Source organism: Chiloscyllium plagiosum, unplaced genomic scaffold, assembly GCF_037043375.1.
Source record: "Chiloscyllium plagiosum isolate Xiang-an unplaced genomic scaffold, Cpla_swu_hap1 HiC_scaffold_39, whole genome shotgun sequence".
NCBI classification, from domain to species: Eukaryota; Metazoa; Chordata; class Chondrichthyes; order Orectolobiformes; family Hemiscylliidae; genus Chiloscyllium; species Chiloscyllium plagiosum.
In genome coordinates, this window is record NW_028270177.1 from 19,695,132 (window position 1) to 19,767,220 (window position 72,089).

Consider the following 72,089-nt stretch of genomic DNA (forward strand, 5'->3'; position numbering starts at 1 on the left):
GCTCCAATCTAGGTAAAGTGCCAGTATCTGAGCTGGTGGAGGTGGCAGTAGATAGCCTTGCTGTTGCATCCTCTGAGGGATGGAAGAGGAGCAACTTTTTGGGGTCACAGTCTTGACCTCTGGGATTGCGCAGATGTTGCTTCTACCTGCAAAAGAGGAAATGTATTGCAAATAAGGGTAGGTAGTCAGGCATATTAAGAGCATGTACTCTGATGGTAAAGGGAGAATAACTCAGCAATGGACAATGTTTCTTACTTGATTTATGGGATGAGAAGGTTTTGGCAACACCATATGTACAGCTGCAATCCACACCAGCCAGGACTAAGGTCATCTCCTTGCAGAAGTTGAGGAGCTGAATGTCATCCACATTGTCTCTCCTCCATACTGTGAGCTGTGTTCTCCTGGAATAGGACAAAAGGAGGGATTGAGTTAGATAGAAGTGGCTGGCACAGCCATTAGTGCTGATACAGGTGAGTGAATGTTGGTATAGTTTCCTGAGTGAGCAAGTAGGCAGTGAAGATGCCATGCAAGGTTGGTAGGGTGAGTGGTTTGGATGGGTAATAGTGAGTGAGGGAAAGATGTTGCATTCAATATGACAGTGGTCAAGCATGAGTCTTGTGTGCTGTGAATTTAGTAACAGGGATACAGTGAGTGTGAGGTGGCAGGGGAAGAGTGGCACTTACCCTCCTTGAGTGGAGAAGGTCAGTGAATGCTCTGGACAGAGGAATATTGCACTGACCCAGGTGGCAATCTCCAACGCTGGCAGGGACTGGCATCATGTCTTTTCGGCCAGTCCTGGGGAAGGAGGATGGCCATCTTTTCCAAGACATTGTTTATCAGGACCTCTTGCCTGCAGGCAAAGCATTGGGCCAATTTTCCTCTGTCTGACATGTCCAGGGCAACTCTTCTCAGGAACTGTACTCCGCCTTGACAGCGCTTGACCCAATACACAATCGCATTTTAAATATGATGCTCTAGGCAGGAATCCCCAGAACGTAGAAAAAGCAGAGGTGCATAGGTAATGAGGTGAGTCTGACAAGATAGCATAAGAAACTTTACTAGGTCTCATGGATAGAACCTTCCATGAAACTCATCAAAATTAAGAGCTGATTTCCATAAAATTCAACCTCCAATTATTTAAAGTATTTTCACATCTGAAATAAATGACTTAAATAATGCTTTCTAATTGATCAGCAGCCTTTAGTGGATAACACCAGTCAGAACAAAACACAGCAGTTTGTTTATTAACATCAAAACTATATGGAAAGGAACCATGTTCCATTTATAGAAAAATATTTAGTGTGAGGTTGAAAATATGTATTAGTGAACTGTTTTTGAATCTAGTGGAGACAGTAATAATGAAAACTATTGTGTTCAATAATTGAATATTCCATGGCACCACAAAATGCTTAATAGTTTCAATTAATGAGTTTCATCACTGATTAGAGTCAGATTCAATTAGATAAGGAACATTAGTTTACTTTATTTGTACCCAATTTATTCATGTCTTTGACATCAGTTTGTGTCTCTGTGATGCAGCTATATTAAGGAATTTTCTTCCATAGGGTTCAGTTTTGATAGTGTGCATTTAATACTTCTTGCTCCAGAACTACAAATGGAATTCCATGTAAGTACATAAATCACATGCTTCAACCTGCTTGGAATAAAGAAAATTCTCCCTTATCTAACAACTGAGTAGTATATTTTATGTCAAATGAAAAACAAAAATTAAAACAACATGGGTTCTGGAATTCTGAAGTGACAAAAAACAAAATAAGACTTTTTTTTAAAAATGCAAGTCCATGATAAATATAAGTTTGGGTTAATATTACAGATCAGTGCCCAATTGATTCTGATAAAGGGTCAGCAACTTAAAATGTTGACCCCATCTTACTGTTTCCCACAGGAGCTGACCAACCAACTGAGTATCTCCAGCATCTCTGGTATTATTCTAAATAGCAATAAATAAAAACAATTCAAGTTTGACAATGTCAAGATTTTGTACAAACACTTCATATTTCAAAACATCAAGTATGTCATTTGTTGTGAAGTTCTCATGGATGAAAGATCTAACAGAACTGTTCCAAAAAAAAGGCACACCATTTTAAAATTAAACACATTGACGTGTCAACCCGGGAGCCTCCCAAGTATGCGTTCTCAGCCCCCTCCTGTACTCCCTGTACACCCATGACTGTGTAGCCAAATTCTGAACAAATCCCAATTGCAGGTTTGCTGACAGCATCACCATAGTAGGACGGATATCAAATAACGATGAGTCAGAATATAGAAAGGAGATCAATGGCTTGGTGTCATGGTGCAATGATAACAACATCTCTCTCAAAAGAAAAGAACTGATCACTGACTTCAGAAAGAAAGGAGGAGGATATGCCCCCATCTACATCAACGGAGCAGAGGTTGAGAGCGTCAAGTTCCTAGAAGTGATGATAACTGACAACCTGTCCTGGATTTCTCATGTAGATGTGATGGTCAAGAAGGCACAACAACTCAGGTGGCTTAGGGAATTTGTCATGTCCATAAGGTCCCTTATCAACTTTGACAGATGCACCAAAGAAAGCATACTATCCGGGTGCATAACAGCCTGGAATGGCAACTGCTGTTCCCAGGACCATAAGATACTACAGAAGTTTTAAGCATAAACCAGACCGTCACGGAAGCCAACCTTCTAACTATGGAGAAAGTGAGGTCTGCAGATGCTGGAGATCAGAGCTGAAAATGTGTTGCTGGAAAAGTGCAGCAGGTCAGGCAGCATCCAAGGAGCAGGAGAATCGACGTTTTGGGCATGAGCCCTTCTTCAGGGCTCATGCCCGAAACTTCTAACTATGGACTCCATTTACACTCCTTGTTGCTGCAGAAAGGATGCCAACATTATTAAAGACCCTTCGCATCCCAGTAATGCTCATCTACAGCCTCTTCCATCAGGAAGAACATCCAGAAGCTTGGACACAGGTACCAACAGGTTCTTCCCTGCTGTTATTAGAGTGAGGAATGGACTCTCTCACTTCAAGTAACGTTGATCTTGCTTCACGCACCTCCTATGCATTACTCTGTATGTCCTTGCTTACTATGTACTGCTTGCAAACAGATTTATTAATTAGACTTTGTGTTGTAACAACCAACAATACAGTGCTTGAAATGACATTTGTTATTATAAAAGAGAGGAAACTGACAATTATTTAACCATTTTTCCTTCTTATGTTATTTAGTTGCCATTCGGTTTACTTTCCTTCAATTTAATATCTTCTTAACCCAATGATCATTATGCCTCCTTTCACTCCATGTTTGCTCATGATGGTGAATTCTGGAAGCTAATTTAAATGTATTTCACAAGCAGATTGTACTTAGGTACACATGATCACAATAAATCAAATCAAATAAAACCCATGGCTGTAAACGTTTGTTCAAAAATGGCATTTTAGAGATTTTGATATTAAACGGCAAAATCTCCCTACCAAGGATTATAGAAAATTAAGCAATTGTGGCTGTTGGTCAATGATTTTAAATACTATTCTTACATTCTCTGGATATACAGTCACAATTTGCCTCTGATTGATAGGAAGAACATGTCTGTGTCAGGGGAAAATGCACTGCATGATGTTCTCAATGCACTTCTTAGTGGCCAGAAACACATAACACAAAACAGACCATAACTTGGGACAAAATGGCCCCAGCAATTTCACTTGGCGAAACCATAGGATGGTTGCTGTAGATAGATGAAGTAAATATTTTCATGAAGGGGGCTGTTTAACGTTGTAGGATTAAGGTCCACTGTGGAGACAGAATGGAAGAACTTTCACTCTCTGCCTGCCAGATTTGGGATTGGGTGATGCCAACACGGGGTGCCAAGTTGAGAAATATCCTATTTTTCAAGTGTCCCTCAACTTATACAATAAAAACAAAATCACCTGGAAATGTGAGGACACTAAAGAGAACCATTTATGCTGGGCAAAATTAAACTACTCTCCTGTGGGTGCCTGGGCCGCAGCAACTATTTCAGTATCCACAAGCAGATCCAAGATTCAATCTGCTTGTGAAATACATTTAAATTAGCTTCCAGAATTCACCATCATGAGCAAACATGGAGTGAAAGGAGGCATAATGATCATCGAGTTAAGAAGATATTAAATTGAAGGAAAGTAAACCGAATGGCAACTAAATAACATAAGAAGGAAAAATGGTTAAATAATTGTCAGTTTCCTCTCTTTTATAATAACAAATGTCATTTCAAGCACTGTATTGTTGATTGTTACACCACAAAGTCTAATTAATAAATCTGTCTTTAGATTTGAGTGGTGGCTTTATGTTATTGATCATCCTGGTTTGAGTAGTACCACCTATTCTTTAGCCTAATAGATATTTCAGAATAGAACTGCATGCCTTATCTGACATTTGCACAATGTTATTTTTACATGGCATCACCACATGAACAGTGTAATTGTCAGTTAAACATGCAAAGCAGCTGTTGATTTTGTATTGTTGCAATGAGAAGTCATAATCAAAGCCAAACTAAAATTTGACAAGTTAATATTAAAGCAGAGCTCGAAGTTCCTAATCATCATAGAAATGAAACTGATAGGACTGTGCGCTAATTTTAAAACATCCAACAGTAGCTGTAGGCTCCACAGCTGAGCTCTGCTTTCTGTGTTTTGATGGAAACATGGGCAGGCAGGCAGTTTAATGCAGCACACTATCTGACAATGTTTCAAAGCTGCTGCTGGTATCATCCTGCATCAGATTTCTGTGCTTTGACTGATTTTTTACATTGCAAGACCTTTTGCCTCTTCCCAATCCCCTAATTATTTGTGGCTTTTGCCTATTTCTTTTAATTGTAGTGAGGTAATACCCACCAGTACATTATAACTCATATGTTACTCAGAACAGCTCAATTTTAGAGTAATAAGGTGTTATGGAATTCCAAATTTGCTAGCTCAAAGTAACCTCTTGTAATGGCACATGATATTGTACACTAAATAAGTATGTGGCTTGCATTACTGCAAGTGGCCTTTGAAGCTGCCAGTCATGACATTCCAAAGGGCATTAGATAAACAATTGATGAGGTGAAATACAAAAGGCTATGGAGAAAAAGCGAATAATGTAGATTGCTTTAATGTGGAAATGACATTGGTACAAGATCACTGGACCAATTGCACCTTTTGTGCCGAAATTTATAAGGTTTGAAGATTGAACATTTGATGGCAGATAAGCTCTAACTCTAATTAGAAGTGACAAATGATGATCACTTAAATACATTCCTAAATTCTTCAATTTTTCCTCTTCAAAAAAATGTAGGGTCTTTCCTTGGAATATGGTATACCATACAAAGTCCCTTCCTGAATGTCTTTCTGTAAAATTCTTCACGTCTATTAATGGAAGATTTCATTCAGTTTAACCAATGAATCAATACTGCACCAAGATAGCAAAGGAATTGTCTCCGAAGTGTTAAACAGACAAAATTTAAGCAGAATTTCAAGCTTGGACAAAATTAATTATTAGTGTAATTATCTAATTAAAATAGTTGAATGCATTTATGTAGCACCTTTCACTTCATCACAAGGAACATTAGAGCCAATGAAATAAGTTTGAAGTGTTTACATGTAGAGAATGTAATAATCAGCGAGCACACAGCACTCCTGCAGGATTGCACCTAATTGTCAGTCTCGATGTTGGGCTCAACGCTCCAGAGTGAGATCCGAACCCACCAGCTCTTGATATAAGGCCCTGAGTGCTCCTAACTGTGGACGCTAACTGCAACAGGCAGTTACAGGACGAGACAGAAAAGACAAAAAAAACCATCTACATTTAAAGTGCTGGAAAATCCAACAGTTTATTTTACTACATTTTGTGACTACATAAACGCTGAAACATTTTAACACTGAAAAAGCATAATGACATCATCACTTGCTTTTTTTGCTTAGCAAACACAGCAGATGATATTGCACGGCGGATAGTGAGAACATCAGCAAAGCTTCAAAAACTAAAAGAAAAAGTCTTAACGCAGTACAGGAAAGATACCTAGAAACAAGCCAGAATAATGCCTATTGCATTACACTCGCAGCTACACACAAAAATACATAAGAAGCGCTTGACTAAGAGAAAGATTGACAAAATATCAGCAATAAACCGTAATCATATACAATAATCACTTATTTGGAAATGCAGATGCAAACGCATAAACTACTGCCGCTTTCTAATTTGCAAAATGTCAGCAAGTTGACTTTTATCAAAACGTTTTTTTTTAAGCTTTTCTGATTTAATTGCTATGGAAGAACTCCCTCTGGCTCTTGGAAGATATGCTATTATCTATGCACCCCTCCACCTGTTGATTGTCTTAGGCGCTCTCTTTTAGGTATTAACTCCAAGGCAATCTAACTTGAAAGTGGAAGTGCAAAAATGCTGTGCAACTAACCTTTCTCGAATTAAGCAATAATAAACCTGAAAGTGTGTACTATTGATGAGAGAATGTACGGTTGATTTCCTTGAACACGAAAGACCCTGTCTAAATCCAGTCGTAAATGCACCCACACTTGTTGTTTCACGATGGCAATGCGTGTTCCAATACTATTTGGAATATGTTCTTCCTATTGATGAACCAATGCATATCCATTTCAACATTTGATCATTAAACTCACGTTATACCACCTCAGTTACACACCATGGTTTATTTAATTCCAATAATGTGTTTTGCAATATCCTACAGCCTACTTTATTAGTGCAGTTTAACATTGCGCTGCATATTGCACGGTTGGAGTTTGGGATATAGAAATCACTAGCCACATGGTTTCGAGTTCATTATTGATGTAAAATGGTGCCTTGGAAAATTTGTGGACAAATAAAAAGGTAACATCCAACCACCTTGTTTGACAGAATCATTCAAAGAACTTCTTAAAATGAAAGAAAAGATATCAACAAAATACCCCAATGTGCCAACACCACAAGTGAAATTAAAAAAACGGTTTCTAATCAACTTGTTCCTTACATGTAGCAAACCAAGTAAGGCTGGGAAAAAATAAAAACAGAAAGTACTGGAGAAACTCAGCAGGTCTGTCAGCCTCTATGGAGAGAGAGAGAAACAGAATGAACGTTTCGGGTTCAGTGACTGTTCTTCAGAATCTTCTGGGTCACTGGACACGAAATCTCAACTGTGTTTCTCTCTGCACATATGTTACCAGACCTGCAGAGTTTCTCCAGCACTTTTTAAATTTTCGTTTCAGATTTCCAGCATCCGCAGTTCTTGGTTTTGTTGAAGTGAGATTTGAACCCGGATTTCTGTCTCACAGAGAGGAACGGGATCATGGCACCACAAATGTTTGCACATTAACCAGGGAAGAAAGGCTGGCCTTTGTCTAAAGTATGTGCTAGTTATACAGCTTGCTTCCGAAAACTAAGGACTGCTGAGGGGTGGGGAGGAAGTAATAAGAAACATGCAAATACACATTTAAAATTGCTGATAAGTGCATCAAATAAATATTTATTACAAATATATAAACCACGCTGTCAAAAAAAACTGAACTAAAAATAGAATTACCACTAAGGTCGGATATTACCCTTTTCATGTGGACTGGGTCGGCGATGTACGAACAATGCTCGCCCTACAAGCATTTAACAACAGTTCAGGGACCCACTCCCCACCACCTCCCACCACCCACCCCAGGAGATTTCGAAGTTTATAGTCCGCTGTGAATCACCTTCGTTCACCATACTTCCCTCCAGCAGCAGCATGAACATGACGTGGAGAGAGTTTCCATCATCAAGTTAGTTTGTCTGTACAGTTTACACGCCCTCTACTTCCTATGCCCGTGCGAATGCCAAATTTATAAAGGTAACGGTTCACAAACTCCTGCGTTTTAAAACGTTAAACAGATTTAAAATTCTTTGGACGTATTTTATTCTCGAAAAACACCCTTCCTTGGCATATATATTTTTTTTAATAAAGAAACAACAAAAAAAAGAGACTTTAAATATAGTTTACGAGCCTTCTAAGTGATGAAGTTGTTTTTCTTTTGGCATGTTAATTTGTTTGGCATCTGACAGTGTTTGAAACACACGAAGTGACTGCTAAAGAGATCTCGGGAAGATGTTAGGCTCTGCAGTCATACAGCATTTCTTCTTCATCAGCAGTTATCTCAACATGACAACAGAACTCTTTGCCTGCAGATTGTATCAGAAAGCTTTGGTTGTTTTAGAAACCTACTACCAGATACATCATTTCAACAGATACAGTTGCATAAATGAATACAAGATTCGAGAAACTCTACATCAGACTGATCAAAAGAAAATCACAACACATGAACCATTTTTTTTCTTGCAAGGAATACTGACACACACCATAGCAGAGGATGGCTTACACTGTAAAAAGACTACTTTTAATTTAACACAAAGGCCCAGTTTAATTTCAAAAGAAAAGTCAGGTTTCCTCCCACAACCACTGCTACCAACCTTATACAACCCCCCCCCCCCCTCAATCTTCAAAATACTTCTTCCTCGAGCGCATCAGAGTTCTGCCAAATCTACAAAATAAATAATTATAAAGCTTTGAAGTAACGTTAACAATTATCAAACTATTAAGTTCTGCCTTATCACATAGACTCTCTATACAACATAACCCTAAAGATTCATTACTATGAGGTATCTTGAGAAATTGGTAAAGAATGCACGGCCTGCGTTGTGTGAATACTCCAGGACGCAAAAAAGAGCTTTGGTTGTCAGCAAAAAAGTGGAAATATCCTTTGGTATCAAAGAAAGTTTCATTGCATGGTTGCACTGCAAAGCACCACGGTGAAGAGTTATTCCATTTTTTTTTTAATAGTGGCCTTTCGAGAGGCTGAGGTATTCAAGAGTAAGGTGAGAAGAGGTCAACAGCGGTTTCACACTTTGGTTTAAGCAAGGCACTCGTCCTATGATTTTACAAGTTTTGCAATATGTTTGCCTATAGCTTTTTTTTTAAATGAAGAAAACTTCACACTGAGTGACAGTTGAGGGTTTAAGGAACGCCGAGTAACCCACTCACGAAGGCCGTGCAAGAAAAATCTTTGGTATTCTTTGGTATCATCACTGTGATTAAAATCACGAATGGGAATCGAGTGAGGTAGCGTCTTTGGTTCACACTATAAATAGTAGATCTTTACACATTTTTACACGTGGAAGCAGCTATTTTACCTTTGCTTCTTTGTCTTAATACTAGTAAATGATTACCAAATGTATCTTAAAGCTAACCACACCACAAGAAAACACAAGGCCAGAATATTGTTAAAATCCGAATTATTATCCATCGCAATGGCCTCCTGCGTATGAACGCACCTGGCTAAATGTCACCTTTGAAAAATCACTAGTACATTCTCCTTGTTCCGGGGGCTGTTTCTTTCTCTTATTGTTAAAACTTTACACAGTTTCCTTTGGTGGCTGTAGAAGGGAAAGTTGGGGTGGGGCGTATGGGCCAAGAAGATTTTTTTGAAAAAAAAAACTAAAAGACTTGAACGAAGTTAACAGTGGAAAATGTCACTCCAGAGAATTGTATGAAATCGAGGAAATTTACACTCAATTATCCCTTAATGTTCCGGGAATGAGGATGGGGAGATTAATCAGGTACACAAAATAACATTAAAACTACCTGGGAATTCCTATATATTTCCTAACGGTGCTAATCTCAGTCTTTCAAAAATGAAATATGCTTTCATATTTTTTTTCAATACAGGGACGCCTGCTGAACACGGTCAAACGGTATGATTTCAGACTAAGTGGCAGTAATTAAAACATGTAAAAACATTATGATTCTTTCCCTTCTGACAATGAGAGAGAGGGGCATTTCTTTCAATGCACCAATTATAATATTTCCTTTAGGCCACTAGTTGTGCTCCACCTCCTCCCCACCCAGTTGATCACTTCAATTATATCCAGTTCGTTCTTGATTCTTTGGAATATACATTTTCTAATCCCCATTAGTTTTTAGAATTGGTGTTTGTGAAACAAACTAATGTTGAAGGTGAGCTTGTACTTTGGGGTTTCGCTTGCGTGTTAAGCTTGAGGTAAGCAAATGGTTGAACTTACTCTTGATTCTTTAACTTGAAGTGACCACAGTCACCATTGTTGACGAGTCAATCCCTGTCATTTATGCAAGACAGATGTCATTTATTTTGACAAGCTGTAATAAATGCCATGCCAATGAAAGGGCCGCGCTATAACATTAACAACAGCGGCAGGCTTGTTAAGGCAAATCAAACCATGCTCTTCTCGACCTGAGATTGAGTTGCCAAGTGTCCCTGGGCGAACCTGCTTCGAACTGTTTGTGCAGGTGTTTAAATAATTTCGTCCATCCCGTTTATAATCAACATGTTACTATTGGTGTGTCACGCCATACGCCCCCATGAAAGCTAAAGTTTGCACCCATGGCCCTGTTCAGTTGAAGGCAGAGCGAGTTCATAACGAGAGTATCCTGAAGGTGGATACGAAAATAATTGGCTGGGGTACAAAATGGCTGCCTTTCCACTGTAGCTCGCCGACTTGTAACACAAGTGCAATGTTCCTGAATAAAAAAGTTATCTTTGGTTTTTAGCAGAGTCTATATATGATTTTTTAAAGCACAAAGGGTGATAGGTAACTGCAACCGGGTGACTGAACAGTTGCATTTTGTCAAGGTACACCTTGACTTGCAACCTGAAACTATCTTGTTCAGCATCCCAGACCTGTACGCCACAGAGTTTGATCTCTGTGCTGTTTCACTTTGGAAAACTAACCTGAATCACAAAACAACAGTTAAACGTTCGCAGTATTTGACCAGTAAAGTGCCTCCATTTTAATTGGCGCATCAAGACTGTTCGATAGCTTTGCTGTTACCTTTGGGGGGAAAGGAAATTGGATTTTAAAAAAAAACGGTTCTTTCATTGTACAGACTTCCCTGTGTTATACTTCCCAGATCCATGCAGGACAGTGATGTGTAATCGATTGGTTGATAAGGTGGGGAATGGGGGAGAGTGTGTGCATTTAATAAGAAGTTACATTTCCTGTGCTACTTGCTATCTTCTCCAACAATCCAGTTTCTTTTGAATATGTAAGTTTCTTTTATCCTAATTTTAGAATTGCGCTTCGTTTTTCTGGTTGACTTTTTCCCCCTAGAAACATTGGAGTTACCTATTGGTTTATCAGGCGGGAATTAAGGGTCTTGGCCCCGGACAGACACGCAGTAAAATGAATAACAGCAGCCACATCTTGATCTTAAATTGAATACTTTCATATAGATTCAAATTTAGGCGAATTTGATATAATTGTTGCTTCCGAATTTGGATCAGAACATACGTGGTAGATATATCAGAAAAAAAGACCTGTGATTGTATCAATTAATGTGTTGTAATAGTGTGGTCAGTGGAGTATTCATGTCCATTAACGTGTTTGACAATAGAGAGTCAATTCGAAAATCACACCCTTCTTAAACACGTTTCCTTTTCTGTCTAGCGAATTGGATAACAAGGAACAGGGGTACAATGATTCCTAAGTGAAGTGATCCTTACATTCCTGTCAGGTTTTTGATTTATACTTTTAAAAGACTGTTTGAAATGCAATGCGACATCATTAATTTAGTGTGTGCAAAATACATTCGAATAGAAAATAAAACGAAATGGTAGATTTCTTTGTAGATTCCCAATAAAATTAATACTTGTGCTTCTTGCGAAATCTCGCTGTCATTTACCCTAGTCTTTGTTATCCAACATAACTCACTTCTATGACACTGAGTTTAGTGTTAAAACATTTTTTTTTGGCCTTGAGCTGTTGCATTTGCTTCGCCCATGGAACAAGGAAGATGCACTAGTGTGAGGTGACAGAACAGCTCTCAGAGCGTTGAACAGTATGCCCCCAAAATCGGAGCTTCCGTGTTCAAACAGCAAAAGAGCTTGAATCCAATCACATTCCAAAATGAACACAGACGACTCCACAATTGTAGCGTTATGCCTGAGCACAACCTGCAGACCAGCCCCATTTGAAGTCTCTGGCCACTGACACGTACACTGTACTTTTAACAACATACACCTTCATGGTATTTCCGCTGAAATGAAATGGGTCAATGGTTGGAGTAACGTTCTTTTCATAACAACATGACGATGCTCCCAACAACTTACAGTCACACACGTTGAATGATGCAGAAGGTGTACGACCAGCGGCTTTGTTTTTTTTTTGCAAAAGTCATAATAAAGTGTTGCAGAACGGAGTCCTAATGCAGGTCAATTAAGTCTTTGGTTTCGTTGGACATATAAATATTATATTGTCTTTGAGTTCGATAATTAAACCTGCTATCTGGAGGTCCTGGTCAATTATTTTAAAGCTATTCCACCGAGGTTTAGTCCGGGGTCTCCTTCATGCTTTGGTACAAGTGCTCGATGAGGAAGATGAGTTGACTGAGTTGGTGCTGCCGTCATCCTGCCACTTATCCAAACTCCTCCGACGTGCGTTCATAAAGAAGTTGCTGACGGTGCTCAGCTCCAAGCCCAGTTGCTGGGAAATGGTTATTTGCAATTCTTTGGACGGACGCTTGTTTTCCTTGAATATTGCGTGTAGAGTTCTGCGCTGAACGTCTGTGAAGACCAGCCGAGGCTTTTTGGGCGCAGCGCCCCGCTCTTTTCCGTGCTCCTGCTCTTTTCTCTTGCAGGCTGCAAGGCAAAGACGTAAAATGAATCGATGAGCCACTTACAACGCGGCAGGACAGATCAGACAGTTTCATAGTCAGAAACAGATGTAATGATCTAAGCACTATCGAGTTGCATCATTCAAGCCTTAGTTTTCAAATAAGATCGCAATTAGTCACTTAACGATCGGAAATTCCTTCCTCGAGGAGCTATTTGTCAATTTCGGTTCGATTACTGACAACAGTTTCAAATGTAACCAATTGGCTCTGAGCGGGGGAACTGACTAAACGGAAGTCGTCAGTAAAAGAGACCATTATTGCGAAGCGTAAATATAGGAATAAACTTCCACACCGGCAAGATCGAAGTACTCCACTATAAGAAATTGTTTAGTATTTTATAAACAAGGAGGTTTCAACAACATTTTTTGGACAGGCGCCTTTCGATTAGCAGGATTAGGGTTATGAAGCAGCCATTGGGGGAATCCAATTCATTTTGATTCACTCCCCACCCCCAACACCCCGTTTTGCTAAAATTGTCGACCCCATTTGTCTCTGAGTCCAAGTTTATATTTTCAGGCCCCTTTCGATCCATTACTCCCTCGATCAACGTTTCTAGTTTAGGATACCCTGTACATGGCATCATTTTGTCTCCCAATCGGATACATTGCATGATCAAAAGCAAATAAACCAATGCCAGAAGGCATTTGATTCAATCGGAAGGAGTAAACTCCTTGGACTCGGTATCATTGCCACCGAAGAAACGTTCAGTGACTGCGTTGAAAAATGAACCATATATTAAAACGGTCTCAATTAACTCGATATGCACAATTGTAAACTGTAAATATAGATTGACTTCTGAAAAACCTATTATCAAACTAAGTGAAATTGTTTGACAGTTCCTGCTGATGGGTTAAACAATCTTGTACCAACATGCCTTCATCTTGAGTCCCTTTTACATATACAACACGAAACAAATATCTTAAACGCTCAACCCGCACGAACAGGTGGGTGGCCCAGCAGCACAATGGAGATTTTTGTTTCGATTTGCTGGAATTTTGGTTAGAATTCAGTCTTGCTTGTAGCCGCTAATACTTTTTAACATGCGCCGTGCTTGGTCACAGGAATCAGCTGTTAATGGCTACCATATGAAAACGAGGTACAACTAACCGCCGGAAGAGGCTTCAGCAGGAGGGTAACAGTGTCAGGAGGTGAGAGACACACTCTACAAGACAAGAACCTAACCTGCTGCTTCAGGTAGAGAAAACTGTCGAATGACATCTGTCAAGAAATAACGAAGGGAAATACAGGGATATGCACCGGAACTGCATAACTTAAAATTGCTGCTTTTAAAAAGGATGCGAATTTCAAGCAATTTTTTTGGTAAGCGGAAAGTTTGAACCTCCGGGTGGAGCTGTCCGAGGTCCTGAACGCTGCCCGCACGTTATACTTGACCAGCGCTGCAACAGAAGCACCTTTTTATTTAGGCATCATTTACACTATAAACTGCCACACTCCATTGGATGCCTTTTAAAGTTAAAAACAATTTTCCGATTAATCCCTAATCCAAGCAAATTTGCGGTTTTCAAAGCAGAGCTGGTTGAAATCTTCATTAAAAAGTTGCATTTATCTCTGTTTGACAAACTTCAACCGGATTAAACCTTTGAGGGTCAAACAACAGCGCGGCGGCGCCCAATACCGCGAGACTACAGTCAAGCTTCAGTGTTTACCCTTTGCATTAAATTGCGTGAGCTTCACCTCACTGCCTGCTGCTGGAGACGTAAGTGTTTGTATCAATAAATATTTATTCCAGTTCATGACGTCGGGAATTGAAACCACAAATCCATCCATTAGATGGCGTAGTGGTCCTTTGGAACATAGCGGCGATTCGAAAACCCTGCACCAATAACTCATTTGGTCTTATTGTATGAATTAGTTTCAGGGGCGGACGGAACATGTAGGCACGCTGCAATAAATCCTCTACACCGCCACGTTTTCGTTGTGGAGGACTGACGGATCAGAACAATCAGTATTACACTCATTTAAGACCAAAAAGAGGGAAAAATAAAGCGCACACACTACCTATTCATATTTGTAACTTGCTCTCTTTGGATAAACTAATAAGACACTGTAATGAGATGATTTTGAGATCCACTATTAGAAGGTTTCAACATGAGGTTTGATAGCACTTTGTCTTCTTATCGAGTGAACACTTGTGTTTAATTACATTCAAAATCCAACTAAAATATTGCTCCCTTTTATAGAAAGCTAGCAACATGGCAGTGAAAGGTAGATCTCATCTGAACATGCAATACTTTATGCGAAAAAAAATGATCGAAATGTTTGTTGGGAATATTTCCGCTGGGAATCTTTGGTCACACCGACCAAGGTGAAATGGGAGAGATTGTATAGACGCTGCAAAGCTCCCACTGAAAAGCTCGAAGCTCGGTCATTTGCCTCTCTCTAATTGCTTCTACGTCATTTGACCCAAATCAATCACTTCGCTCGAATTAGATATAGGCAGATAACACTTTAAACTTCATCATTTACCTATTAATTACAATCGTCGTCATCTTCGCAAGTGCAAAAAGGCTATCAGTGGTGATTTTAATTATTTACTGAAACCTAATCGAAACAACAACGGTTGCACAAATGGCTGGAGAATGAACCAACAGTAGGCTATAATTCTACTCTGAAATCAACGGTTTGGCTGTGAATCTTTGTTGGAAAAACTATTGTGCACTGCAAACGCCGGTGAAAATCTCCATTTAAAGGATTAATTTCTACACATAGACTTAATCTTGCAGGTAGAATAAACTATAGAATAAACCGTTTTCAAAATTATGCCACATTTTAAAATTGTTATAGACTTAATCTTGCAGGTAGAATAAACTATAGAATAAACCGTTTTCAAAATTATGCCACATTTTAAAATTGTTATAATGATCTTTAAAGTGGAGATTATGTTGCTGCCGCAGTATCAGTAACATTATTTAAATGCTTGTAAACGCCTTCAGTTTAGCCAAACATTAACAGAAAACAAATGTGGCAGGGTATTAGCTAGTTATAAATCAATGAGGTTACAAGGACACTGACAAGCAAAAATCAGGAAATGTCACAGGTGTAGAACTTTCCCAGAGTTCAGCTATTTAGCTTAAAATATTCCAGAACTCGTATCGTGTCTCTTATCATCAGAAAGCAAACAAGCAAACAGTGGGAGCTAATGTTTTCATGTGTGACTAAAAGTTTATTAGAATCCCCCAAAATGCTTCCCGTTAAAATGTGTTTGTTCTATCACACAAAGACAACTCTCCCACTGTCTGGGAGTTGGCTGAAGTGGGTTTCGGTGCGAGTGTAGAAACAGGAGTCTCTTCATTTGTGGATAGGCGAATCTGGCTCAGGACTTTGATTAAAATAATTAATCAGAAGAGACCTTATTCCCACCCGCCAAAAAAATCCTAAATTCTGGAAACATCATGCCCCGTGGAAGATATGCTTGAAGTGATTTAACGTTTCAGGTTTCTAAGCAACGCACCAGATACATCAAACAAAAGCCTCAGCAAATTATATGCAACTTTGTAAAAATAACTTGCTTCACAACTTAAATTTGGCAGTAAATATGTAGCGGGTGCAATTGTCGTGTGGCCTGCGTTTTGCTATTGTCTAATAGAATTCCAGAAGGAATTCAAAATAATGCATTTTACACACCAATGATGTACACTCGCCCGTCTGCTGATGCACAACAGCCTTATAGATGCTGTTAGGTAGTGGTTGCTGTGCAAATCAGAGGGGAGAAAAACCACTAAATGTATAATGTATCAATTTTTACAGTCCCGAAACAAGTATACTGTATACACTCAACGTTTCAGCTGCACCAATAAACCCATCGTAACACAATTTACATCAAAAAATGTGGTCAATTCAAAGTGGCTGAAACGTACACCAGTTCACACCTGCACTTGCATAGTCTCTGTTCGTGTTTACAAATCTTTGTTTGGAATGAGCGATTTAGTAAATGAGCAGGAATTGCCAAAAGCCACAATTGGCTGTAATCGCCTGGCATCGTTGTCCTCTGTTTTCGTAAATAAACAAAATTTATAAATTGAGTCTCAAACTGCACATCACCCCTGAAACCCGGCTGATTATTTTCTGCACGTCACTGTTTATTGGGTCGGAACGGGAGCACTGACGTGCTAATATATTCAAATACTGATTGAAAAGCTCATTTACATACAGAGGCCTCTTGGCGTAATTTAGTTAAAGTAGTTGCTATTTAAACTGACACCAAACAGATTTTCGTCTATACAGTTTATCACTATTTCAACAGAATCCCGAATATCCACGCGCAACAGACCCGACTCAGTTCCATGGAAAAATACGACTAAGTGCTTTCAGTTTGGCTGCAAACGTACCAACCAGTAGGATTGATGAAACCATGTTTATTTGGATTGAATTAATATGTCTGCCAATATTGTTAGTAATAACCAGTGCGGCTAGCAGTTATGATAAAACCCTACACTGCAGGAGTTTCTAAAAACCATTGCAGCATTTTGAAAGCCAAGCGACCACGAAAACGGCCCCGACCAAAGCAAAACTACTGCAAATACTCCATCACAAGCAATGGCAGGTCTTAAACAAAACTCATTTGACATTTCATAGGGATTCAGTTCTGAAGACAAGGTTATATGGCTGGACTCGAATTACTCGGCATGTTTTGATGCAGTTTAGAGAAGACATTTGATCTTGGCCGGTCTACGCTGCACTTTGTAGAGATAAAACTGTTGTTCCAGGGGCAGAAGCCAACATGTGCCCAGTCTCCCCCGAATGGGCCGTTCTAGTTGCTTGCCAGTCGCCTCGAAACTTGATGCTAGCTTCTGTTTTTACAATGGGATATTTTTCAATATGACCAGAAGGAGATGTAGTTGTTGAAAAGCATTAATTCCGTCAGTTACTGTGCCAATATAAAGTCAGGTATTGATACTAACTGCTACCCACTTTTTTTCTATTTATTTACGAAACTAAATAAAATCTAACTTTAAAAAGTCCTGCACTGAGATTTTTTTCAAAGCGTGGATAAAATGGGGCTAAGTCTGGGTTTGAAATATGACGAAGAAAGAACAAAAAATGGAGGCTAGCGAGGTCAGAATTGCAATTAGTGTCCTGTGCCTGGATTTGAAGACAGTACAGGAAGTGTCAAGACCTCAATATTCCTTACATGTAACTACCAATTTTTAGACTGTTTGCGGGCGGTTCAATGTAATCTCGGGGCTAGGAATTCCCAAAGGTGCCGCGCGAAGAGGCAAACACCAGAGGGTGGGCGGACAAAGCAAGAAGGGGACCGTATGAATAACACATTTCACTTAGCCATAAAATTGTTTCAGCGCCTTCACAGAAGGACGCTTCTCTCTCTTTTTAAAAATGAATAAGAGCCCTTATACAAAGCAATGAAACCGACTGCTGTTCAGGTGAGGCTGGAATAAAAAAAAGGGATATCATTCCCGGTTAGCAACTGTTTCACAGTCAGTTTGAGGGATTCGGCTAATAAATATCGCCAGTTCTCAAAACATAACAATAAGGCGTCCAAATTAATAAGCACTTGGATACAACAAATAATTTATTATTTCTCTGCTGGGTTTTTTGTTAACATGGATTGTTCAAGCACATTTTGATGGCAAATTTTGATCTGTATTTTCTTAAAACCACGTCCGTAGAAACGCGGTTATGATAGATAAATATAGATCATAAATTCAGACAAGCATTTGGTGTCAACGTCCATTTAAAGGCCCACTTGTGTTTCTCCGTGTAAAATAATGAATGAATTGACTGAGTAATATATCACAGGTTAGGACACAATTGGTTGCCTTTCCATCAGGTTGTTGAGTTTAGCGGCGATAAATATAACGATCAAACGTAAACATTTACTACTTAATGGACACACAAAAAGAATTGTAATGTCTGGGAATATTGCAACGACATAACAAGCTCCTGTGAAGGCCAGGGCGAACAGGAAGAAATGCATATTAATAAGGTAAACAGAAAGGCTCTGTGGTTAAAGAGGCGATTAGCAAAACAAATCAGTAAAGTGGGCATTTCTATTGAAATGTAGACGTGACCTGTTCTAACATCAGCCGGCCTTCCTTGGCAGCGTTTACCTTCAGATAACACCCATAAGACTCGACAACATATTCTAATTCAAGTGGTTGTTTCCAGTATTGATCCATGCAAATAAATGGAGGCTGAGGTCGACAAAATTGTCGTAAAAATACACTCAAGGCAGCGTCTAAAAATCGAACAACGCGAATGTTATCAATCGTTCGATGGAGATTTCTTGGCGAGCTATTTACTCAACCGTACGCATGCTCTTAGAGCGATTGGATTTGGATTTTAATTATAGGACACGAGGAGCTTAAAATAGGTCAGTTTATAAATAAATGCACATATGGGTTAGGTTTGCCCTTTTGCTGTGTGGAGTTCGCTATCCTGGTCTGAAATGACTTCCTAGTCGAACGCTGCTTTCGGTTTTGTACAGTAGCCCAACATTTGTCAGTATGTTGTTGAATTTTTATGAGCTTGGCACATTATTTTCCAAATGCGGGAGGTAAAACTGCAATTTTTTTTTGTAATACTTTAATCCTTTCGCTCATAAATTAGGGAATTAAAATGTTAACGCGCTGTCTGGCATTTGAAACCCCGAGCCAAGTTTCTGCTACAGCCGGGACCAGGAGAGTAACACATGCTTCTTCTGTCCTATTGCAGAGAACCGTATTCCTTCACACGCACACACAAATTACACACACAGGACGGACAAACACAAAATAATGAAAACAGCTTTTTTCTTTGTGCACTTGCAAACCTTGGATTAAAAAAAAATGCTCACAAGTGCACGTCAGAGGCTGTTGTGAAATGGATCACTGCTCCTGACTCCGGTTCGGACTGACTGACTGACTGACTGACTGTCTTTCGTCCTCCTGGGAAAAATTAATGGAGACCTATCAGTTAATTAACAAAGCTTCACACAGGGCCGCACCAAGGGAACCAACCCAAGCTTGGCTCACTCGGCACAACATCATCCCAAATTTACCAAAAAGTAACCAGGCGCCTCGATTTCTTTTTCACCCTCTCTGCAGAGAATTTGGTCTCAGAGCTAACGCTTCATACAACCGCGGGACTCGAAACACTAAATTAATTCTATGCCTCTTACAGCCTTGAATCTATGTAAACAACGATTAACTACTTAAATTCTCGAGTATAAAACCACACACACACACACACACGGATTACATTAAAGCAAGGTTTTGATACCATGTTGGACTGACACCCCTATAGCGGGGAAGGATAAGGTGCAGCCGCTTGTTAGGACTGTCACCGAGTCGCCAAACTAAGGAGACATTGGTGAGGACCGGCTTCTATTTCCCCACCGGGCGCTCTCCAAAGCGGAGGTCAGAAACCTGGGAGCTGTTCTCTCCTCTGAACTGAAAGCTTGGAAAGAGAAGGGGGAACTGCCCCCACACTCCCAAAGCACACCCGATCAGCCAGGTTTGCTATTGAGGGCTGTTGCTACTGGAGCAGAACGCTGGCGGGTCACCAGGAGGGTTTCTGTATCACTGTACTCCCACTCAGTGACACTCTCTCTCTCTCTCACCTCCCACAAACACAAGCAGTAGCTCCCTTACCTGCTAACCTCAGAGCCGACATCCGCTGGAATTCCGGCTCCTGCAGCCACTTCCACATGCGCCGGAAGGTTTCGCGCCCGGATTTGAGTTTACTCCAGGGTTTCGGGTTTCTCAGCAGGTCTGACAGGGTGCCCTGTGAGCGACACAGCACCCTCTGCGCGAAGATCGCCTGTGGGATGCTGTAGCGCTTGAGCTCGGTGGTGATCCTCTGCGCGATCTCCTTGGTGTTGATCTCCTCCAGCTGCGAGCTCTGAGAGGCCGGGGGGCCGCCGGTGCCACCCGCCGAGCCCTGCTCCGCCAGGCGCCCGGTGCCCAGCCCCTGCTGCCCGGCGCCCTGGGCGTGCGGGTGGACGTGAGGAGGGTGAGGGTGGGGGTGAGGGTGAGGGTGCAGGCCGTTGAGGGGCACCATGCCCACGCCCGGGGGGCTCAGGTGCTGCTCGCCGCGGGCTAGCATGGCGGGCGGAGCGGCCTCGAAGCCGTTCGGGGTGGCCAGCAGCTTGTCGGTGCCCAGGGCCCCGCTGTGGGCGTACGGTGCCAGGCCGTGCTGGCTGCTGTGCAAGGTGCCCAGGCCGTTGGTCAGGGGCGAGATGCTGGGGCCTGGCATCTCTTTGTGGTAGTGGCTGTAGAGGCTGTTGAGGGTGGACAAGCCGCGGTCGTCCCGCATCAGGGTGAAGCTGCCGCTGAGGTTACTGGGCAGCCTCTGCTGCTGCTGCTGTTGGTGTTGGTGTTGGTGCTGCTGCTGCTGGTGGTGATGGTGATGGTGATGGTGGTGATGATGGTGGTGGGGGAACTTGTCCGAGACGGTGGAGATAGGAGGCAGCGGCTGCAGAGGGGTCAGCGTGGTGTAAGTGCTGCTCATGCTCATGCCGGGCGGCGAGGTCTCGCAAGCCATGGTCATGGTCGGGTGCAGAGCGGCGGCCAGGCCGTGCTCCGAGCCCCGGTGGTAATCTCCGTCCAGGATCGAAGCCATACTGGAGACCAGCGAGCGGGCGGACGGAGGCAAGCCGCGGTGGCCGAGCGGCCGGCTGTGGGGGCTCGGGCTGCTCATCAACTCTCCCGCTGGCACCGACTGGTCATGGGGCACCCCCTGTAACTCGCCCAGGTTCTCCATCGACAGCTGAGCGTTCATGTCTCGCCGAAGCGGCTCCGCCGACCATCTATCTGGCGTGGCGCTGCCTCATCTCCACACGCAGCGATGCTCAGAGTTGCACCTTCGCACGGAATTCATTCACTCATTTATTCACTCACTCCCAATTTTATCTATTGTTCCCCCCCCCAACTTCATATATATATATATAGATAGATAGATGATAGATAGATAGATAGAAGCCTCAATTTCTCCCCTTTTCTCTCTTACCCCCCCCCCCTCCCTCCCTCCCTCCCCCCCCCCCACTCAAAGCAGGAGCAGCCTCGGTCCGAGCTCGCTGCTGTCCCTCGCCGTCTCTGCAGCCATGTCCTCCCTGTGTGTGTTTGTGTGTTTGCTCCACTCACTCTCTCTCTCTCTGTCTCTCTCCCAATACCCCCCCCCCCCTCCCTCCCTCCCCCTTGTCTCTGGCCCCAGCCGCCACCGCCGTTCCGGCTGCAGCTTCTCTCTGTCCCATCCCCCTCCCCACCTCCCCCTCCTCCTCCCTTCTCCCCGAGCACATCCCCTTCCCCACCTCCCCATCCCCCCTCCCGCCCAGAGCCTGCGCACTCACCCTCTGCGCACCGCCCTGACGTCAGGCGACCAATCACAACGGGCCATTCACTTCCGGGTTTCCCCATGTCAACAGAGAAAGAGAGCAAAGAAATCTCAGAGCTGGATAGATGTCCAATAATCGCACACAGGCATAGAGTATATATTGCAACCTACCCCTGAATTTGAGGTTTATACTGCCCTGTTTTCTCTTTTTGCTTCCCTACATCCCACTCCAAAACACTTGCTCCCTCCCCTCCTCTACCCCCCACCCCTCACACACAACACATACCTCTATTCAATTCAAAATAGAGCCTCTAACTGTACAAACCTCTCACACTCGTTTCCTATTGTTCACTTCGGTTGCCTCTTTATCTGCGACCTGACTTATTTAGAAATTTCAGCCGCACATCAGCTATTGGTTCAAACCCGCCCGAAATTGATCGTTTTGACAGGAAAAGACAAGGCAGGCTTTGAGAGACCAAATCCAAATTTTACAGTCGCCTCTTTGCAAGGTGGTTCGCTTCTCAGGTGCCACAGCCTGTTAATTCCGCGAATTTCATCACACACAGCTCCTGGGAGCAGTCCTTATCTCTCGTTCCTTGGGGGAAAGTCAAGTTGATGCAGTGACAGCTCCTACTGTACCTCGGTAAAAGGGCAGACTCGCACCATCTCACTGCTTTGGGTCGCGGGACGGGAGGGGGTAGGGTGCTTGTAAAAATGCAAAAAGTAAACGAAACCCTCGAATATCCATGTCCCAGCAGTCGGTCAGGGGGCGGTCATTTCCGAGCTGAAATTCCAACTACCAGGCGCAGGTGAAAAGTGCAGTCAACAACTGGTTGAAACATGTTTAGCTAAATTTGTATAATATATGTTTGATCAATAAACTGGGCTTGGATAGGCCAACAAAAGGAGATGATGTAGATTTAATTAACCACACAAGTCACTTCTGACGACGACAGTGCAACAAAATTGGCAAACAAGTTAAATGAAAGAGGGGAAAAAAATACTCCGAGCCATCTATTTTGAATAGGCAGTTGACTCCTGGTCCTCCGCTAGATTCCTTTAAAAATTATATATAGAAGGTCGATTCTTATCGGCAAACAATTAACACAACAACGTGTCTAAGTTAACGACAGGAGCAATTGGTTTTATTTGGAAAAGGGACGTCAGCCGACACATGCCACTGTTGCTGCTTCAAGCTCAGCCCCGATAAAGTGCTGAGCAATAACGGGACATATGTGCCCATTGTTCTAAGATTAACAATAACAGATGAAGGCAGACAAGAGTTTGGAAAATGTGCCTCAGTTCTCGCAGGCGAACCACAGGAGGCGACGGAATTATGACATAACAGATTATGATATTTGACTGAATCTGAACGGATCTACATGAAATTGGTCAAATTGATTGGATAGCGGAGCGCCGAATGAGGGTTATAAGGGAGGAAAGTGTCGAATGACTGTCAGAAGCTCCTTGCACGAGCAGGGGTCAATCAAGCTCTCTTTTATCTCAGGGAAATGAGACTATTACTATGATAGTAACTATGACGTGACAAAATACTGGAATAACATTAACAACACAACACAAAGATAAACAGAACACGTCAATGCAGCAACAATATATCTACTGTTTAATCAACTGCATCATCATGGACACATTATTTACATCATTAAGCTATTTTCCTATAGGTGTTCAGCCACGATTGTTCCTATTGGTTATTTGAAATATATCTTTGGTAACAATTAAATCATCACTGTTAAAGACAATCGTCACTTCGCCATGCGTCAAGTACAGATGAACAGCAATTTCATCAAGTTATAACCTGGGTTCGTTCTTCTTTTCGTTGTAATAATGTAGTGCATTCTTGATGCGATAGCTGTGGTGGGACAATTGTTGGGCATAAGCAGACTTGGGTATAACCCCGTCAGTGGGATATGATGGAAATACTGGGGCCTAAAGTCAATTTGCTTATGAGTTGACTTTGCCACAAATGGGCTGAGACTGGATTTACAACTACGGGTCGTTTTTTCTAAACTTCAATTCATAGTTGGCTGTCCGGGCGTTTAAGGGGAAAAAATGACTGAGAACACGGGGTTGGGCAAAATCTCTTGCTTTACCTGACGATAAAACATAATTTTTTTCATTGACCCATTCTCAAAATCAAACATTTGTCTGTATTACTTACACAGAAAAAAAACCCCTCTGTATTTGAGAAGGTTGACAATGTGGGGGTGGGGTGGTGGAGGGGGGGGGGGGTGGAGGGCGGTGCAAACAGCATATTTAACAACAAACTGGTACTGGTCAGGATCCAAAAGCTGGCATTAGTTATTCCACAGCGCTAAAAGGACTGTTATGGGCACATTTAAGCAGCATCTTGAGCAGGCATCTTATGCCTCTCCTTTTATGGGGTTTGCAGTGGTCAGTTGTTGGAGGTCTGTCCTGATTGAAAAGGGACATGTCAAAGGTGACGCTTCAACACTCAGAGAGCCAACAGCTGCCGTTTCAACAGATTAACCGGCGACTCTTTTTATTTGTACCTTTCGCCTGTTGAGCGTCTTGGAAGCGACTTAGTCACAAGGAAACACACATCTGTCAGTCGAGAGGACAAAAAACACAAGACCCGAACCAAGCCCCGATGTATTTTAGCGAATTAAATCTTATCATTGCACATTAAAGAACCCGTCCTTTAATAACAATCAGGCCAAATGTGCCATTTGAACATATATAAATAATACAGATTAAATATTGACAGTTTTCTATTCATGAAAGATCTCTCGAGAAACAGAACAGAATGTCAATGAGAATGAAGTGCTTCTGAAATTAAGATAAATTCATAATATTGAAAATGTTTTCAATTACTATTTCGCAGACTTTGATGTGTTGTACAGGATTTGTATGTTTCATTCTTGAATTCCTATGTTAAGAAAATAAACACAAGCAGGACTCCAGGTGCCGCCCAGTGTAAATAAGCCTCGAGTTGATGCATTAATAAGACATCGAATCGGCTGTTATCTTTAAACATTTTGAAATCGGTGTGTGGTAACGATGTGTTTAAATGCGGTTTGTTTTTGGAAGTATTTTCAACTGCCCATTGTTGTGACGGGAGGTATACACTGACATCAGATTCTGGCAACCATCCTGAAAATGATGCCTTTCCAATGCAAATACTTGCTTGATTTAAGTTAATAGATTTACAAAGCTCAGACCCAGATTGCAGTGTATGCGATGGTGGAAGTATTTATTTTAATGGAAATGGAGAGATAGACCTCTCGCTGGAAAGCAGAAGCCACCCCCTGCCCGAAAACTGCATCTGTTCATATTCTCATACTGGTCGATATTCTTCATTCACACTTACGTCTCTGCAGCTTGTAAATGGAAAATTAGACTCTTGTTGAGCTTCACTCAGGCGAATCTCATTCGTGTTAGAATGCGAGTTTGCCGCATATGTTTTGTGACCGAATTAAAATAGATAAAATAGTCGTGACCCGATGGTACTTCTTCCACTGCCAGGCGCCATCCCCAGCAGCCGGGTCGAATAGCACAGGAGGATTTTGTTTTCTCTAAAAAAGACACGTGATAATTAATTTAGAAGGGGATTAATTGGTGCAACCTCCCGCGTTATTAATAGGTAGCCACAGCATGAATTTGCATTGGAAATGAACAGGTCTTCCAATCTTGTTTCATCATGGATTTCACGACTGGAAAATCGTTGTCACTTCACACTTAATTGTAAAATTACAATATAAATATTAGCCATGTTGTCACTCTAAGGTTAAATCCCAAATTCACGTATTGATTTTTTTAAACAGGCACACTCGATGAATATCCAGTGCTCACCAGTGCTTTGAGATTTCATTCTTTATAATAAAGCTTTTCCAGACATACGTTATAATCTCTTTTTTAAAAAGCAAATCTGTTTGAAGCATGATTTATTAAAACCGTTCACGCGTATGTCCTACTAAACCGTGTTTGCTCACTATTTTGTAACTAGTAACAAGTGTTTCGCTTTCATTTTTGTCTTCACTTCAAGTCCACGGTGTCATCTGTAGATAGCAACTAAAATCAATGTGTAAGTAAGGAGCTGAAATTAACTTGTTTTAATTAGGCACCTTACTTGAGGGAGGAGCTGGGGCAAGTCATACATTAATTGCATTTTGGCCACTCGAAGCACTGGAGCATAAAGCCGGTTCCCATTGCCACTAACAATGCGGAAGGCCACTACAAGCAAGCCCAGGACAGAGCACTAACCCGTGGTTCGTGTTACACTTGGGGTCTCAGTATAAAAGGAGCGCAGAGGGTAAATGTCCAGGTAGTTCTGTTATTGACTGCACAGTAATAGTTCCCAAACATCACTAATGCAGACTGCGGCTCAACAGAAATTATTGCACTTGCTCATGTACATTATCTCTCCTTATTTCACATTTTATGAACAATTTGCAAAGCAAGCAGAGTTGTTCCCATTAAATATTTACACTCTAATGTCTTCTTGTTTCAAATTATTAATTAGGCGCCTTTGGTCATTTTAGGTTGAAATAGAGAGTCTGCAAGGCTTAAAATATGATTTCAAATTATTACAGCCTTCTATAATGCGAAAATTATTCGATGTCTTGCATGTCAGAGATTAACAGCTTCAAGGATCAATAATATGAAACTCGCGTATTGGAAGCCTGCAGATGACAGGGATTATTGATAGCAGGCATGTAAATTACTCCATACTGTAAAATAAATAAGAAAGTAAAGCCACAATCATCAGGATTAAAACTGGTAAATTGCTGTATATCAACAGCTACAACACAGGAAACATGGCAGTGAAATGCTTAGGATAACGAGTAATTGTAAATAGTAAGGATTTCAAGTGACCCAAATGCAATACGATCAATGCAAAGCGTTAAACAAAACAGTATTTCTTTGTGCTGTTTTAGCTAATTTTAACATCAACTTCCAGGGAGTCTCCATTACTAATATAGCCCCAATTTTAGAGAAACATATTATAGAGAAACACATTAGAAGTTTGAAGATCTAATTTCTTTTTTTAATTTCACTAAAATAAATAGTTTGCCGATATTAACCCAAGACCCTTATTTTCTAATATTTCTTTTCTACACCACACAACTTCACGTTGCTATTTGCTGGATATCCCTAAATTCTGTTGATAGAAAAAAATATTGTTGTTAATGCCAGTGTAAGCTAATCTACTAAATATATTTTGTGCCATTAGTTTAACTGTTTACTTGTTTTATCATTCAAGTCATATTTTTGTTCCAAAAATAAATAATCCATAAAACATTTTAGGAATTCAGTCATTATCAGTTTTCCCTGGCACTTGAATTAAAAGCAGATTTCATGACATCGACACATTTGTATTCGCTAAGAAGCAGAGTAATGTATTTTAAAATACAAAAAGGGCTATTATTGCTTATTTGAATTTTCAGGACATCATTTTCTCTTCTGATTATGGATTATTTTCATACCGAATGCAGTGTCTTTCTTGTTTTGCGACATTTGGGTTCAAAATTTAGTGACACAGAACTGAACTAATTTTTGGAAAGAATCAAACTTATGGAATAAGAAAAGTTTGAGGTCAAAATTTAAATGAGAGGTCTCGCTGCATTTTTGTTTTCCCAGAATAAACAATGTTGCTGCAATGATAACTTCCAAGTTACAGGCATTCGAAACAATTGTGGAACACTCTCCAACAGTTAAATCCGATTGGTATTCTAATTATTAGCATACTGCGAAAAGGAGGTCTTAATCTAGAATCCAAGGGAGAGGGCGGAAATTCCGACAGAATCGATTAAATGCCTCAAGTTCGCTGAATTTTGTTAAATTCCATAGTATGTGCAAATCTGTAAAAGCCATGAAATTATGATGTTTATGTAACGAAATTTGATTGGCAAAACAGGTAGCGGAATTTAAAATGCTGCGCAGTTATCAATTTTATACAGTAGAATTTGTATAACGATCCAAATAAGTAGAAGAGGGAAATATCTGGCGATTAAGAATGCATTTTGCTACTTTTTACTTATTTTTCAAAAGGGATACGCCAACGCAAGTTTAAACAGCAATTTTCCAAAAGTCTGATAACAAATATATTAAATGCCTGTCCCGCACTTAGCAATGGAGGAATGCTAAACTGGCCATGAGCTGATAATGCCCAGAAATGTGTCAATTGATAACGAGAGCTGAGGTTTACTTTACTTATATAACTTGCCCAGAAACAAAGAACTTTAATCCAACCTAGAAAACGATATTACAAAACCGTTCGCTACCTGATTACCGAAACCACAATGCCAACCTCGATAACCTTACTCATCCTTTGTTTAATTTTCTGAATCAAGCTGCACTGTCATCGAATCGAAAAGTAAATGAAACGCCAGTTGTCGGCAATAAGACAAAACGGGACGGGGGTTGGGAAAGTGACTTTGGAAATAATCATTTGAGGCGAGCACCCAGCGTTGATAATATGCAAATAAATAATCGCTGTGCGTCCACACCCGCTGTTGTTTTGACGACAATGGTGCAGAGTTTTCAAACCAAATCTGAGTGAAAGGTGCCCTGCAGAAAGGTTATGCATTCACACCTTGTACGGACAATTGGTATTGATGGCAAGTTACATCTGTGAGTAGTCAATTTCCGAATATTCAAAATGCGAAGGTGGGATTCTGGCACGTTCCAATGTCCGATATTAGTGTAGATATTTCCCTAATCAACCCTGTTCAGAAATGTCATTTACACACCTCTAGAGCAGGTGGGACTTGAACCTGGGCTTCCTGGCTGAGAGGTAGGGACACTACCACAGCACCATATGCCCTCCCTACCCCCCGACATTAGTGTATAATTAACCAGCAAATCAGTTTCAACAACTTGTGTATGTCTTTCAGAACGACCACTTCCATCATATGCACCATTTCAAAACAAGTTAAATGAGGCACATCAAGGTCAGGTACCACGAGTTACAAAACTGTAATTGACGAAACTGCCATAAATAACATGAATAAATAGCATGCGGAAATAATTAGTATTTTCTTCAAAGAGGGAGCGAATAAAAGGCTCGAGTGAATTAATCACTAATTACACATTCGAAATAAAAAGGATACAATTGTTTACAGAGAAATAAATTCTGACAGGCTCTACGTCAAATTGATACGTTTGATTGAGAAATTACTTTGAGTTCAAAGCATGAACTTTAGTTTCACCTTGCAGCTCAGCAGAGGTGCCACCAACACCAAGCTGGGAATGAATCACAATGATCTTTGGAACTTAACCAATTTCTGAAATTTGACAGTCGTTCTCAAATTGGATGGCATGAATTAATTTTAGCCACACAGCACGGATCAAAGAGTGGCGTCACTTTTGAAACATAGTTGTAGTAGCACGACTGAAGAGACAATAGAGACAAATGGAAGCAACTCTTAATATCATGTCCACCAATAGCTTACAAGTAAATAAACGCCTATGCTTAAGTAACACGATAGAAAAGCAAAACAGTCTGTAATACAATGCACATAGAACAGTGAGGGCGTGAACTTCGAGCATGGTACATTTAAAGAATCCAGTTCGGGTCAGTTAGATTTAACCTAGATCAATGAATGGCGTGTGTACACGTGTGTAGACTTAAACAGGAGAAGACCGAATAATACCATTGGGGGTGATGAGTGGAGGTGAGTGGTGTGGGGGGGGGGGGGGGGGGGGCAGTGAATAGCGTACACAATTAATTAACCCGCCCCTTTCTAAAAAAAAAGTGCAAGGCGGCTCGCCAAGAAACAATGTGACGTTGCAATTAGATGCCCCAAGCACTCAAAGGGTTACACAAAAGATGCGTGAGTAAGAGCGGTTACATAATGCCAAGATACAGCACGCATATATGCAGAGAGGTAATAACTGGGAGGCGTTTGCCCACTGGCTCCTTTACTGCAATACAGCCTTCACATGTTGTTGGTATCCAGCCTGCAGTTCACATTCCATTCCATGGTAATCACCCCTGCGGCCCTGCAAACTCAGGCTCATGGTTGCAAATAGAATGGAAAGTACAATAAATGGCGTCGTTATAATGGCTGGCGTTTTCTCTTTGCAATGGCCTTAGGTTGTAATGCCCCAACCAAGGTCTTGGTGAAGAAACTGTGTGTGTGCAAGTTTGCTTTTTAACGGGACAGCAGCTCACATTGGATTCCAGGTCAATCAAACTGTAACTATCCGTATAAACGCCTTTGCGGCTTTACCACACATAAATACTAAAGGATGTACAGCTATAGCAAAATCGAAAACTCATGCTCCTCAATCAATTAAAGGGATTAATATATTTCAGCGTGGCCCACAAGACAATTCAATGCTTTAGAAATTGGTTTAGTTCTAACAGACAAACTTGTAGTAATCCTTGGATATTATTTTTTGCTTGTAAATACAAGGCATTGTTACATCACGATAAAACAGAAAGTCGCGTCGAATTTTGGGGCTCGTCGGCATTTCTTGTCCTCAGGAATACAAACATGCAATCATTTGTTGCTTCACCTGTCTGGCTTTGTGCTCACCATTTGGTATTTCTCGATTAGAAACATCGACCTCCGCCATTTCAAAGTAGCACAATCGCTCTCGCCACATAATGAAAGAGACCTCGCATTTCTTTAGTGAGCATTTGACAGATCGGGAAAGTTTTGCTCCTGGCACTCAAACGGGAAGAGACTTTGGAACCCGCTCACAACCCCAACTGGCTGTATTTAATTCATGTTCAAGTCCATCAAACATTGAAGGCTTGTAAACGTTGTGTTATCTTTCGTTGCACTCATTATGCATTGAGTAAATAGCGCGAACATCAGAAACAAATGAACATCGAACTTTGACATTTATATAATCGTCACTAGTGACACGAGTTTGTCAATCGAGAGCTTCCCTTCCATTTATAAATCAAAATGTGTCCTTAAGCTCTACCTACAACAGCGGACATCAACCCTCGGGACTTCGACAAAAGCAGAAAAAAATAGTAATATTATTATTCCAAGAGAATTTGGCAAGTTGATTGAGGTGAGTGCCTGAAGAACTGTAAAACCATCGACATGGCTCAGGATTGTTAAAACATCTAGTTCTAAAGTCTAAACTCGGCATAAGCTTAATGAGTAAAATCACAATTAGTAAGAGAATTAGAGAGCTTACAAAAACCGCCCAGGTCTGAATGAAGGAACATAATAGTTTAACATCAGAAACCACATTTTGAACCGGACCGATTATTGACAACGTTATATAAATATCCTCGCTGTATAAATGTCCCCACGATTCTTCTATTCGATTAACTTACTGAATACATTGATTCCATATTGTAATATTAGACATAATGTTTATGACATGTGTTTCTATAGCTTCACAAAACAATGCCAGAGGCTCGTGTAAACTACCGAGGACATAACTTGTAGTTTGATATCTTTACGCTCATGAGTCTGGAGTTTAGGAAATTCGTTAAAGTGCGAAGATGTTGCATACACGCAAACTTCCAACAATCTCTAACAACTTGCTATTTTGATGCCGCTCAGCCGGGAATCAGAGGGAAGATTTAGAATTGCGTCGGAGAAATTCAAAGGTATTTAACTAAACAGGAATTCTGTCAGTTTGATATGCAGAAATAATCGTGTTCCGGTTACAGTCATACTCTCATCAGGTTTATATAGTTACAAAAAGAGCTTTCTGCAGAGTCGGGTTGCGAATCTCAGACGGTATCCTAACAGTTGCAAACTTAATAACATATTTATAATGCATGGTTTCAAGGGGAAAAAAGTTTCTTGTATCTCGAATAAAGGGGATGATTGTATTTTAATGAACAAGATACTGCCGAGACTGAACGTTGTATGTGATGACAGACAGTTCCAAAGGCATTGTAGATGATGTACAGCTCCCAAATTCTCGGAAAGAAATGAAATATTAAAAGCTGGGACCGAACACGTCACTTCCTGCTTTTAACCATTCAGAAAAAGTTTGCAAGATCTGCTTCTGCTGTCGCATGAGAACAGGGCGCAAAGTTGAATGAGTTATATCTTATTGTAACTTATCATAACTACTCCTGGGACAATGGACAGTCAACACCAACAGTCGACTCGTTCCTCGATGAACCGCACTTGCAACTGGCTTATTATGTTCTGTCCAAGAACAAAAGTTCCTCATTATAAAAACACCGAGAGAGAGTCAGGCTGGGTTGAGATTGTCTTTTCTCTCTCTCTCTCTCTCTCTGTCGCGCTGCAAATGTCACGTCCCTTTGGTGTGCGGTTTAGAGCTCCAGTCCAGTTCATACCAAAATATGTAATTCTCACATCGATACTCTTCCTCCTGTAATAGCAGCACACTTCCCCCCGCCCCACCCCGAGGCCAGGCCAGGCCGGATGTTGACAGATATTTCGCCAAGATTAAGTCTCCTTGACTGTCCCCCCCCCCCCCCCCGGCCTGATGGTGCGGATCTCCGCGACATTGACTCGCGTGTATACTCCAAGCAAACCTCCCCCCCCCCCCCACCCCCGGCGGGGACTGCCACAGTCATGGGGTCATTGCTGGTGGCCGTTGATAACCGTGTTTCCAATTTCTGCCCTGAGCAGTGGATTCAGACATACTTACCGAAATCCAGGCAAACCCGAAAACCCCCATTATTGTGCAGCTTTTTGGTTTTGTTTAGTTGCATTTTATAAACATCCCGCGGGCAAGTCTTGGTACGGGCCCCAAGTCAAATACATCTTTTCAACTGGGAAAACGAACTGCTGCATCCTCTTTTTTTTTGTATGTGTGCGTCTGTTTCAACTCTCTCGTGGATCTGGGACCAGGAAAGTTTCACAGCGGCTGCTCCAGGAATCGCCTGCAGAATCAGTCGGAGAGTGTTGGATCAGTTGGGTCTCCGGGTCGGGGTCATCTTCAGTCTCCCTCCAACTCTTGCCCCCCCCCCCACCCTCCCTCACCATTCCCCCTCTCTCCAATTCCCCCCCCCCTCCCCTTTAGTCCATCCTTGGGGGCAAAGAAAAATCAAACCCCACAAACAAGCAGCCGCTCCCACTCCAGCCCTCACCTCCAACCCCAGCCCCTCTCCGTCTCGCTTCTCCCGAAACCCCTCGCTGGAAAATAACAAACATACCAAAACAGCAGACGTGCAAAATAAACACAAGTACTATGAAGGGATCTGATCGGGAGGCGGTGCAGCATCGGTGGCTAACTGCGCCCTAGGCAGCTCGTTTCAGAGCTGGATTGTCTCGCATTTGGAGAATGCTACTTGCATTTCAATGACCCCCGGCTTGTTATGTATCTCCGTGTCTATGAAAGGGAATCATTATGCAAATAGTTTCAGTTACAATCGAAGGCTTCGATCTGAGGCAGCCCGCTAACGGAAGTTGATGTCAGCTATCTCCGTATTAGTCAAGGGATGGCTAGCCAGTGATGGAGGGGTTTAAATTCTTGTTAATTAACAAAGAAGGAATGAAAAAACACACACACACACACACACTGAAAGCTTGTGGCCTCTCGGCCTCAGTATAAGCTTCATCACCAGGATTTGCTGGGCTCTAATAAGTATTTTGTGTGAGGGGGGAGCAGGGAGGCAAAAGCCAAGCATTTGAGCTCCAGTGTAGATGACAGGTCTCCCCTCCCCCTCCCCCCCCCCCAGCCTCCAAATCCAAGTGTTTACTAACCAATACATATAATAGCTAAAACCAAGCGCCTCTACTTTGCTGAGTTTTGCTGGTTTAGCGTGGGTAATTACTGATACACTGCTGCCATGCGTCAGTGGTACCTGACCAACCTCAAATTACTCCAAGCCGGGAAGACAGAGACGGGTTTGATTGTCATAACGCACAGCCGACTGCTTATAGGTTAAAATTCCTCCTTTCTGACCCTTCTCTGAGAACCATATATGAAAGCAGCGGGTTTGGGGACCATGTATAAGGGCCGTGAGTGTTTTAAGGATACGAGGGTTCTCATCATTAACGGTGACTGGGATTTGCCTACGACATGGAAACGAAGGCTTGAGATCGGCTGTCTCTCTGGATGTCAGCCTAGGCTGGTTGTTGCTGGGAGGGGGCAGAGGAGCAAGAGGATGGTCTATTGATCCGCCACCTTCTCTAAAATCCCATTTGCGCAGGTCCTCAGATCATTAGTAGCCAAGCGATGCTTTCCCGGACGCTCGCGGAGATGGCCAGTGTTTCATTGAGCGGGTTTGGTGTTAAACACAGCGTGAGAAAGCAACCATTTTTTTTAAAAAAATGGAACTTTCAGATCCCGAAAAAGAAAGCGCGGTGCGGCTATTAATCTTTGATTTTCCCTGCCCTGTGAAAAATCAAATTGTGGTGAAATTGCGATCATGTTTGCAACCGGCATTTCAAACCAGCATTCAATCCAAACGAGCAATTGTCAGTGAGGATTCTGTCTCTCCCAAAGCTTCAGAGTTTTGCATATTTCCCAGTGCATTATTACAAACTGCAGGGTTTGCTCTGTAATCTTACTGACTGAGTAGTAGGTTTTCATAGACAATAACAGAGCGTTGTCCCACCTAAGTTATCACGAGAACTCCCAAGACCCCTTTTGTGCCCATTTTATTCATACGGATCATATTGAGCACACAGCCCTAGACAGTGGGCGATTTGGTTAATTGGATTTGGACTACAACACCACACCTTGCTTCATTTTCATTTCAAATGATAATCTTGAAATCTAGTCCACTTGGAATTTAAGACAGAGCCATTGATTGAGGATTGCAGTGGTTTGGAAAACAATTCTCAGTGTTTTGCACTCTCTGACGATCTGAGCTGCAGCCTTGCTTAGTTCCAGCTTAGGGCAGGCCTCTAAGCTGACCATCTGTCATTCAATTAAGGTTTCGAGGCAGCTGATCTGTAACCAGGAGGGTCAGCGACCCCTGGACAAACCCAACGGTGCTAGAGAAAGGCGCTGAAGTTCAAATGTTAAACATCCGGCGCGTTCACAGAAGTTGGGATAGCTCAAGAAATTTGCCTATGTAAAGCTCGAATGGACTACCCCGGTGTAGGCATCACCCAGTCTGGGACTTAAAAAGATGTCGATTTAGTTACACCACCTTATCCTTTTTTGGGGGAATCACCAGCACTTTTGAGTAAACAAGAGATCACAGAAACTGGACCCACCCCGTTGCCAATGTCACGTTGAAAGTTAATTCAGCTCTTTTTGCAGACGGGACTGGATTTGAGCAACAGCCGCTGTCCCCTTCCCCAGCTACCCATTCTTTTGTAAATTAGACGAAAATTAATTGAAAGAGGTGGTGGGCCGCTCGAACAGTTTAAAAAAACACAACTGGAAGACGGAAAGACAGAATCTTGGCCAATTAATGAAACTGACCTGAAATTGACTCATCGATTTGTCAGTAAACTGCAGAATTTACTGCCACATCACTACAATCAACTCCTCCCTCTCTCTCCCCCCCCCCCCCCATTTCCAGCTATGATTGAATCCTCGAATTTTTTCAGTCGGTAAAACCTGAACAGTCACACCCATCTCAGAATGTGGACCATCACCATGAATATCGGGCATGTTATTGCAATCAACAACTTGATGCGTGGCTGATTAAACCTTAAGCGTGTGGAGGGTGGTAGCCTAACAGAAAGAAAACATTTCACCAGTTCTCAAAGTGCAACCTAAACTTGAGAAACATAGGACTAAGGAGTTACCTAAAGCTTCCAGTGTAAGTACCACTACAAATGGGAGCTTTCACTATACCGATTTACCCACTATAAATATTAAACCAGAGCCCTCATTGGCGAAGGTACGATTGGGCTGCTTTCTAAACACGTGCAATCTACCACCAGAGTTTCATCCACATCTGCGGATTTGTAGGAATGGTTTCTTCGAGCTTGATTTGCTCTGTATTGCGCCCAGATTGGGCTAACAGAAATACAGCGGCTGGAGAGTGGGAAGCTGCTGGAAACAACGTAATTTCCACACCCGATCAATTGGCCTCGAATTTCCCCCTTTTAATCATCATTTTACTTTTGGAATACAAGAAAGGAAACTCCCTTTTTAGCATTACTCCGTACTTCAAGTGCTGAAGCACATAACTGTTCGGGGTATTTGTCGTTTATTATTTTGCGCTTAGTAGCTCCTGAAGATATTGAAAAATCAGCAGAAAATATTTCAGGTCACGTGGAGGGTCCCAGCTTGCTCCTTTGTCATAAAATCCATCCTGATTTAATCGTTTTTCACATCCAATTCTCAGCTTTGCTAGATTAGGCTCATTTTAAGCACCTTTGCGTTCCAACTTCTAAGCTGCTTCGCAGTTCTCAGAACCATTTCAGTGACTGGGCCAGGATCAGGATTGAATGCCTCAGATCACTTAAAATTTGGGGTTACTTATGGCACAATGGTCGTGCCTCTACCAGCCAGGAGGTTCTGGTTCAAGTCCCACCTGCTCCAGGCGTGTCTAGTAACATCTCTGAACAGGTTGATACAGAAAATACAAACCCAGCTCTCGTTGATATTGTTTCAAACACAAACGATAAAACTCCACAGATCACAGTTAGGTGCACTTTTATTGGAATAAACAAGAAACCGAAGTGTAACGTCTAAACATTCCAGCAACAATTTCTACAGGAAGGTAATACCCTCATTTTTTTAAAAAAATTCACAGTTCTTAAAATTCCTAAAGCAAAATAACCTTGTCGCTTTTAGAAAAATAATAAGTATGGTACTTGATAATGAGAAATCATATGTGTACCCTCGAGAAACACCATCTCATCCCAATTAGACTTGAAGAAGCAAAGATTACAAGCTTCTTTTGAGAGGAGTCAGATATTTCAGTTTCACCTGCTCTGTTCCCTCTCTCATTGTAAGTTATTTGATCTAGCACAGGGACAGAGGCAAGATAATTTTAGTTTGTCATTGAGCTAATGAAAATAAAATAAGCACTCTGATTCAATGGCACTAGTTTGAGTAATCTAATAACTAATTTATAAAAGCCACATTAGTGCCTTTCCATACTATTTATATGGTTTTATTCAATTCATCGGATAATTCATTCTTTTAGGGAAACTGCAACCTAAATCAGTATTTCAAATTATTTCAGTTAAAAAATGCACATTTAATGCTCAAAACATTAAAATTAGTGACACTGCCTGTGTAACAATACATAATTTCTCCAAATTGAAATGTGACCAGCATTAATTTAAGGAGGTAACAGCTTTGACTAAATTCTGTGGCTGACACTAAGTACACAGTATATACACCTTAGGTTGGAGAACAATGCTTGGTTTACAGTGCTGCAGGAATGCATAATGTTGGATCCGGATTACAGTTCCCTTGGAGGAAATCTCTGGTGCTATCCAAATCAAGGCTTGTTTTCATATTTTTATGTTTGCATGGATGGAACTGCTAGCTCTCTGCTAGTACTGATAATAGTAAAATGTGAACTTTAACTGTATGCCAAGGAACCTTGTTAAAAACAAATCTTCAAACGTTTTGCAGTTGTACTTCAAAAGGTATGAAGCAAATTATAGGATTGTTAAAAATCAAAACAATTTATAACCATATTTTCCATTATGTTTTAATATACACAAAACCAACAAATAAGGAGCACTTTTAACTGTACATGGTGCTGAACGTAATGATTATTTTGCATTTTATTTCAGTGTTGCTAATTAAGGGTAAAGACACCAAAGTTGGAACTGATTTTGCTGTTATTTTACGACACCAAGTGTCCATTTCTTTTATGGGGTTAATGGCCAGATAAATGTTGCAACTACAAATGACAACTATAATAAGACTTTACTGTAGTTAAAGGAACATAATAGAATAAATGTTTCATTTTGAATGAAGGAGTTCCTCCTAATTATATCCACTTATTCTAAGTGTGGATATTGCTTCCCTGCAGAGCAATGAGACCTATCTTCTTCCTTCCTTGTGGAAGGTGCCATATTGAAAATCTTTCAGCACAAAATCGAGACAGAAAGATTTAAGGTTTCAGTTTTTTAAAAAAATAACGATTCTGTAATTAACCACAAGATTGGTTAAAACATTTGCAACAAAAACAAAATGTCAAAATCATTTAATTCAAACAAAATATGTTGAAACTGTCAAAGACCCCACTGATTTCAGCACTGGCTCTTCTGATACCATGCAGACTGAAACATAGTTTTATTGAAACTATTCTAATATTTCAAAACAATTTTCACTATTGCTTTAAAGCACAAGCTGAAAAAGGTAATTAGCTACATACTATGCAAAAAAATTGTGAACCTGCAGTTTAATATATAGACCATTGTATAGAGCATCTATATTATTATAGAACATTACCTGTGATGCAATATAACCACATCTTGAGCAGTTTACCTGTAGTTTAAAGGCCTGTTAGGTAAAATACATATGGTGTGTAAATTCTGTAAAATGGGAACAAATGCTGGAGAAATTAATATATATGGACAGGATATAAAAATCTCAAATATAACTCAAGGCATAGAAAGGAATAGGGAATGTAAAAATAACATATTCCTTCATATATAAATGTAGTCCATTGAAAATCTAGCCAGACGATTCATAATTTAACAACTGTCTGATGTCAATAATTAGACTCATTAGCAGTACATACCTCAGACCTATCTTTGGGCTTCTTTTACATTTTTAAACTTAATTACAATTTTCCATTTTGAGAATGAAGTAAAAAAGCAAAGAATGAATAACTGGATATACTGAAAGTGCATATACATGTTTCTTCTCAGGTTTCCATTTAATGTGTGCATCGACATTCAAAGCTTTCAGAAATGATTTATCAAGTTTATTTTAGAGTGCATGTTATTGATAATGTGTGTCCATTCAAACCGGCCTACAGATTTCACTGCAAAAAGTAGCAAATACAACATATACAATTACATTTACCTCTTCAGGCTTGACAGCAATAACTTATCTTCTCTGTTGCAACTATGTTTGTGCAAAGTTGACTTGATATGTTATAGTCCATTTTATTGCATTTAATATCTGAACATATTTCGTTACAGACTGTAGGCATTCTGGTTGTCACTGTCGTACTACAATGGTAACCTGAGGTGACTGAAGCTTTCAATGTTGTGGAAACTGATTTATTCATCAATTAATGGTTTTAAAAAAAACACTCAAAAAGGTGCAGCAAATTCACACTGGTAGGTAGAACTTAAAATGTACACATTCTCTTTGAAATTTATTTTCAGCTCAGTGATGCAGAAGGCAAAGTTTATTTTGAATGCAAAATTCAACATTTTTGCATTTAACTATACCACACAACACTAGTGGATATTAGCACCCAGTCCTCTATGCCTTTTTATTGCTGTTCCTTCACTATCACTGGGTCAAATTCGTGGAACTTCCTTCCTAACCACACAATGGGTGTATCTACATATGAAGTGGTTCAAGAAGGCAGTTCAATACCACATTCTCAACAGCAAGCACGGATGAGCAATAAATACAGGTCTAGCCCCATTCCATGTGTGAATATACAAAACAAAATGTGCAATGGGCTTTATATATTTTGAGTTGAATAACATAAAATAATTCATTGTAAAACATGTACAGGTAGTACAGTGTTACTGAGTATGACACGCAGAATTACTAGTGAATATTAATTGGAGTTTTGCCATTAAGGTGCCTTTATAAAAACAATTAAAAGGATTATTAACAAGTTTGACATTGTTGATATATTTTAAATGATGAGTATGTATGACAGTTGAAACGGGGCATCTTGGATAAATGATTCAATTTAACTGGAAAACTAAATTTGTTTTCACAGAGTTAAAGGGAGAGTACGATTAATTAAGGAAGATATCAATTCAGCTCCTTTATACTGTCAAAATCAATAAATGGTTAAATCCAGTGTCTACAATTAAAAGGATAGAAAATGATTAGATGTTTATTGAAGTTAATAATCATTTTGAAAAGGGGCTTGATTTCCAAATAAACTGACCTAGTACAAAAAAAAGGTTTTCAAAAGCAATAAATGAATAGATTCTTACACTTACATTTTGTAATCATTATTTCAATCAATTTGGCAAAGTTATTTTCAATTGTGACCACAATTGAATAATTGTAAGTTATTCAATTACTGTTCAACTCATGTAAATGATCATAAAAGTTTTGAATGGTAAAACTTATATGATCTACTAGAAAATCAATCATACCTTATATTAAGGCTATTAGCAAATTGAAATCAGGTTTGAACTGAACAATCTGTTCAACACATAAGATTTGCAAATGTCTACAAGAAAAATCAATGCTTTATTGCTGGATGAAATAAATCAGCAGTACAAACCATATGATAAAAACAAAGGACTTCAAGAAAATCATGCTGAAAACACGGGCCTGTATGTGCACAAGTCTAACGTACATATTGTATATTTGCTCCTATCAAGTGTTCTGCTATTTCCTGTAGTATAGCATTCTTTCTTGTTGTTTCTTTGACAAGTTCTGCTGACATTCTGATCAATCTACCAATTTCAATTTCATCCAGTGAATTATTTTCCTTTGTTAGTTTATTCCCCCAGTTTTACAGATTTAGTGAGTAAAAGGAAAGGCTTTTTACAATGTCCTACCTTTGGGTAACTGATTTTCAAATGGACAATCGTCATTACAGCAGTCAATTCTTCATGGGTTTTACTCAATTTGCAAAATATGTCTCACTCTCTTTGTTGATTAGTCAGGAATCATTACAATGATTTATGTCTGATTCCAAACCTTTTTTATTCTTTGCACAAAATGGGCACAAGATGATGTCCTAAAGACTAAAAATTTATGATTTGCAATCTTGAAGAAAGATTTGAATGATTTATTTAAATTTAAACAAACTTTAATTTACATAATACAGATATAATTGACTACTTTCTATGAAATGTGTTGATATAATATTTGCTTCTGGAACTGGAAGATCGCTGGTCACTAATGTCCCAATTGGACTGCATCGCAGAGTGCAGTATTAGGATTATATGCATGGGCCGTCATGTTACCTGACTGCACCAGTCCTGATGAGATGATTGCAGTTCCATGGATATGTCATTAAGTTCCTCAGTTAGTCTTTGCTCACAGACATCAATTTGCTAATGAAATATATACTAAAAACTGCATCTAACACTGGTCTGAATCTATCATAGTCAAGTGGCACACTGAAATATGTGCTATTAAAATATTGACCTGATATCTATTTGACCTGAGCATCCATGACAAGTCTTTATTTTACCTAAACAAGCAAAACAGCTATATCTTATAGTCTTAAAAGGCTACACATAGCTGTAAACAGAAACATTTTAAGCACAGAATCATATATTGTGGATTACATGGTTTAATGTTCCTATCTATCTTAAACAATCTTCAACTTATCATTTTTTTTGCAATTGCAGATCCATTAATGATTGAAAAGAGGAATTCTCATTCATTTGCCTCATCAAAAACAAAAAGGAACATAAAATTTTGCTGATACTTACAGACTGATACAGTCTGAAAAATGGAAGCAGTTGATACAAGAGTTGGCCATTCAGCCTTTTGATTGGTTGACCATTCAACTAGATCATGACTACTCTGTAAATAAATTCAATTTATCCCAGTTTGTGTAATATCTCCTGACACTATTACTCAAAAAAACCCTCTCAGTCTCAGTCTTGCAAATGTCAGTTGTCCTGCATTTCACAGTATTTTGGGTGGGTTGGCAGGACAATGGGCGAGAGACAGAGAAAAAAAGAGTTCAGATTTTCATTACCTTTTGTCTGAAAGGTGTTTCTTGATCTTGCTTGCAGGGATGAGGTCAGTCTATTTAGCTCCCAAGATTTTTCTGCCCTTCAATTAAATCTTGGCTGAACTGCAACCTACCTCCACAATCCTAACTTTGTCCATTACTCTAAACACCTTGCTAAAAGTTTCAGATTTACCAATGACCAAGCATTTTCTTGTGTTTGTTCATGGGATTGGAGTGTGGCTGGCTAGGTCAACATTTACTTCCCATCTCACACTGCCCAGAAGCAAGTTCAGAATCAACCCATTGCTTTGGCTCTGAAGTGGCATGTAGGCCAGACAGGATATGAATAGTAGATTTCCTACCATAAGAAGGATATTAATGAGCCAAGTTTATTAAAAAAAAACAATCGCACTAAAAACTTACTTTTTATTCCAAATTTTTATTGAATTCAAGTTTCACCATCTGCCATGGTGAGATTCAAATGCATATCCCCAGAACATTAGCCTGGGATTCTGGATTAGTAGGCCATTTTAGTTACATTATCATGACATCAATATCTCCTCTTTGCTGAAGGGAGCTCCAAATTTCTACTGCTGTTTCTGTACAGACACATTTCAGCTTTGCAAAAGGCGTTAGAATAAAACAGAATGATTAAAATTAACATGTCAATGCAATCTGAAAAGACAATGTTCAACGTGTAACTTTCTTATAGCGCCTTTTTGTTAGAGAATTATTTTTGAATTATGTTTACATGGGATAGATCACAATGTACTTTTAATTTTATTTTATTAAATGCTACTCAATGCAATAGTGAAGGGCTCTTGCATGGGCTAGAAACCTCATGTAAATGAAAGTCAGGTAAACGTGTTTCATGGATATAAATGTTATCATCCTATCTTCTTTCTCATACTGGGACAAGCGTGTGATGCAATATCTTGTTCTACAGTTGTCACTTCCACCACTGAAATGATACAGGATGGGATGGAAATGATGCACTGAATTGATGTCAAACATTCAGAATTACTGGGGAACAAGTTTATCTACAGTACTTCCTCAATAGCACAGTCCATCTTTCACAAGTCAACACAACCAAATTAATACTCCATTTTCAGTTTGAATTATAACATTGTCTCCTCTAGCACATGTTAGAGAAGTACTTCTACTGATTTCCCATTCAGTAAGATTGTAAATCGCCTTGACATGAATAACTACTTTTATATTTGGTCAATAAAAAAAAGCTATGAACCTGGATTCATTAATTCAATGTATCAGTGTTAATATTAGCAAATGTACACTTGTTTAAATACAGCAGCAGTTTGTATTTACATGATAAGATCCTACAGTAAATGATTAAACAAAATAACAAATAGATTTACAGAGAACAATAAAAGAAACTCAAGGACTTGGAGCATCAAATTCACGTAGAATGTTTTAGCTGATTGTTTATTCTTCTGCCACTCCTATTGTAAATGAGTTTATTCATTACAGCAGGGTTTTGGTTTCTATTACTTATAGTTGCCAGGTTGTAAAGTGTATTTGCTTGAATGCAACAGTAATTGATACATAATACACACCACTTTCCAAGATGTAACACTGACTGAGGAGCTGCAGTTTCCTGGTAACCTAGAAAATTCCTGTTGATATTTTAAACCGATGTGCTATTGACGAGCAGGATGATGCATATATAGATTTTCTTATCTAATTTCAGGCAGGGGAATCAAAGTCACTAAAAAAAAAGTTGCATTTGTATTTCCCTATACCAAAACAGACAGGAACCTAATCTACTGCCTATTGTCTCCTTGAGAACAGATTAAAGAAATAGATTTACAGATTAAAGAAATAGATTTGCAGATTTCCCATCCCGTGCATTTGTAAATCATCTTAAATTTACAACCTTTTATCTTTGTCACATAAAAATATGAATCTGGCTTTATTATTTCAATTCACCAATGTTAATATTTGGACCACAGTGGTCAGTTTGTTACCATTTTTATGAAAATCCACAACTTGCATTTGTGTAGCATCTTTAGTGTGGCAAATCATCCTAAGGTGCTTCATTGCATGTTAAAAACTGAGGTGATATTAGGACAAGTGAGCAAAGATTGGTGGGATGTTTAGATTTTAATCGAAAAGGAGCAGACAGAAGTAGGCGCGTTTTAAGGAAGGAATTCCAGAGCCGTAGGTCAGCTGAAGTCACATCAGCCAACAGTAAAATGATGAAATTTGAGGATCTAAAAAGAGGGCCAGAATTAGAGATGCTCAGATATCTCAGAGGGTTAGAAGAAGAAAGTTAGAGATAGGGAGTAGTGAGGCCATCGAGTGATTTGACCAGCAGATGAGAATTTTAAATTCAAAGTATTGCTGAGAAATATAGTAATCTGTAATGATATTTAATCTTACTGGCATGAACATTCAGTGGTGGAAGCATTGCAGTATACACTTATAGCTAACACCAAATTAAAGTGCCAGAGTTACTACAATGTAGCTCTGTCACCCTTTGACACATGTTGATGTGAATGTCGGTCTGGCTGCTGTAAACTCATCTGTGACAGGTCATGATGGTGACGCATCAACTTTACATATCTGTCTTTTCAAAGTTGTCAACATTGGGAAAGCTTTAAATGCCTGCAGTGATGTGTACGCAAATAGATTTGAAATTTACAGATGCCTGTCTATGGAATCATTCCATTTATTGTTAATTTCTCCTTTTTGGCAATTGAATATTCAGTTTAAGCATGTAATTAGCAACTTAACAGCCAAGGAATAACACATCAAGCTAAAAGATCAACTGACATATAGAATTTCTTTTGAAAAGAAAACACGCATACTGGACAGGACATGAGTTTTGAATTTTCAGTAAGTATAAATATGATATGTCAAGCTTTTAGCAACAAATGGCCTGAAGTATACTTAATTTATAAATCATAATGTCACCTAAAAAAATCAATGCCATATTTTAAGTGTTGCTGACTACAGTGTTAAAATTTAAGATCATCTACAAAGTCATTGAACTGAAATTAAATCAAAAGGCGGCTAGACATAGTGTTGCGTGTGGTGAACAGGTACACAGTAATTTTAAGTATTTGTGGGAGCTGAGGCCTGTCATTTGAGACGTGATAAGAAATAATTTGTAATAAGAGAGCTACCTTCTTCAATTGTCTTCTGCTGAAGTGGAGAGTCCCAGTAATGATTTATTGCCCTGCTGCTTGTCTGCTGATAACTGGTCACCAAATGGCTCCTCATTACTCAAAGCATCTTCGTTCTCTCTAACCAAAATCTTTTCCCATTAGTCCAGTTTTGTTCAGTGGAAATGAATGTAAGACTTTCCAGGGTAAGCCCATAAACTATTTTAGTATATTAAAAAAATCATAAATAATGGGAGAAAATCCTGTTTGCCACGGCTGCTGGATCAACTGCCTCTTGGCCTTTTGATAGCATCTTTCAAATGGAAATGCCCAGCTGCCTGACCTTCTGTTCAATGACCCTTTTGTACAAAGTCAAATCACTATGGCTCCTCAGCAGTCCAATCACAGCAATTCACCTGATGGACATTTTGTGCCTTTAACACCATTTATTAAAAAAAACCTACAGTAAATAATTACATGTGTGTTCACATCAAATTACTGAAAATTATGCAGCAGGAAGAAAAAAAGTGAACCATTGAAACCTAATTTGAAATGGGCACTGTTGTAATTTCCATTAAAACCTTTTGAATCTTAGAAACAACTGCTCTAATGGCAGAGAATTAAAAGTAACTTCTAACAAGTACACCCAATGCTGTGATATATGCTGCTGACTCATGGTAATAATAATGGGAAGAACTTACAAGTTATATTACTGCAAGCATTTTGAAATAGTGACCCTACTGGTGTTTGTACAAGTTCTGCCTTTCATTGTCAATTAGTAAACCCTGTGTGACTACCTGCAGAAGTGTGACATTGATAATTAGTCATCATGGAAAGAAAGATGTTAAATGCCTGATCGTTTGATTATTTCAGCTTCAGACTACTGATTCATGAGTTTGTAAGGGAGGCTTGTCTAATTTGTATGAGTAGCAGTTCACATAAATGTTTAATTAAGAGTGTTTTGCAGGGGCAGTGATTGGCAATGATGTCAAGTTTCTCAGTGAGTGCATTAAATGATAGGTTTTGGAGCAATGTGGCAGGTTGCCCAGTCTCTCAGTGCACAAAGTTGGTTCATAATCACACTATAATTCAATCAGAAGTCTTTTGCTACAGATAAATCCCTAATGAAATTAGGAATCTATGCAAAGCTAGCACTAAATACAGATATTCATAAATTGGTAGGTCGTATCAGGTCTATTTTCTATATATTCCCTCACAGCGTTGTGCTCAATTGCAAAACTGGGCTTTGGGATGACATAATGATAAACCTGATGCCTCGTAACAAAGTTATTATATTTCTACTCAGACCCGCCATCTCTAAAGCTGCTGCTGCTTTCTGATTTGCATAGTTATCTGCTGCACACATTAGGTGATGGCTTTCAGACAAGTGTGTGAAAACACCTTGGACACCTGGCATGATTAGGCAGCTTTCAATTAATCATTCACCTATTAGATGCATTGCAATGTACAGTTCCACAGCGCACAACTTCTTGCAGAATTAAATGATCTTCATACTAACATTAACTTGCAAAGACATTCCTACTTAACAATAAATATTTGGGCTGAAGTCACATCTCACATTCCCAACATTCGGGTAGATCATTCTCCTTTTATTACGTGTTAAGTAAAAGCAATACAAATGCAAAAAGATTGTTTAGGAAAATACTCTGACTACAGTGTTACACTAAGGCTTCTGAAATAAAATTTATCGTCACAAATGATGCCAGCAAAATAAGAATGACTCAGCAGTCAGTCGTCCTTTTATTATTTTGAATTGTTCTGCGTACAGACACAGCAAGAAGAACAAATTTCATTCATATATTACTCATACATTTGTAATAGTTCAGTAGATACATATTTATTTTAGATTAAGAATGTCTAGAATCAGAATTCATATTTCAGAAGGAGCTCTACTTCTTAAGCATTAGGTGATTTAGTTTCTGTAATTGCAAAAATAAACAAACAGGGAATGAAAGAACCAGAAGCTAACACCCAACATCACAGAATGCACTAAGTCATAGACCAAGCACAAAATAAAACAAGGTTTCAGGAGATTAATAGAAGGGTTGGAAGGGACATGAGGAAAAACATTTTCACCCAGAGGCTGGCGGGTATCGGAAATTCATTTGGTGCTTGAGGCAAAAACCATCATCTTATTGCAAAGGAACCTGGATCTGTACCTGAAACAATGAAATCTTCAAGGTTGTGGAGCAGGTGAGATTAGAATTGGCAGTTAGTTTATTCAGCCAGTTCAGACATCATGATTGGCTGAAGGCCTCTTTCTGTGCTAACTCCTCTGTGCTTTCAACTGACAAATAGTACTATTTTAGCTGTGCTCCAGGCAACAATATCCACTAATACAGTACTTTGATGTGAAATCAAATTAAGACAAATTATGGCATCATACTTAGAAAGTTGAGATTAAAGAAGAATGATAGGAGGGATGTTTAAAGCTTAATTGAAGATATTGATTTTAAGGAAATTCTTGGGGAGGGAACAGTTTAGGGAGAAAAGTCCGAAGGGCTTGACCATTACTGATGGGCTTCATGGATGAAGGATGCACATGGAGGGCAGAATTGAAGGTGATTTTGATTTGGGTTGCAGAAGGTTAAAAGAGAAAGGGAGGGCAGAAACCATGAAGAAGTTTAAAGAGGAGGATGAGAAGACAGAGACTGTATGTAGTCAAGCAACATTAGTGGTGAGTGATCGGAACTTGATGTGATGGATTAAAGTAACAAAGTTTCTGATAAACCGAAGTTTGTGGGGAATCAAGGCCAGCCGGTGGGGGGGGGGGGGGGGGGGGGGGGTTGGAATTTTCGTGTGGAAATGACAACAGGTATGAAGGAGGATGTCTGGAGAAAACAAAAATGTTTAAAAAAATGAATGAAATGCTAATCTTTCCACCTAGAGATCTAGAATAAAGGGTCGTAGTAGTTGTGTTGCACAAAGCCCTGATTCGACCATATCTGGAGTACTGAGAGTATTCAGGGCAGCAGATATTAAAGAGGAAAAATTAACTTTGGAGTGAGTACAGCATTAATTTACCAGAATATTACGTGGGACTGCAAAGATTAAATTACAAGGGTGATCATACATACTGGGGTTGCACCCTGTGGGATTTAGAAGGTTGATTTGCTTGAAGTTTTCCCATCGATTTATTTTCACTAATAGTTTCTCTCAACCTACTCTATTTCCAATGGTTGAAGAGTCTAGGACAAGGGGCCATAATCTGATCATTAGAACCAGGAATGAAACTTGAAGCCTCTTCCACTCAATAATAATAATGGATGTTTGCAACTCTTTCTGTATTTGGCAATTGGTATTAGAACAACTATTACATTTCAAATAAGGATTGATTGATTATTGTTAACCAAATATATTAAAGGTATAGGAGGAGTTAGGTGCAGATCAACCATGAATCTTATTAGATGGCAGATTCGGCTCAAAGGGCTTGGTGGCCAACCTTTGTTCCAACACCTGTAAGCAGCTCAGACAGGTGGCTGAGCCACGACTTGTCCATCCCGACTGACTTTCTTTTCTTTTTTCATCTCTTTTCTTCCATTTTCCTTTACTAACCACTTGCTTGGAGCTCAAATGGCACCTTGGCTGCGGTGAGGGATCCCAGTGCAGCTTCAAGTGAGCCCTTCATTACTTTGCCAGGGGCGTGCATGGGACCTGGCATTGGAATCAGTGATTGCTACAGCAGTGGAGGCAACATCAGGCAATGTAGACCCAGCAGCGAAAATTGGTGCCTGAGGATTGGTGAAGTGGTGCAGAATGGGCATCACAATGACATCAATGAGCTGAGAGATGTGACTCTGACATTGCTGGGTCTGGTGTATGCAGCAAGACAGCAGTGGTGGAGAAAGATGATTGAGTGGTGACTTGAACGTTGGTTGGGTTGGTATAGATTGTGATGAGGTGGTGGAGGACAGATGGCAGCACAGGCATCATTGATTATGAGCTGGCTCAGCACTGATGGACTCTCCTTAAGCTACATCTTTTTATTTCTTTCTTATCCTTAAACTATTCAAAATGGCGCCAGATCATGGAGACAGTGGAAAAGCTTTTTCGTGCTGTATGTGGTGATAAAATCCTTATTCTGTAGAAACAGAAAATGTTGTGAACATCATCAGATCAGAATCCAAAATGGAGATATAGTCTATGTTATAGAAACCACAGAAAAGATGTGGAATAGGATGGAATTAGTGACTAAGGTACAGAATTTGAGGTGTAGAAGAAGATATATGTTTTTTCAATGACTGAGGCACTGGAGAAGTCAAGAGAAGTACAAAGCAAATACTAGACACTGAAACTCTGAAATAACAGAACAATAGAAAGTCTCCACCAGCCTGGCAGCTTATAGAGGAAGAAATTGAGTTACCATTTCAGGTTGTTTGATTTGATCTTGGAGACGATACAGCACAATACATCAGTGTCGGACTGATGCTGAAAGGATCCAATTACAAGGGTATTTTGCATAACTTTGGTTTGTATTGCTTGAGTGAAGATTTAATTCAAGATCCAAACATAAGAATGTTGTGAAGCGCAATACATCCAAGGTCTTTGAAGAATAAAGTCAGGGATAGAGCTGGAGCAATTACAGTCATAGAGTCACAGATGTACAGCACAGAAACAGACCCTTCGGTCCAACTTGTACATGCCAACCAGATATCCCAACCTAATCTAGTCGCACTTGCCAGCACCCGGCCCATATCTCTCCAAAACCTTCCTATTCAAAGTTTGGGAGAAGATTTGTAGCTCGGGTGCTCGTTGTGGTTCTGTTCGCCGAGCTGGAAATTTTTGTTGCAAACGTTTCGTCCCCTGTCTAGGTAACATCCTCAGTGCTTGGGAGCCTCCTGTGAAGAGCTTCTGTGGTGTTTCCTCCAGCATTTATAGTGGCCTGTCCCTGCCGCTTCCGGTTGTCAGTTTCAGCTATCCGCTGTAGTGGCCAGTATATTGGGTCCAGGTCGATGTGTTTGTTGATGGAGTTTGTGGATGAGTGCTATGCTTCTAGGAATTCCCTGACTGTTCTCTGTTTGGCTTGCCCTATAATGGTAGTGTTGTCCCAGTCGAATTCATGTTGCTTGTCGTCCGCTAAGGATAGCTGGTTGTGTCGTTTCGTGGCTAGTTGATGTTCGTGGATGCAGATCGTTAGCTGTCTTCCTGTTTGTCCTATATAGTGTTTTGTGCAGTCCTTGCATGGGATTTTGTACACTACATTAGTTTCGTTCATGCTGGGTATCGGGTCCTTCGTTCTGGTGAGTTGTTGTCTGAGAGTGGCTGTTGGTTTGTGTGCTGTTATGAGTCCTAGTGGTCGCAGTAGTCTGGCTGCCAGTTCGGAAATGCTGTTGATGTATGGTAGTGTGGCTAGTCCTTTGGGTTGTGGCATGTTCTCGTTTCGTTGTCTTTCTCTTAGGCATCTGTTGATGAAATTGCGCGGGTATCCGTTTTTGGCGAATACCTTGTATAGGTGTTCCTCTTCTTCTTTTTGCAGTTCTGGTGTGCTGCAGTGTGTTGTGGCCCTTTTGAATAGTGTCTTGATGCAACTTCGTTTGTGTGTGTTGGGGTGGTTGCTTTCATAGTTCAGGACTTGGTCTGTGTGTGGCTTTCCTGTGTACCTTAGTGGTGAATTCTCCGTTTGGTGTTCTCTGTACCATCACATCTAGGAATGGGAGTTGGATATCCTTTTCTTCTTCTCTCGTGAATCGGATTCCTGTGAGTGTGGAGTTGATGATCCGGTGTGTTTTCTCTATTTCTGTGTTTTTAATGATTACAAAGGTGTCATCAACATATCTGACCCAGAGTTTGGGTTGAATTTGTGGTAAGACTGTTTGTTTGTTCTAACCTTTGCATAACTGCCTCTGCTATGAGTCCAGAGATGAGTGATCCCATGGGTGTTCCGTTGATTTGTTCGTATATCTGGTTGTTGAATGTGAAGTGTGTTGTGAGGCACAAGTCCAGTAGTTTAAGTATGCCGTCTTTGTTGATAGGTTCAACTCCTGTTGTCTGTTCTGTATGTCCAGCAGGTTGGCTATTGTTTCTCTGGCTAGGGTTTTGTCAATAGAGGTGAACAGTGCCGTTACGTCAAATGAGACCATAGTTTCTTCCTTGTCTATGTGTATATTTCTGATGATGTCCAAGAATTCCTGTGTTGATTGTATAGATTGTCTGGATCCGCTGATCAGGGGTTTCAGTTTCTGCTGTAGTTCTTTAGCCAGTTTGTGTGATGGTGTCCCTGGTAGTGATACTATGGGTCTGAGTGGGATGTCTGGTTTGTGCACTTTAGGTAGTCCATAGAATCTGGGGGTGCTGTTGCTTTCAGGTTTCATTCTTTGTAGGTCAGACCTGGTTATCTGTCCGGTTTTTTTTGTAGATTCCTCAGTGTGTTATTTATCCTATTGGTATTCGCCAAAAACGGATACCCGCGCAATTTCATCAACAGATGCCTAAGAGAAAGACAACAAAACGAGGACATGCCACAACCCAAAGGACTAGCCACACTACCATACATCAACAGCATTTCAGAACTGACAGCCAGACTACTGCGACCACTAGGACTTATAACAGCACACAAACCAACAGCCACCCTCAGACAACAACTCACCAGAACGAAGGACCCGATACCCAGCATGAGCAAAACCAATGTAGTGTACAAAATCCCATACAAGGACAGCACAAAACACTATATAGGACAAACAGGAAGACAGCTAACGATCTGCATCCACGAACATCAACTAGCCACGAAACGACACGACCAGCTATCCTTAGTAGCCACACACGCAGATGACAAGCAACATGAATTCGACTGGGACAACACTACCATTATAGGGCAAGCCAAACAAAGAACAGCCAGGGAATTCCTAGAAGCATGGCACTCATCCACAAACTCCATCAACAAACACATCGACCTTTTCCCAATATACCGGCCACTACAGCGGACAGCTGAAACGGACAACCGGAAGCGGCAGGGACAGGCCACTATAAATGCCGGAGGAAACACCACAGAAGCGCTTCACAGGAGGGTCCCAAGCACTGAGGATGTCACCTAGACAGGGGACGAAACGTTTGCAACAAAAATTTCCAGCTCGGCAAACAGAACCACAACAACCTTCCTATTCATATACCCATCCAGATGCCTTTTAAATGGTGCATTTGTACTAGCCTCCATCACCTCCTCTGGCAGCTCATTCCATACACACATTGCCCCTTAGGTTTCTATTAACTTTTTTCCCTCTTATTCTAAACCTATGCCCTCTAGTTCTGGACTCCCCTACCCCAGGGAAAAGACCTTGTTTATTCACCCAATTCAAGCCCCTCAAATGATTTTATAAACATCTATAAGGCCACCCCACAGCCTCCGATGCTCCAGGGAAAACAGCCCTAGCATAATCAGCCTCTCCCTATAGCTCAAATTCTCCAACCCTGGTAACATCCTTGTAAATCTTTTCTGAGCTCTTTCAAGTTTCGCAACATCCTTCCGATAGGAAGGAGACCAGAACTGCACGCAATATTACAACAGAGGACTAACCAATGTCCTGTACAGCCGCAACATGACCTCCCAACTCCTGTACTTAATACTCTGACCAATAAAGGAAAGCATACCAAACGCCTCCTATGTACCTGTGACTCCACTTTCAAGGAGCTATGAACCTGCACTCCAAGGTCTCTTTGTTCAGCAACACTCCCTAGGACCTTACCATTAAGTGTATAAGTCTTGCTAAGATTTGCTTTCCCAAAATGCAGCACCTCACATTTATCTAAATTAAATTCCATCGGCCACTTCTCAGCTCATTAGCCCATCTGATCAAGATCCCATTGGACTTTGAGTTAACCTTCTTCGCTCACCACTACACCTCTAATTTTGGTGTCTTCTGCAAACTTACTAACTATACCTCTTGTGCTCACATCCAAATCATTTATATAAATGACAAAAAGTAGTGGACCCAGCACTGATCCTTGTGGCACTCCACTAGTCACAGACCTCCAGTCTGAAAAACAACCCTCCTCCACCACCCTCTGTCTCCTACCTTCGAGCCAGTTCTGTATCCAAATGGCTAGTTCTCCCTGTATTCGATGAGATCTAACCTTGCTCACCAGTCTCCATGGGAAGTCTTGTCGAACGCCTTACTAAAGTTAATACAAATGATATCTACTGCTTTGCCCTCATCAATCCTCTTTGTTACTTCTTCAAAAAACTAAGTTTTTTGATTACCCACACACAAAGCCATGTTGACTATCCCTAATCAGTGCTTATCTTTCCAAATACATGTAAATCCTGTCCCTCAGGATTCCCTCCAACAACTTGCCCACCACTGACGTCAGGCTCACTGGTCTATAGTTCCTTGGCTTGTCCTTACCACCCTTCTTAACAGCAGCACTACCATTAGCCAACCTCCAGTCTTCTAGCACCTCACCTGTGACTATCGATGATACAAATATCTTAGCAAGGGGCCCAGCAATCACTTCCCTAGCTTCCCACAGAGTTCTAGGGTACACCTGATCAGGTCCTGAAGATTTATCCACGTTTATGCATTTCAAGACATCCAGCACTTCCTCCTCTGTAATATCGACATTTTTCAAGATGTCACCATCTATTTCCCTACATTCTATATCTTGCACAGTCAACACTGATGCAAAATACTCATTTAGTATCTCCCCCATCTCCTGCAGCTCCACACAAAGGCCGCCTTGCCGATCTTTGAGGGCCTCTGGGGTTCTATTCTCTCCCTAGTTACCCTTTTGTCCTTAAGGCATTTATAAAAACCCTTTGGATTCTCCTTAACCCTATTTGCCAAAGCTATCTCATGTTCTGTTTTTGCCCTCCTGATTTCCCTCTTAAGTATACTCCTACTACCTTTATACTCTAAGGATTCACTCTGTTTGTACCTGACATATGCTTCCTTCTTTTTCTTAACCAAACCCTCAATTTCTCCAGTCATCCAGCATTCCCTCCATCTATCAGCCTTTCCTTTCACCCTAGCAGGAATATGCTGTCTCTGGACTCTTGTTATCTCATTTCTGAAGGCTTCCTATTTTCCTCCCGTGTCTTTACCTGTGAACATCTGTGCCCAATCAGCTTTAGAAAGTTCTTGCCTAATACCGTCAAAATTAGCCTTCCTCTAATTTAGAACCCCAATGTTTAGATCTGGTCTATCCTTTTCCCTGACTATTTTAAAACAAATAGAATTATGGTCGCTGACCCCAAAGTTCTCCCCCACTGACACCTCAGTCACCTGCCCTGCCTTATTTCCCAAGAGTAGGTCAAAATTTGCACCTTCTCTAGTAGGTACATTCACATACTGAATCAGAAAATTTTCTTGTTTAACTATTTGAGGGGTTAAGGGTGGGTTTTTCTTTTGAGGGTCATTGACGATAATTGTTTTAGAAGAAGATAAACCATGACGATGTCAGCGAGCATGGAACCAAAAGGTAAATTGGGTAATCAGTTATTTTGTAGAAATGGGGTCAAGTGTGCTGAAGTTGGCTTTGATGACAGAAGTAAGTAAGACCTACCTGTGGCATTTTAATAATGTAAAAGGATAGCATTAGAACACAACAAGGGATTTATAATATTTTAAAGAACTGTAGTAGCCTTTGGATTGAGAGAGTTTTGTTACCTACAAAATAGCTACCCAAATTTTGATATAAAGGGGAAGAAAAGCAATAACAACGTAACCAGGAAAATATAAAAGATTGAAGGATCTTTTAGAAACACAAGAAAGAAAAAAAGGTGAAAGTAAACTGAAATAAGCCAAATTTTATTGTAATGTTTAGTATTGCGCTCATCAGGACAATTCACAAGAGTACCAATTCGAGGGGAAAATAACCATTCATATAGCATGAGAGGAGAGTGCCGATTGCTTAGCAAATAGACTCTGATTCATACTGTGGATAATGCACCCATTCATGATGATTGTCAAGCATTGTTTAAACTTTAAACCAGGCAGACTTAGGTCTAAGGCATCAGAAGGTGTGGAATGAAGCTGCGGAGACATAGGAGTTGTTCTCAATCTTGTCCTGCCTGTAAATAACTGTCTTCCTATGTTTCACCATTTTCTCCTTCTATTGTGCAAATTTACCTTCAGTATGGAAGAAAGACTTTCTCTCTATATCTTGGAATTTTCAAGCCACCTTAAGGTTTGAACGTGCAGATCCAGTGCCATGCATCAAGACTATACTTTCACTCCTATTTCTTATGGTCTTTGGCTAAAATATTTGGCTGCCAAAAGGTCTTCGTCTGTTTCAATGTACTGAGTGGAACAGAGACTTCCATGCATTTTTTTTCCTCTTGTTGCCCTAAATCCAGCTCTAATCTTGAATTGGGAATTTGCATTTGGTTTTAAGAGTTTGAACAACACTGAGCTGTTGTGATGCCACTGGCTTGAACTGCTTTGGAATCTTGCTGATATTGAAGAAAACAGGAGAAGCCAAAGCATTCTTTCGCTTCTTTTCAAAAGATCTTTCTCTGGGCTGAAATGAACCATTCACTAAGACTGTCAGGCAGCAATACCTATGCACAACTGCATTAACTGCCCCTTACATCTTCAATAAATACCTTTACATTCCCTACATGACCCTGACAATATCATAATGTTCATTTGAGTGACACCCACTCCTGTATCTGCCTTATCAGTCGAGACACTGAACATAGAATATTAAATTGCTGTGAGGAATCAGCTAACAATACTTTTCAATGAAAACAAAGCTAAACAATTCTCAGAAGTGTTTGAGCACTTCATTCTCCTCTTTCCATTCCTACTCCAAACTCGGTGTTGGTGTAGGATATTACTGGGGTAACTCCGACACTATTTCATCAACAATGTGAAAAGGAAGCTGCAATAACTGTCCACGCCTAAGATGGTACAGGAAGGTGGACTGGGTGGTGGAGATAATGGAGGAGGAGAGATCTACAGGTGGGTGCTCACAGGGAGATGGTTAATGGGCTTCGCTATGAATGAGTTTCCTCCAGCTGAGAGGAATCACTATGTCAACTCTAATGGATAGAAACTGAAACGGGACCTCCTAATTTGATTTTCAAAACTGGAATCATGTCACGGATGTGCAAAATTCAGAAGAATATGGCGCATTGTAGTTTCCGGACAGGAGCCCCATGCTGGCAACAGTAAAAACCACGACACCCCTGAAATCTCAATACATCACGAGTGTAAAGACATAATTTACTAACAATAGTAGATAAAATAATGTCTACTTGTCAGGTTCTAAAATTGCAGTTCAAAAATATACTGTAATCAATAATACCTTGTTCTTAATAATACACTGACTTACTGTTATGAATATGGTATAAAAGTATTTGCATCTTTTATATGGGGGGGTGGGGGGGCATGGTCATGTGGTATTCTTGCTAGATTATTTACCCAGGTTTCTGGGTTAACTTCTGGGGACTCGGGCTTGATTCCTGCTATAGCAGTTGGTGGAGTTATATTTCCACGAGTCTAATGATGAAACCATTACTGATTGCTGGGGAAAATTCATGTGGTCCATTAATGTCCTTTAGGGAAGGACACTGCCATCCTTACCTGGTCTGGCCTACAGTTGATTCCAGACCCACAGCAATGTGGTTGCTCTCTGGGCAATTAGGGATGGGCAATAAATGCTGACCTCGACAACAACACCTACATCTCATGAATGAAGAAATAAAAGGTCCCATTTTCCATCTTAGTCATTACATTTCTTACAAGCATCAAAATCAATAATTTTTTGATTGTCATTGTACAACTGCTAATAAATATATACACAGGTAATCTTTTGGAGAATAGTTGCAGTTAAATATCATTTTTTGTCCTATAAATGAAGTTCATTGGCTGCCAAGAATGGAATGTCTTTCGGTCATGCTCTGAAGAGGGTTCCTTCGGCTTTGTTGCTGTTGTAGAGAGTCAATATGTTATCACATTTTTGTGGTTGAGTAAATTGATCTTGCACTGACAGTACAGCAAAAACTGTCTATAATGACCACCTCTGGGATTAACTTCAGGTGGCTTTTATAGACAGGTGGCTTCCTAATGCAGGTCCGAAACTGAATAATTAATAAACTGTTGAGACTGTCACCACAGATTGTCACTATAGACAGGTAGTCTCTCTACACAGGCGCCCTGAAGGCTGGTTTCATTCTATATCTGTCACGTTGAGGTGATCAGTCTGTTTATTTTCATGAACAACTTCTAAGTGTGTGTTTATCAGAATGTCGGATTCCATTAAGCAACATCTATTCGTGGTTCAAGTATCCATATCCTCGGCTAGTCTACAGAAGGTCTCTGATACTCCTCATTCAGATTTTGTAGCTTAATGGAGCTGATAAATGCATAAATTAAAGGTTTAATACAAGTTTAACATCATCCAGTGAAGGAGGTCCCCATCTTTATTTTCATGAGCTACTTCCAGGTGGGTATCAATTTAACCTCCTAAATTAGCTTACATTAGCATCTTTTATACATTCCATTTAGTACAAACCAACAGCGAATATAATTTTTGTCTTTCCAGCATTCATTTATTGGCTGATGGCTCTCACAGTCTGACTTTAAGTGGGATTATAAGAAGTGACAAAACATACAAATGACAGTTCTTTGAGCTTCATATCCTTGTGTAGCATTCTCTGCCTCATATTTTGATGAAGGCAGACATTCAGTGTGAGTGTTACTACTAAAATTATTGTTATCTGTCCTTCGATTCAAGATAGAATATCAAAGAGATGAATGTGTCAACAGGGGGTTATTGTTCGAAAAAAATCAATTCTGAGTTAGAAGTGTGTATAAAGTATTACCACCTATTTAGATATGTAGATATAAATACTTTGGAGGATGTAAAGGGACTCAGCAGTATAGTTCCAAGTCTGAGGAAGCTATATGCAGCCATTACAAACTTAAATCAACAGGAGTCCTTCAAATCCAAGTGTGATATCGGACCTGCAATCACACTGGTATTTTTTTCTGACAGTCAGTGAATGCAGTAGGATGGATGTTATCTTTCAGTAATACATCTTATTCAAAGAGACATTTTATCTCACCACAGCTGCTTCTAGGTTTAACAATGAAGTGAATTACTTCATATAACACAGAGTTTATTGAAGTTTGGACACCTATGTAAAGGGGTAATTGGGATCCCTATTCAATTATTGTTTGGAAATAAACATACAGATCATGTTTGGGCTCTGAGGTTTGTGACATCTTCAGAAGAAAAGCCATATCGCAGAATTCGCATGGGGTAGAAGGAATAAGAAAATACTCATGAAATCTCAATGCTTCAGTCTGACTACTGGACAGATGTCAACACACTGGAGGAAGTACTAGAACTGGTGTACACATGTGCCCGTATTTTTACTATGTATTCTGGACTGGATTCTTCTGTATAATTAATAGTTAGACAGCTATGAATGGGTAGATGTGAGAAAACTAAAATAACCAGCTGTTTCCCACAGTACATTATCTTAAATTCGCATGTTTTATAAATTACATTTACACAGGCACAAATACAGGAACATACTTCTTTGAAGCCACTTCACTGTTCTTAGCAAAGTTTAAAGACAGGAGGAAGACAACTGATGGATAAGAAGCAATCGTTTACAGAATTTGAAAGATTCGTGAACTCTACAAACCTGGAGCTTTGTGCAGCATCGCATACATTGGCACAAACAATTCACAAGATCCAAAAGATGGTTTACAGCAGGGAATTTGATGCAAGACTACCTCGTCATTGTCTGTGTTGCTTTTAACTCAGCACAGACAAGCACACTGATACTGTTCATCAGTTACATCCTACCCTGGAATCACCTTCTTTGGTACCCACTGCATTACCTGTAGCTGTTTAAGTAACTACAGTCATGAATCTCCATATGACAGGCTCATTTCAATCTCCAAGGCTGGGTGCGCTGGAGAGTCCTATGATAAACTGCAAGCAGGGGGTCAGTGATGCACTGCTAAGTAGGATCTTCAGGTTTGTGCACTCCCTAAAACTCAAACAGGAAATCACACACCAGTTATTTTTGAAGATTCTCGGTTTATATTTGGATGTGAACTTGGAGATTTACACAAACTCACACAATTTTGGCAGATAGAATTCACAAGTGCCAACATTCCACAAAGACGTAGACTGTATATGATACCAAACATGACTTGTATTTTTAGAGTGACTTTTCAAATTTACTCGTGTCTTCAGCCAAGTCATATTACATGTGTGTTTGGACAGCTGACTGACTCTATTGGTAGTTTCAGAGTTACACAAATGTGCTGCAAAATACTGACGTTACCAATGAACTCCATAAGGATGATGTTCTAATGAGACATAAGAAGCTGTGATGGCAATGACAGAAAAAGGAAACAAAGAGGTGAGTCTAGGATGCTCAAACTCTCAACGATCATCTAAGAGTAGTATTGACCACAAAGTTGGTGCAAATCTTTGGTGGTTTTCTGTGCATTATATGTTAGATCCCAGAGGAGCACCATACTCAGGTCTGTGAAGAAATCATGAGGACCTAATTAAGAAATGGAGCAGTTTAAATGGAGGAGATTACATACATGTGACCAAGGAAAATTAGAGAGAATTTGATGCAATGATACCTTATTGAGAAATCTATAACTTGAACATATTTAAAAAAAAATGCGAAGGGGGAAGATTCCTTAAAATCCAATGGTAGAAAATCAGGAAATTGGAAGGCTGGAATATGTTCAGTGTATCACAACAACCAACTTTTTTTAATTGAAATATTCCCGCAAGCTGGTGGCTTGACATTCAAAGCAGCACATAAAACCAAAGTACCATTGAACCAGAAATGCATTACATAGACAGGCTTTTGTAATTACACTGTTTAAATAACATTTGCGAAGATTGATGAATGGTATACTTAAAATTTATTGGAGATTTGGCTGTTTAAGAGAAATATGGAACAAAATGATTGTTTTAGTGTGTCATCTATATTAGGGAATCCACTTAGACTCAGAATCAGAGAGTTGTACAGCACGGGAACAGACCCTTTGGTCCAATTTGTCCACACCAACCAGATATCCCAACTTCATCTAGTCCCATTTGTCAGCATTTGGGCCATATCCCTCTAACCCCTTCCTTTCATATACCCATCCAGATGCCTTTTAAATGCTGCAATTGTACCAATCTCAACTGTAGCTCATTCCATGCACACACCATCTTCTGCTTGATAAAGTTGCCCCTCAGGTCCCTTTTAAATCTTCCCTCCCTCTTACCTTAAATACATGTCCTCTAGTTTTAGACTCCCCTACCCTGGAAATAAAGACCTTGGATATTCACCCTACCCATGCCCCTCATGATTTTAGAAACCTTGATAAGGTCACCTCTCAGTCTTCAACTGGGCTCCAGGGAAAATAACTCCGCCTCTCCCTCTCGCTCAAACCTTCCAACCCTGACAACATTCTTGTAAATCTTTTCTAAGCTCTTTCAAGTTTAACAACATCTTTCCTAGAGCAGGGAGGTTAGAACTGAACACAGTATTCTAAACGTGGCCTAACCAATGTCCTGTACCATTGCAACATCACATCTCAACTCCTATACTCAATGCACTGACCAATAAAGGCAAGTATACCAAATGCGTTCTTCATTACACTGTCTACCTATGACTCCACCTTCAAGGAACTATGCACCTGTGTTCAAAGGTCTCTTTGTTCGGCAATACTTACATGTCAGAATGTGCCTAACTAATTGTGCTTATGTCTCTTGTGAAAGGGCAACTGCGGATTACAACAGCTTAAAGTGCAGGAATTCTGAAAAGTTGCAGCTTGAGAGACAGACTGGTTTTCTGTTTCTGGATATTCTGATTTTCTACCTTTTAGTCAGATAGTAGGGACAGTGTCTGTGCTGCATGACATTTTCTATTGCTTAGAGTTGCTATCACTGTAAACACTAAACCAATCAGGATGGACTAATCCTGATCAAGCTATTGCAAACCTCTTTTCATTATGCTGTCCAGGCATCAATGTGGCCAAATGACCTGGTGAGATCAGCCTGCTGTAACGCTGAGGGGTTAAAAAAAATCACCAACTGAAAATGTGTTGCTGGAAAAGCGCAGCAGGTCAGGCAGCATCCAAGGAGCAGGAGAATCGACGTTTCGGGCCTGAGCCCTTCTTCAGAAATGAGGAGAGTGTCTGGCTCATGCCCGAAACGTCGATTCTCCTGCTCCTTGGATGCTGCCTGACCTGCTGTGCTTTTCCAACAACACATTTTCAGCTCTGATCTCCAGCATCTGCAGCCCTCACTTTCTCCTAAAAAAAAATCACCAACTCTGCTTACTGCAAATCTTTTATGCTGCTGGATAAGATAGCTGGAATAGACTCAAAAACTGTATTTATATTAGTTGTAATGATGTGCACAATCAGCTGACATCCCACACAGCACTATAGAAACCACCTAGACATGATTTAATGATGGAAGTCCAAGTCTCACATAACTTCATATCTTAAATACTGCAAGTCTCCTATTCACTTTCAAGTAAGAACCTTGAGTAAGGAGACTTTCCTGATAATGCTCTCTCCTTCTTTTGACTGACCTTTATCTCTCAGATCCTGAGTGATCACCTTAGATCAATTTCCTATAACTGACAGTGTGTTTATGTATGAGTGTGGGAGCTTGTATGTGCAAAGATAATATATGCGTGCATACGTGTGTGTGGGTGAAATTATGTAAGACAGTGTCTGTGTGTGCACATGTGTGAGAGTGAGTGAGAGGACAAGTGTATGGGCATGTGAGACAGAGTGCATAGGCATGTGTTAAAATGTACATACGTGCTTGTGCGTGTATGAGAATGTGTATGTACAAGATGTATGAGAATGTATGAGAGAATATTGGAGAGTGTGCAAGAGAATATAAGCGTGCATGCGTGTTTGTGGGTGAAATTATGTAAGTGTGCGCACATGTGAGAGTATTAGAGTGTGAAAGTGTGTCTGAATGACTCTAAAGTTAGTGATAGTCCTGGTGACTATTCTGGAACAGTTGATGCCCTAGAACTCAATCATTGCAGATGATTGTCTTTGACTGTCTAACGATTCAGTCTCCTCAGTTCAGAACATACCTGGAGGACTTGTGTGTCATAATATAAAAGCAAAATATCGTAGATGCTGGAAATTGGAACTAAAAAAAGAAAATTCAGGTGGTCTGGTAGGGTTTGTGGAGAGTTGATGTTGACGGTGCACCAAGACCGAGGAGAGATGGAAGTGTGAGAGGTTTTGAGGAAGTGTACTTGGGGAAGTGGGAGGAAGAACAAAAGGAAAGGTCTCTGATGGGGTGAACTGCAGGAGACATTGAAGACAAAATGTTTCCTGGTGCAAACATCAAAGGAATTGATCATGGCCTGAATGCCATCAGGCCACTGGGGGGCTAGGTTGGTTTATTGACGGGTACCTGCTGTCAGGTCCATGGGAGAGGCCTGATGGGATAAAGCACTTCAAGAGCTATTGCCAGGTATGCCCTATGATTGGGGTACCTGGTGGTTAAGGTACAGCCTGGCAAGAGTCACTCATGTCACCAGTACCAGAAGAAGCAATGTATCCACCAGGGCTGCAGGATCATTGCAAGCATCCAAGCTATAGGTAAGCAATGGTATGGTGAGGGCTGCGGGAGGGATGGACAGATGGGATCGGAGGTGAGGGTAGAGAGATATCTTTCCCACTAGGGAATGGCTGACTAACACAATAGGCTTTGCTGGGTGGCCTTTCGTAGTGCTGGCAAGTTGTCTGGTCTTAAATTAATCTTTGAATCCACAAAATTGTGCTGTACACAAGAAGAATGGGCTCATGAATGAATCTAATGGACATCTAACTGCTGATGGTTGAGAATCCTGCGTCAGCTCCTTTTACTCTCTAACATAATCAAGGGATGTTTTATTACCACCAGGAACTTTACACAGTGCCTCTCCCATTGGGCGATGGACTGCACAATATTCAGTATGATATAAAGAAGTTTCCAAAACTATTTTGAAGAAGGGGCAAGGGCATTACTCCAGTCCTGGACAATATTAATCCCTCATTCACCATCATTAAAAACAAATTATTTGCGCATTATCGCAATACCATTTGTCAGAGTTACTGTGTGCAAATTAGCAGCAATATTTCCTAGATTATAGCAGAGACTATACATAGCAAAGTACTCAATTGCATGTAAACATCCACTATTTGTGACACATGCTATGTGAAAGGCAAAGTTCTTTTTTTTTATAAACTAACGATCTCTTTCCAAATCATCATGTTGTGGATAATGGAAGTACTACACTCATCGTGTTACAGAATCCTTGATTGGCACAAGCCTATAGTTAAAGCCTATACTTGAGTATTGTAGATGGTGCTTATGCTTGTTTCAGTTGGGACTATTACTGGAACAAAACATTAATGAACAAATTGTTCCACACCACTTCCTATAAGCCGATTGTCGACTTTGACTTAGAACAAGTTGCTCCTTGATGTTTTGCTCCAAGTAATAGTACCAATTTAAGCATAGCAAAAACAAAAATTGCTGGAAAATCTCAGCAAGTCTGGCAGCATCTGTGGAAAGAAAGCAAAGTAAACATTTTGGGTCCAGAATCCAAATGAAATGAATTTTCCTTTGACAGTTTTGGAAAACAGATTTGGAAATATTGCTAAGAGGTTTAATTTCAAACCTTGTAAAAAAAAGTGACAATGAGACTGAGAAATAAGCCTCCAAAAAGAGTCTGCATTGTTGCCCTGTGAACTTCGTTGAAGAAAAGATTAGGAATGGTGAACACATTGGCTGCTAATTCATTACCAGCCCATTTACGTTAGTCATAAACTGATTTCAGTCTCCAGGACCTATTCCCTCTTCAGCAATACAACATTACTTTCACATGCACTTTAAGTTTCAGCAGAATTACTTCTATTTACACAAACCTCCAATCCCTTGCATATTGGCAAATTGCAAACAGGGTATTCAGTTCACTGCATAATAAACAGAGGGAATCAATCTCTTGCAGTTGTATTCCTTAGAAGACAAGTTGTTGTTTTTTTAAACAGTTGCAAAATTGTCAACTATTATATGCCAATTCTATAAATTCCTGCTGCCACATAACTTGGTTCCTGGCAGATATAATGAAGAAACATTGCTTCACCTCACCATCCCACTTGAGTCCTTCCTTCAAAATCAGAAGTGCTATCAATATGCAGAAGGAAAAGTAAAAACTAGTTTAAGCAACATTCAAGTCTGAAATTTACACCCAGTATCCATTTAAAGTAGCAATTACCGTACCAGCCATCCATACACAAAGATGGAAATTCAATACTTTTCAAAGGTGGGAGGGAATGTTTCAGAAATTTAATAATTAGTTATCAGCTTGAATATATATAGAGATAGCAAGGGAAGAATTAATTTAGGAGGAATTACATGGGATTCATATAATACATAGTGCACAGGGAAAGTAAAAATCGGAGAGATGCCAGTATGGTAGCAATGTCATTGGACTTTTCTGATGAAGGACTTTTGCCTGAAACATTGATTTTCCTGCTCCTGACCTGCTGTCTTTTTCCAGCACCACACTCTTGCTGAAACCCAACCTAATGGTTTGGTGACATGGGGTCAAACCCACCATAACAAACAGTGGAATTTAAATTCAATGAATAAATATGGAATATAAAATTAGTCTGAGTAATAGTGATGGTGAAACTACTGCCTATTGTGGCAAAAACCAAATCTATTTCATTTCTGCCCTTCAAGGGAGGAATCGGCCATCCTTTGCATGTCTGACCCTGTGTGTGACTCCAGACCCATGGCTCTCAGCTACTCTCTGAAATGGCTAAATAATCCACTCAGTTTAAGGGAACATACGGATGGGAAACAAAGGCTGGGCTTGCCAGTGCTGCTCACATCCCAAAGAAATAAAAACCTTGCTGTGTGTGCAAATGGCAAAAATGTGATCAAGATAGTGATAGCCCACAATCCCTCTTTCAATTGAATTTATAGTATTAGCTGAAATAGTAATTCTGTCTTTGAGAAGTAAGACAGAAGAGAATCAATGTTTATAGAAATAATTTGTTCTAAAATTCTCTAACACCAAATCAGAATGGGAACACTCACCAGTATCCTCCAAGGCACAAGTGTGTTGGTCGGGTGTACATCTGTACCTGGCTTGTTAGCATTATGTGGTGAGTCTACAGGATTTAATTTTGAGGAGCTAGCTTTTAATGACACCATTTTGATGAGAGTAAATTGATTGGCTCAGTTATATATGCTCTAATGGAATGGATGTATACCTGGTAAGACATGCACGAGGTGACAGCACAGAGAATATGAAATGATGTGTCTCTAATGCTTTCCTTGAAAGATCCAGGAATCAAGTGTATTAATTTAAATTATTTAACAAATTAACATACACTGAAAATAATGAAGTGCTCCCCTGAGTAGATAACACAGCAGGAATTCCATTGTACATTATTCAATTATTTGGGTTATTTATTTGAGCAACAGTGATGATGAAGTGCAACGATATTAAAAGTTAATATTAACACAGGGGAAATGAGGGTGACTGGTCATGATACTGAGGCAGTATTTGATTGAGAGCATTACCAAGGCAGCCCTAGCAATAATGAGGTTAATGAGAATGAGGGGGAAAACTCTCTGCTAAATGGAGTCATATCTAGCACAAAAGAAAATGGTTGTGATCATTGCAGCTCATTGATCTTAGCTCCAGGATATCTCTGCTGGAGTTCCTCAAGGTAGTGTCTTAGGTCCAGTCATCTTTAGTTGCTTCACCAATGACCTTCCATCCCTCATAAGGTTAGAAATGGGAATGTTTGATTAATGTTGAGCGCCATTTGCGACTACTCACATACTGAAGTAGTCCATGTCCAAATACAGGAAGCCCTGCATAACATTCAAGCTGGGGCTGATGATTAACAATTAAAATTCGTGCCTCACAAGTTCCAGGTAATGACTATTTCCAACAAGGTAGACGCAAACAATCGCAGCTTGATATTCAATAGCATGAACATTATTAACAACCAGGGGTTACCATTAACCGAAACTGAACTGGACCAGCCATTTAAATACTGGAGCTACAAGAATAGATCAGAGGCTGGAATTTCTGTAGTGCATAATCCACCTCCTGAATTCCCCAGAGTTGTCCATTATCTACAAGTTACAACTCAGGTGCAGGATGGAGTATTCTCTATTTGCCTGGATTGGTACAGCTCCAACAACACTCATGTAACTTGACCCCATCCAGGACAAAGCAGCCCACTTGATTGGCACCACATCTACAAACATTAGCTTCCTCCACTACTGACACAGAGTGTATACCATCTACAGTGTACACCACCTACAGCGTGAGTTGCAAGAACTCATCAAGGCTTCTTAGATAGCACCTTCCAAACCTGCAACCTTTACCATTGTTGAACAGAATGTTCTCCTCCAAGTCACAACCCATCCTATCATCACTGATTTACTGTCACTGGGTCAAGATTCTGAAACTCCCTCCTCATAGTGCTATCGGTGCATCTATACCCGTGGACTGCTACAATTCACTACCATTTTCTCAAGTGTAGTTACAGATGATCTAACGTGCAATACCTACACCCTGTGAATGAATATAAAAGAATTAATAAAATTAATTATGAGGCCATGAGTCCTAGAAAGGAGACAGACATGGATTAAATCCCATTCCATTTCTTTGAAAGGAGAATGGGTGAATTACAAATTAATATGGCCTCAACATGTATTTTTTCACAATCATAGTAAAATTATTGTCTTTATCATGGTCAGAAGTCACTAGCTTCTGTCAAAAACCAGGAGCATTGGTAAATCAATGCCTATAATGTTGTGATCTAATGTTTAAGGACAATGCAATTATGATATACAAATAAATCTTTACTAAAAACTCAAAAGCATAAAAACAGGTTCTGAGGAAAAAATCACCAGATCTGAAATGTTAACTCTGATTTCTCTCCACAGATGCTGGCAGACCTGCTGAGCTTTTCCAGCAATTTCTGTTTTTGTTTCCGATTTACAGCATCCGCAGTTCTTCCGGTTTTATTTACTAAAATCTCTACAGGTATGAAAATGTAAAGGAATCCCAATAATCTATCCTGTGTAGCCAACTAACTGAACTTTATGTTAAGAACAGTCGGGCTAATGACAATGTTATAGAACATAGGATGGCAACTTCCTGAGTCCACATAAGTGCAGTTAAACGTGGATAACTAGAAGCTGAAGTTCATTTCATCTGCTTCTCCCATGCTGGAAATGGTACCTCATGGAGAGTATTTGTATTGGAATTCATCTAAGGTCATCAAGTTGCAGTAGTTAATATGAGTTGCCTACTAAACATGGCAGAGAAAATTCCTCAATTTGGGTTTCACTTGGGCCAGCTAGCTCCTGATCTCATTATAGCCTCGGTCCAAACATGGTCCAAGAGACTGAACTCCAGAGATAACCTTGCTATCAAGTCATTTGTTAATTGAATAGTGGCAAAATTAAAGTCAATGGGAATCAGGGATGGAGTGCAGGATATTGCTGCAGAGAGTGCTAGGGTAGTGTCCTGGGCCCATTCATTTTCAGTTACATCATCAATAATCTTCACACCATCATAAAGGTTAGAAGTGGAGATGTTTGCTGATGACTGCACAATGTTCAGAGCCATTTGCAACTCCTTGGATACTGAAGCAATCCATGTCTGAATGCATAAAAATCTGGACAACATTAACGCTTGCCCTGATAAATGGTAAATAACATTTGTTCCTTATGAATGCCAGACAATAACAATTGTTACAACTGTGAAGGAAGCGAGGAATGTGCTTATAATGAAGTCCCATTAATGCAACAGTCACATCATTCATACAAATATTTTGATTCAATCACTAATATGGTCAACTCATTCTTTGTTGAATGATCCAGAATAAAAGAGCCTTTTACCAGGTTTTATTAATGAACTGAAAATAACCTTTTACTAGAAAACAAAACTCACTTTTAAAATCCAAAGGAAAAATCAATGGTTAACATTGAAGCTATAATCTGGAATAAGAACTATATTAGTGAATGAATAAATGATGAATGATTTCCCCGTTTCCTCAAAACACTCAACCAACAAAACAGCTTCTGCAGAGGTGTTTGGATTTTCAAAAAAAGTTTAAAACCCTGATGGCCAAGAGTTTGAAAAAATAAAAGTTGATGAACAGTTACAATCCACGAGGTTTCTTGATGATGAAATCAAATTGCTGACAACCATAGATTCATAGAAGATCTTCAAAACTGGATTGAAATCAAACTGGATCCAAGTATTTAGTCACAGTTCAGTTTTTCAAGATTTATAAGGTAGTCAGAAACTAACGTTTGGTAACTTTCATGGATTTCCAAGAATGTTACTGAGAGAGAAAAAAAGAGAAAAACTTGCAGTTCTGGTATTTCCTCCTCGTGTCATACAGTCAGAGTCATAGAGATGTACAGCATGGAAACAGACTCTTCGGTCCAACCTATCCATGCCGACCAGATATCCCAACCCAATCTAGCCCCACCTGCCAGCACCCAGCCCATATCCCTCCAAACCCTTCCAATTCATCTCCCCATCCAAATGCCTCTTAAATGTTACAATTGTACCAGCCTCCACCACATCCTCTGGCAGCTCATTCCATACATGTAAACGTTGCCCCTTGGGTCTCTTTTATATCTTTCCCCTCTCACTCTAAACCTATGTCCTCTAGTTCTGGACTCCCTGACCCCAGGGAAAAGACTTTGTCTATTTACCCTATCCATGCCCTCATAATTTTGTAAACCTCTATAAAGGCACCTCTCAGCCTCCGACACTCCAGGGAAAACAGCCCCAGCCTGTTCAGCCTCTCCCTATAGCTCAAATCCTCCAACCTTGCCAACATCCTTGTAAATCTTTTCTGAACCCTTTCAAGTTTTACAACATCTTTCCGATAGGAAGGAGACCAGAATTGCACGCAATATTCCAACAGTGACCTAACCAATGTCCTGAACAGCCACAACTTGACCTCCCAACTCCTGTACTCAATACTCTGACCAATAAAGGAAAGCGTACCAAACGCCTTCTTCACTATCCTATTTACCTGCGACTCCACTTTCAAGGAGCTATGAACCTGCACTCCAAGGTCTCTTTGTTCAGCAACACTCCCTAGGACCTTACCATTAAGTATATAAGTCTTGGTCTGATTTGCTTTCCCAAAATGCAGCACCTAGCATTTATCAGAATTAAACTCCATCTGCCACTTCTCAGCCCATTGGTCCAGATCCTGTTGTAATCCAAGGTAACCCTCTTCGCTGTCCACTACACCTCCAATTTTGGTGTCATCTGCAAACATACTAACTGTACCTGTTATGCTCGCATCCAAATCATTTATGTAAATGACGAAAAGTAGAGGACAGCACTGATCCTTGTGGCACTCCACTGGTCACAGGCCTCTGGTCGAGAAAAGGTTACTGGGTAATAGTATTTTCAAAGCTAGACTTACTAACAGCTAAGGACCATAAACACAATCTCTTATCTTCCTTGTTTTTTTGACTTTTCTCCAAAATCACTTGACTTTTGGAAACTGCCATCATTACTTGGTCTGGCCTACATGTGACTCCAGACCTAGATATTAATTTTTCAAGAAACCACAATTCAGAAAGTGCTCAGTTTCACGTTTTCCAGCTTTTCACATAAATATTTAGGACCAACACCACCTCCAAGAAGAGAAACTCCAATTATCTCTAATTGACTTTAAATGACATTGCCATCAATGAACACCCCCACAACTTGGTAGTTTACCATTGGTTAGAAACTGAATTGGATGGAGCACATAGACATTTAGGTTATAAGAACAGATCAAAGGGTGCGAATTCAACTGCTGATTCCCCAATTCCTCTTCACCAAACGCACACATCAGGAGTGTGATGGACCATTCCCCACTTGCCTGAATGAGCACTGCTCCACCAACACAAGAAACTTGATACGATCCAGGACATGCGATTGGCACCTGCTCTATGATGGATGCACAGTGGTAGAAGAACTTATAGTCTACCATCTAATCTGTAGTTACTTCGCAAGGCATCTTAAACAGCATCCTCCAAAACCCACAACCTCTACCAAATAGAAGAACAGAGCAGCTAATGCACTGGAGCACCATCCCTTGCAAGATCCTCTCAAAACCACACACCATTTTGACTTGGAACAATATTGTTGTTCCTTCACTGTCACCAACTCAAAATCCTGGAACTCCCTCCCTATAACAGCACTGCTGCTGTCCGTACACCACATGGATTCATAGTATTATCATTAGACTGTTAATTCAGAGACCCAGGTAATGTTCTGATTTGAATCCAGCCATGGTAAATGGTGGAATTTGAATGTGATAAAAATGAAATTAAGAGTCTAATGATGACCATACATCCTTTCTCAGCAGGTCTGGCAGCATCTGTAAGGACAGAAAGGAGCTGACGTTTGGAGTCTAACTGATCCTTTGTCAGCTTTGACAAAGGGTCAATTAGACTCGAAACGTCAGCTCCTTTCTCTCCTTACAGATGCTACCAGACCTGCTGAGATTTTCCAGCATTTTCTCTTTTGGTTTCAGATTCCAGCATCCACAGTTAATTTGCTTTCATATATCCATTCTCGATTGTTTGAAAAACTCATCTGGTTCGCTAATGTTTTTAGGGAAGAAAACTGCCATCCTTACCTGTTTTGGCTTATATGTGACTCCAGACCCACAGAAATGTGTTTGACTCCTAATTGCCCCGTGGGAAATTAGGGATGGGCAATAAGTGCTGGCCTAGCTGGTGATGTCTACATCCACTGGATGAATCACTATTGTCTTCTCAAGGGCAATTAGTTATGTGCAACAGTGTCCTTGAAAATAATACCCATGTCCTGCGAAAAGTATTAATACAAAACAATTCAGGCAGAAATGGGTCAAGGCCAACCCTTTTGATTACTTAGAACAAAGCAAGATATACGAGGTTTGTCAGTGGCCAAGTTCCTGGTCATTGTTTGAGGAATTCTTCAGAGTACAGTTCTCTAACCATGTTGCCATCCTTTGCTTCATCAATGGCCTACCCTCTAAGATAAGGTCCACAGGAAGCAGAATAGTAATTCTAGCATTTAATTTTTTTCACAACTTCTCTGAAAATGAAGCAACTCAGGGTAGCCAATATCACAAACTGAATACCATCCTGATTCGGGTTTTCAGATGGCACACATGCTGAAAATTGTGCCAAGCAATGACTAAAGCTGTTCAACCCAACATCAACATGCTGGTGACTACCTACAGAAGCTTAACTGGATCAGCCACGTGCTGCTGTAACATTAAAGCTCAGTACTGTGTGACAACTCGCTCATCTTCTGGTCAGCAAATTCTCACTGCTTTTTTTTGACTCAAGTCAGAAAGATAATACAATATTCAACATGAGTCTGCAATATGACTGCAAAAGTTTAGAATTTTCAAGATTAAACAGTCCTTTTAATCAGCGCCCCTTCATCACTTGAACACTTTTGGTTGCAATAGCAAGGTGGCAACTTATCCAGCTTTTTTCCTGAGCACATCCTAGCCCTGATACCCTAACCACCAAGAAAGATAAAAACAATACAATCACAAGAATGCCTTTGTAGTGATTCCTCTCCGTATTAAACACCATCCTGATTTGGTCCTGGTGCTTTCATGTTGCTGGGTCAAAATGCTGAAGTGCCCTGATCAATACCGTCACAGAAGCCCCAACAATTTAATGACTGCAGTAATTAGAAAGAACCTCCATTGTCAGCTTCTCAGGAAGACTGGGGATGTGTAAGGTACATAGCCAACTGATACAACTGTTCTATGTTCTATAATGAAAGGTATGTAGGTTAGTCTGATCTTAGAGTAGGATTAAAGACTGGCACAACATCGAGAGCTGAAGGGCCTGTACTGTGCTGTACTGTTTTATGTTCTAAAAAGACTTGCCAAATAGTGAACCCTGGCCCAGAATCAAAAGCTGTCATTTGTTTATCGAGATATTTCCACAACGATTTAATTTAATTCGACACTTCTTAACACTTGAAGAATGCAATGAAGCACAGTTTCGTTTAAATGGAACAGAAAACTTACCCTTCCATCAAGTTAATGTTACTTTGAATTGTGACATTTATAGTTGAAGTAATTGGATTACAGTTTCAGCACATTTGTGCAACTTTGACCTGTAGAGTTGTATCTACATTTAACCTCCCTAATTAACCTGTCTCATGATGTATTTATACTGCAGAAGCACCTCAGGAGTTGTTGGTTTCATGCCAACTGCAGCTCCCATTGCTGTGGAGACCTCCTCACATTGGAAACCACTTTGTTTATCCTGAAAACCTTTTTTTAAAGCATTAAATTGACAC

General features: G+C 40.2%; 1 protein-coding gene and 2 long non-coding RNA genes across 4 annotated transcripts; 1 reads left to right on the forward strand and 2 right to left on the reverse strand.

Moving 5' to 3' along the window:
• Nucleotides 1–5,812: 5,812 nt before the first annotated feature.
• onecut1 (one cut homeobox 1) lies at nt 5,813–21,552 on the reverse strand. Of its 2 annotated transcripts, XM_087981471.1 has the most exons (3): nt 20,299–21,552; nt 19,503–19,593; nt 5,813–12,653 (listed from the first exon to the last, which is right to left on the reverse strand). In XM_087981471.1, the coding sequence occupies exons 1-3, from the start codon at nt 21,425–21,427 to the stop codon at nt 12,431–12,433; spliced, it is 1,443 nt and encodes a 480-aa protein (XP_087837597.1). In that variant the 5' UTR covers nt 21,428–21,552; the 3' UTR covers nt 5,813–12,430. The 2 variants fall into 2 exon arrangements, with proteins under 2 accessions (XP_087837597.1, XP_043533334.1); XM_043677399.2 differs by lacking the exon at nt 19,503–19,593.
• Nucleotides 21,553–23,582: 2,030 nt separating this feature from the next.
• Nucleotides 23,583–30,628, reverse strand: LOC148138634 (uncharacterized). Its single transcript, XR_015753729.1, has 2 exons — nt 30,502–30,628; nt 23,583–25,533 (listed from the first exon to the last, which is right to left on the reverse strand). It is a non-coding gene; the product is annotated as an uncharacterized LOC148138634 (long non-coding RNA).
• Nucleotides 30,613–42,887, forward strand: LOC122540992 (uncharacterized). Its single transcript, XR_006309483.2, has 3 exons — nt 30,613–30,991; nt 38,941–39,081; nt 41,305–42,887. It is a non-coding gene; the product is annotated as an uncharacterized LOC122540992 (long non-coding RNA).
• Nucleotides 42,888–72,089: the final 29,202 nt, after the last annotated feature.

Bases quoted from the DNA above. Each gene is read 5' to 3' on its own strand.
- onecut1 (XM_087981471.1), bottom strand. From the start codon at position 21,427: ATGAACGCTCAGCTGTCGATGGAGAACCTGGGCGAGTTACAGGGGGTG. The intron at 19,594-20,298 runs GTAAGGGAGCTA...AATTTTTCCCAG, and splicing joins GTCGGCTCTGAGGTTAGCAG to GAGGACGAAAGACAGTCAGT. The intron at 12,654-19,502 runs GTGAGCATTTTT...TTTGCCTTGCAG, and splicing joins ACAGCCTCTGACGTGCACTT to CCTGCAAGAGAAAAGAGCAG.